Here is a 72,089-nt window from a genome sequence, read left to right on the forward strand (position 1 = left end):
ATAGATAAATTACTGAAATACCTTTAAAAGTGGAAAATTTACGCTTTACCCCGGGAGATAAATTACCAAATACCCCTAGGTTAAATTGACCTAAATGCATGTTTGATCGTTGTTATTTATGCATGCCATGTTGTTATTATCTGATGCATGGGATTGGGATATTGACGGAGGAAGTACTGAAAGTGGCTTGTCCACGTCTTGGAGGCTTTGCCTCAATTCTTCGATAATCGAGCGGCAATCTTTGCAACTGTGGAGTGTTGGGCTAGGTGGGTTGAGCTATTCCCACATGGAGTGTATGGCTGGTACGGTGGAGTGTAGTGGTTGGTGGGTTGAGTAGTCTCCCAAATGGGCTTGCATATGTTTCTTGATGTTGCATGTATTTTGAAATGGGCCTATGGGCCATACTGTTATCTGAATAAGGGTCTAAGGCCCAGTTTATTGTAATCTGAAAAGGGCTCTGGCCCAGTACCACTGTTACCCAAATGGGCTTGCATATGTTATTGATGTTGCATGTATTTTGAAATGGGCCTATGGGTCATCTTGTTATCTGAATAAGGGCTAAGGCCCGTTTATTATAATGAAAAGGGCTCGCCCAAGACCACTATGCACATAAATGGGCTTGCATATGTTATTGATGTTGCATGTATTTTGAAATGGGCCTATGGGCCATACTGTTATCTGAATAAGGGGCTACGGCCCAGTTTATTGTAATTTGAAAAGGGCTCTGGCCTAGTACCACTGTTACCTGAATGGGCTTAGGCCCAATAGGCTTGAGCTGACTTGGGCTTTGAATGGGTTTTCCTTACACACTGAGTTTCCCCAAACTCACCCCTTTTATTTTCATCCACGCAGAAATCCCCAACCATAGTGGGCTTGGAGCGTGAGGGAATTGGAGTGGCCACCGTTCGAAAGTTGGATTTTCTTCGGTGAACTAGACATCTTTTAATTACGTTTGAGGTTTTGGGCTTTTAAATGTAATAAAGCCGCTTATTTATTTTTGATGGTTTTATTATGTATTACTAAGATAGGTAATACTTATTTTAACTGTTGAAATTAGATAGCTTTAGGGCGCGTTTTCAAAAACAACAGTTGATTTCAAAATAACACGACAACAAGCAAAGCTTCCGCAATGAAAGTATTTTCCAAAATTAATCACTTTTCCTAAAAATGACTTAATCGAATCGGTTTCCTAGAAATATCCATGACGTTAAGGTGTGGCAATGGCGGTATGCATGTCTAGGATTGGATCCGAAGGGAGGTTGGTACTTAAGCAGTCCGATGGACTCACCACCTCTTTTCCGGTTTCCTACCTGGTGCACAGCTTCCATTCACTTTAACCCTTAATGAATTAATCTTTTGAACATCAAGTACGATTTTCTAGACTTAGAATGGAATTTTTTTTTTTACGTTTTTGATGTGGCATGCTGGATCCGGCCATAACTTCTGGGCCGGGTTTGGGGTGCTACATTTAGTGCCCCAACAACCGATCTTGCACACACAGTGCTTGGTTACGGAACTCACACGCACAGTGCCTCAACAACCGATCTCGCACACACAGTGCTCGGTTACGAAACTCGCACACATAGTGCCTCAACAACCGATCTCGCACACACAGTGCTTGGTTATGGAACTCGCACACACAGTGCCTCAACAACCGATCTCGCACACACAGTGCTCGATTACGGAACTCACACACACAGTGCCTATGTTCACTTGTTGTTGCACATTGAAGTGGCTTAACCAAGTCTATAAAACATCACATATGTGCGCTTTGAACATATCATTTCATTTAACTTTGGATTCATATATTCATGAACACTTAAACATTTCAGAGCCAACTTTAATTTAATCAAATCAGTATAGAACAAAATTTCATTCGAACATCTGGGTACATATTCTATACTATTAAAGTTAGCTTGATTGAAAGACTTATCTGTCCTATTCAAAAAAATTTCGTCAGAGTTAGGAGATATCACGCTATTGCAGGTCAAATATGGCATGTACAGCTAGACTCACATACGCCATGGTAGTCCTAGAACCGACTAAACCATGGCTCTGATACCAATAAAATGTAACACCCTTCGCCTGTATCCCTCGTCGGAACAGGGTTCGAGGTGCTACCAGATTTAAACTCATCCATTTATATAAAACCAGACCGTAAAAATTTTTGATCAATTTTAAACTTTTCATACACACGTATATTATCCTTTAATCGGGCTTACAAGGCCCAAAATATTCATGAGGCATTATTAAATATTTACCAATATCTTAGTCTTGTATCATTTACTTACTCAACTTTACAACCCTATACATGCCATAGACTCGAAACACTAAGATTTATTTACGCCGATAGCGTAGACTTGACAATGTGATAATATCTCTGACGGCCTCCAACCCGAGCTAACCTGGAAACCCTAGGGAATATGGGAAAGAAAAGGGGAGTAAGCTTTACGCTTAGTAAGTTCATAAGAAAACAATAAGCAACTCATTAACAAGTTTTATCAATGTTTACAACATAATCACAAATTCACTACAAGTTGTCTTCCTGAGCAATAGTCACTAAATTATTTATAACTGGAGCTACAAAACTCAAAATCAATTTCCATTAATTTTCCTTGAAAATAGACTTATATATCTTCCATCCATAAAATTTTCATAATTTTAGGTTTGGCCAATCAATACCAGATTTTTCTTAAAGTTTCCCCTGTTTCACTATTTGACTAATCTGACCACTCTTCACTACGAATCAAATTTCTCATTGTACAGAATTCAAAATATGTTCTATTTGATTTCATTTGAAACTAGACTCATTAAGGAGTCTAAGCATATAAATTTTATCTTATAACCATTTTTGTACAAATTATAATGATTTTCTAAAGACAGAACAGGGGACCCCGAAGTCATTTGACTCTATCTCACGCCACTTCAAATATCTCATTATCAGCAATTCTTTTGCTTACACGGTTTCTTTTATAAGAAACTAGACTCATTAAGCTTTAATTAAATAATTTATTCAGCTTCTAACTCAACTCCAACAATTTATGCTGATTTTCCAAAATCACGTTACTGCTGCTGTCCCAAGCAGATTTATTACAAATTTACTCTTTCACACATTCTTTGCATTCACATTATTTAAACATATATATCACCAATCAATTTCATCACATATCTATAATTTCACTCAAGCATAATATTAATACAATACATCATGCTCAATGATTCGCACACAATCGCACAATCGTTCAAATTAGCAATTATAAGATGATTCCGCACATAGTCCACCCTTATCGATAATTTACGATGGTTTTGCCCTTACTCACATATATGACATAGGCATTTTCACCTATGCTTCTCATTTCACACTCATGATTCAATTCCAATCGATCTAACATGCATAAGAATATATCACATACCTGGCCAACTTAATGTATTGAACAAATTCAATTGCCGATTTAACACAAGGTCTCATAGTCTTAGACTTTTATCAAATCACCGGCATTTAGCCTGCTAGGTTTTAAACCCGATAATATTATTCACCAGCTTAAAGCTTGCTAGGCTCAAAGCCCAAATATCACCATTATAAAGTCGTCTCATAAACAATTTATATAATATAGCATGTATACCTGTTCACTTTGCTCTATTTAATCATTCAATCACAATTTATAATTTCCCTTTGAATCATTCGATATTTTACACACTAAGTGTCATTCTCAATATCTCGCACACTAAGTGCCATTCTCAATATTTCGTACACTAAGTGCCATTCTCAATATTTCGTACACTAAGTACCATATTTGATTGCCCCGCACACTAAGTGCCACATTTTGTCGATATGTCATCAGACGTTAAAATATTCACGTATATACAATTTATACGATATTAAAGCATTAGAAACATAAATTTAACAATGCTTATTGCATACGAACTTACCTCGTTCGCAGTAACGATAAATTAGATCGACGAATCCGATACTTCGTTTTTCCCTCGATATAGACTCGTACGAGGCTTAACTTGATCTAATCAATCAAATTCAACTATTACAATTCATATTCTATTCATTTTAACTCAATTTCATATTTTGGTAAAATTACTATTTTACCCCTAAAGTTTTACTTTTATTCAATTTAGTCACTGAGCTCAAAAAAATGCAATTAACTATTTTTAACCATAATTAAGCTTAACCGAATATTCATGGTATTAAAACAGCCCATAAATTACTTTATGGCAAAATTATATTTTTGCCCCTGATATTTCAAATTCTTTACAATTTAGTCCCTAAGCTCGAAAAATTAAATTCATTCAATTTTTTTGCCAAACCCATGCCTAGACAAATTTACTACTACTTCATAACAGCCCATATTTTCATTTATTCACACTTTCAACCACATAATTTCAATAATTCACAATTTAATCCAAAATTGACATTTTTACCAAAATTCACTTTACAAAACATGTATATCCAACAACAATAATTTATTTTCCATCATCAACTATCAAAATACTCATGCACTCAACAATGGCAACATTCAAATACTTTAACAGTTTTGAAATCAGAGATACGGGCTAGCTAGAATACTGAAGCAACGATCTCAAAAACATAAAAATTATCAAAACCTAACACAAAACATACCTAAATCACTTCATGCAAATGCGAAACTAAGGAAGCTTCAATGGCTTTATTTTCTCCTCCATATTCGCCAAGAGATAAAATTTGCATGGCCATTTTATGTTTTATTTTTATTTAATACATTTTAATATTCCATTTACCTTTTGTCCTTTATAATAATACATAATTTCATATATGCCAAACCACCAATCTCCACTATCATAAAGTAATGGTTTAATTGATAAATAGGGACTTATACTTTAGTAAATCATGGAAAATAAACACTTAAACAATTAGAATGTAACTTTTTCATTTTACGCGATTTAGTTCTTTTTGCTTAATTAACTATCGAAACGATAAAATTTTTCAACGAAACTTTAATACCATCTTTTTGCCACTCCGTAAATATTTATAAAAATATTTATGACTCGGTTTATATAAATTAGGTCCCGATACCTCATTTCCTAAACCCACTTAACCTTAGGGTCATACCACTTGAACTTAATAAATCACTTATAAAACAAATATCACAATATCAAAAACATTTTTAAAATCACAATTAACTCATAAATATTAAATATAATATTTACAAACCTACTCATCGGATTTGGTGGCCCCGAAACCACTGTTCCGATTAACCCTAAAAATGGGCTGTTACAAGTCTTATCTCCATGTATCGGCTATGGAAAAGATTTTAGCCACCGGCCTTATCTCTCTGAGGTAGAAAGAGAGCAGGTTGAAGATGCAAGCCTTAACCCCCCTAAGCAGTACGGTAACGGGCTAAAAATTACAGAACTTATCTCTATGTATCGGCTATAGAGTAGATTTTAGCTATCGGCCTTATCTCTCTGAGGTAGCAAGAGAGTAGGTTGAAGATACGAGCCTTAACCCCCTAAGCAGTAGGGTAACAGACTGAAAATTACAGATTTTATCTCCATGTATTGGCTATGGAGCAGATCAGAAATGGCGAGTCTTATCTCCATGTATCGACTTTGGAGCAGATTTCAACCACCGGCCAGATCTCCCCTAAATAGTAGTAGATCAAAGATAGCAAGCCTTAACCCCCTAAGTAGTATTTCAACAGGCTGGAAATTACAGATCTTATCTCCCTAAGCAGTAGCGGAGTAGATCAAAAACAGCAAGCCTTAACCCCCTAAGCAGTAGGGTAACAGGCTAGAAATTACAGATCTTATCTCCCTAAGCAGTAGTGGAGCAGATCAAATACGGTGAGCCTTAACTCCCTAAGCAGTAGGGTAACAGGCTGGAAATTATAGATTTTATCTTCCTAAGCAGTAGTGGAGCAAGACGGTGAGCCTTATCCCCCTAAGCAGTAGGGAAACAGGCTGAAGGTTATAGATCTTATCTCCTTAAGTAGTAGTGGAGCAGATTGAAGACTGTGAGCCTTATCCCCCTAAGCAGTAGGGAAATTAGTTGGGAATTACAGATCTTATCTCCCTAAGCAGTAGTGGAGCAGGCTGAAGATTACAGATCATATCTCCCCAAGCAGTAATAGAGCAGATCGAAAAGAAAATTCCTATACCCCTAAAGATGCAGTGGGTTAAAGTAGGGCTATATGAAGAAATGAAGCATCAAGAAGTCGAGACTCAGCAGGCCCAGGCAAAATTGGTCATTTTATAGTCTTTGCTCCATTCTCGTTACACAACAATGAGCAAAGAGGAGCAGCTGTAATACCCAATTTTAGCCTAGGCCCAAATACCCAATTACAGCCCATACACACATAAAAACAAAAATAAATAATAAACCCCAAAAAATAAAACCAATTACATTAAACAAGCCCAATAAAATAGGCCCCTAACCCAAATCAAAGTAGGCCCGATAGGCCTATCTCCTTAATAGTTTTCAGGAAACCCTAGGGCAAGGGTCCCTTGCGCCACTGCTGCCTTCGTGATAGCTTCCACGCACGCAACACCAGCACCTCCACGCACGACCGCCATGTGCCCCGCTCCACGTTTGCACCCATGCCCCGTCGCCCTTCTCCACCTGCGATTTGAACAAAAAAATAGCAAGAAACCATTTTTATTTGGCTATAAAGCTTCAAATTTTGATGGTAAAGGGTTTTTTTTCCTTTTTTTTAGAGAGATTGTATACAAAATACATATAAAGATCAATAGAAAGCAATCAAAAATATACTTCAAAGGTGATTTTTTGCTATTTACTATGTTTTTTTTGTTTTCATTTGGGTTTACAATAAAATATAAGGGAGAACGGGAGTAGCTTACCAGAGTCGCACCGTCTGCGGGCCTTCACTGGTCGCGAACGGAGGGCCTAGGCACTAGCCTTTTGGCTGGAGAGTAAGGGAGTGTGAGGGAGATGAGTAAACATACAAGGCATTTAGGGTTTTCTTTTTTTTGTAAAAAAACAAAAGTTAAAAGGTTTTTTAAAGCAAAATATTAAAACAGGTTTTAATTCAAGAAATAAAATGAAACAGCATTTGGGGGGGAAGAAAGTTTGTCCTCGTGTTTTGGCTATGAATGGGGGATTTGCTCATTTAGTCCCCCACTTTCGCGCCAATGTTTAATTCGACCTTATTTATACGTTCTTTGTTTTTTTTTTTAAATCTTTTCCTGTAATTTAGGCCGCGTTTTAACGTTTCATTTTGGAATATTGGTTCATTTGCATTTTCAATCCTCGGTCGTCTGCACGTGCTTAATTTTAGTCCTTGATTCTGTTTTAACAATTTGATTTATTTATAATTTATTCTTCTAACTTTGTTTTTATTCCAATTGAGTTTTTTTAGTTTATATTTTTGTATACTTTTTTTTATATATATTATTATTTTTAGCATACTATTTTATTAACCATATATTGTTTTAGCTTGTGACTTCTTCTATTTGTATATATTACAATTTCTATTTTAAAATTTCTTTATTGTCCTTTTTTTGTTTTCAAAATTTATTTAATATTTATTTTAGAAAATTTTATATGTTATTATGCGATACATTATTTTTCATACATGTTGTTGATTTCATATTTTCCTTTTTATCCACGTATATATATTTTCTTTTTAAATTTGTTTATACGTAATTCTTCTCTTTAGAGATCTTATGATACGTTGCTTTTAGCATCCTCATCTATCATTTCTTTTACCTTTGTATTAATTTTATCAAGTTTTATTTTATACGTCATTGTTTTTTGAGGCAATATATTTTGTTTAAGATTATTTTGGTATTTCGTATGTCTTTTTATGTAACATTTATTTTAAAACTCATCCGTGCATTATTATACTTACTTTTGTTACATACTTTACTTCAAATTCTCTCATATGAGCCCATTGTAATTTTTTTTTGTACATATAATTTAGGTTAAAATCATATATATTTATTGGTTTCAAATTTCCTTTTCTCCATTTTATTTGAAATTCATTTATTATCATTCAAAATTTATTTTATATTTTATTAGTTTGCTATATTATTAATATAAAATGTATATGTGTATGTATTTGGTTTTGATTGACTAATATTGTTTGAATATAATGTGTTGGGAAGTTATTATTATTGTTTTTTTTTTTAAATTGTATGTTCGAATTGTTATCTTTGTCATTCAACAATGTAATGCTGTAATCGTGTATATTTATTTTGTGCTTGATACTACGCCTTATTCTCCAACACATTTGGGCCACTTTTTTTTTGTTCCATTGTTTTGTACCACATGTGAACTAAGTAAAATGTGTTTTGAGTCGGCTTTACAAATGTTAATTTGAAAATCTCCCAAAGTAAAGGTAATGTTTGATGTTTGGAAATTTGAGGAATCGTGCCCTAACGTGCTGGGTTTCGATTTTTTGTCTATCCAAAATAATCAAATATCCCTTTAAAATTTCGTCTGTGTTTTCTAAACTTCAAGACAAGGCAATGTTCTATATTTGGAAATTCGAAAAATCGTGCCCTAACGTGTTGAGTTTCAATTTTTCGTTGGACCAAATAGTCGAGTATCATTTTGTAATTTTCAAATTCTTGAGTTTTGGATATTAAGACTTGGTCGTGGTTTCGAGGGTTTAAAAGGTCATGTTCTAACGTGCTGGATGTGATATTTTATTCTTTCGTAACAAGAGAATGCTTAATGTCCAATTTAAGTTAGTCGAATGTTTTAAAAGGAATCGTATTTTAACATTTTTCCTCAAATTTTTGACATTAGGACATAAATTAATCAATTAGGTACCGATTTTGGGCATACAAAGGTGCTAATTTCCTTGTACGTAACCGACTCCCGAACCTGTTTCTTAGTTTTTCATAGGCCAAAATCCATACTTTAATAAAATGATTTATTAGGTGATCCGATTGCACCTAAACCAAAAAAGATTGGTGGCGACTCCATACCATGTTTTAAAGTCGATCCCCGTTTTTTTTTCAAACTTTTAAAAATAGTTTCGGCAATGGTTATTTCATCATCCACACTAGTTTTTAATAGTACAAATGTATGAAAATTTTAACCTAAAAGATTAAGTTACTCTTTGAGCTCACGTATAAGGACAAACATGTCTATTTTTTGTAGAACAGACAAAATATAATCTGATTCATAATATAAAGACCTTTATAATACTTATAAAATAGTCAACGTATACATGTTTACACGTCAACATAAATGAGTATGTTATATATTATAATAAACATAAAATATATATATTTAATTTTTTGCCTTTATTTTCCTTAATACGCATGGGTTGAGAATAGGGATTATCAAATCAAATGTCATGATCCAAAAATGGTTAGAGCATACGTCTTTGTTTCTTTTTCATTTGTTGGTGGCATTGACGAGAGAGGGAGTCAACAAATTATTATTAAACATTAGAAAGGAATACTCCAGAAATCCAAATGCATTGAATATGGGCTAAGTTTGTAATACAGAGTACTGTGGTCCCACTCCCATCCCATGATTTCACTGTAAAATCTTCCAATTGGGGGATTTAAAGACAAGACACAACAGAAGGGCATGTGGGGTTGCAAATATATCAATCAATTGAAAAAAAAAAAAAAAAAAACTTGTTCATTTCATATTGCCAGAATATGTAACTCTCAATCTCAGATCAGACCCAGTAAAAGGATTTGCCTATCTTATTCCTCTCTTTGCATTTTTGCCTTTCAACTTGGCATCTAAAGTAGCTTTTCCCTTCAACACATGGTTCCAATAAACAACTCCTGTGTTAATCCATGCCAACCAATAAAATGTCCAAGCATATAGCTACAACACTTGTACCTTTTTGTCAAAAGAAAATAACACCTCCCCTCAAGTATTGCATCACCTAACAAAGAAACACCATATATATGGCTAACATAAGTAGAAGTATATAACATGCATTTAACCAATCATCGAAGAGAGTAGAAAACGATAGCAGCATTAGAGATCATCATATAGAGTTCCAAACATTATCAATATAATTCCTAAGAAATATCATATCAAGACTCAACATGCAATTAGATAAATCATGTACCAAAACGGATATGGAAAAGCTTTCGATTTGCACTTTGTTCCAACTATGATATTCAACTTATTGGTGGAACAATAAAATTTGGTTTACATTCATTTAAAAAATAGTTTCCTTCTAATTTATGTTGGAATAGAAATTGAACAAAATTAGAGACCCAATCTTAAATTAGTTTTGCTTAAAGAATGATTTTTATTTAACAATTGTCTGGATCACCCTTACACAAATAAACAATTATAGCCCCAACCAACATCGACAGCTGAAGAAGAAAGTCGACCATCAGCCTATTTATGAGCTCTTCTTTAACGTGATAAGCAACTAAGATATAAGAACTTATCACTAGTTTAAATGCCAACAATTATCTTCATAAATTATCCTAAAAACTATTCAAGTAAATCTTTTTATAGAATAGCTTTCCATCATCTTCGAAACTCTTAAGAGACAAGGATAGGACACTCCAAACTTCTCCATTGTTCTCCAAACCAGTAAAATAGATAAACATGATATTCTTGCACAAAATGCTTCTTCATTTTCTGCACTAAAGAGATTAAATCAAAAGTTAAATACATCAATCAAACGACTTTAACTACACCAAAGCTATCATTCCATCTGTTATTCGAACATTCAAAAGTTAAAGTCTTAACAAGATAAATAACATATTCGATGAATACCAAATCCTTTAATCACCTCCTTATAATTACCATAAATAAGTGAATAATCCATCATTATTGTTGAGATTTGGCCTGCATTGCAACAAAGAACCAAAGACAAGATTGAAAGCAAGTCGCACTTGAAGCGAAATTGGTGGCGGCACTAATTCAGTTCATTTTGACTTTTTGTTTCAATGTAACTTAGTTTAGTTACTTTGCAACTTGTTGCCAAAGTTAGTAGGATTTGTTTTTTGATTTGAAGTTGATGTAGTAGCTGATATGTCAGCTTACTTGTGTTTGTAATTCAATCTTGTATTAGTAGATTAGTGGGAGTAGTTAGCTCATTAGGTAATAGTCATTTTGACTTATAAACTTTGTATTTTAGTTCTCAAAAAAATAGATGATGAATGCTGCTGATTTTATCATCCAAGTGTGTGCTCAAGTTCACTCTCTCTTGCTCTCGGTTTCATTTTTGTTCTTAAGCAAATGTATAGTTGTTTGTATATTGTTGCTGCTAACTTTGTTCTAACAAATGGTATCAAGAGCCTAAGTCTTTGAGGGCCTTCTCTTGTTGTTTGTTGTTTGAGATTTTAAGCTTAAGAAAGTAGGAAACCGAAGCTGTTGAACTTGTTCTTTGTAGGATGAGCTTCACACTCCTCCACCACCTGTTTTCACTTGGTGAGAACTACCACATTTGGGTGGTAAAATGAAGACTTATCTTCAGGCACATGATCCGTGGAGTGTAGTGGAGAATGATGCCGAGCCACCTCCCTTGAGAGCCAATCCCACCATTGCTCGGATGAGGCAAGACATCTTGAGGAGACGCCAAGAAGCCAAAAGCTATGGCCTGTTTGCAAAATGGAGTGTCTGACGTGATCTTCACTCGCATTATGGCATGTGACTCACCTAAGCAAGCTTGGGACAGGTTGAAGGAAGAGTTCATGGGGTCTGAGAAGACCAGGCAGCAACAGTTGATCAATTTGAGGAGAGACTTCGAGAACCTCAAGATGAAGGAGGCTGAGTCTATCAAGCAATATTCTGATCGAATTATGACCACTGTCAACAGTATCAGATTGCTTGGTGATGATTTTGCTGAAAGCAGGGTTGTTGAGAAGGTGATCACTACCCTTCCAGAAAGGTTTGAGTCCAAAATCTCCTCATTAGAGGACTCGAGAGACCTTACCACTATTTCTTTGTCTGAGCTTGTGAATTCACTCTATGCCTTGGAGCAGAGGAGGGCCAATAGGCAAGAAGAGCACTCTGAGGGGGCCTTCCAAGCAAAGGCCAGAGAGAGCTCCAATTCAAGTCAGAAAGGCAAAAAGCCTTGGCTTGAGAAAAAGGAGAAGTCGAGAAGAGATTCAAGCAGGAGAAGTTACCCACCATGCACTCACTGCAAGAGGACCACACATTCAGAGAAGTTCTGTTGGAGAAGACCAGATGTTCAATGTTGGAAATGCAAACAATTTGGTCATGTTGAGAAGCTTTGCAGGAATAAAGGCAAAGTACCAACACAACAAGATCAGGCACAGGTTGTTGAAGATGTTCCAGCTCAGGAGGAGCATGTCTTCAGTGCATCTTGCCTTACAACCACGAGCAGAGCCAAGTGCAGTTGGCTAGTGGATAGTGGCTGCTCGCATCATATGGCAGCTGATGTGAGTCTGTTTAAAGAACTTGATAGGAGTTTCAGCTCGAGGATCAGGATTGGGAATGGAAACCTGATTGAAGCTAGAGGCAAGGGAGATGTGTTAATCAGCTCTAGTTCGGGTAACAAGCTAATTTCAGATGTTTTGTATGTGCCCGATATTGATCAGAACTTGTTAAGTGTTGGTCAGTTGGTTGAGAAGGGCTACTCATTGATTTTTAAGAATGGTTCTTGTGTCATCAAGGATTTTCTTGGGCAAGAAACTGCCACAGTTCCTATGGCTGACAAATATTTCATGTTGGATGTTAGCCAACTTGAGAAGAAGGCTTATTCGAGCCAGAGTGAGAGTGCTGGTCTATGGTACAAGAGGCTAGGCCATGTTAACTTCAAGTCACTCGATCTGTTGCATAGACTTGGTTTGGCAAAGGATATGACCAAGGTTGAGCCATTAGAAGGTGTTTGTGATGTATGTCGACTTGGCAAGCAAGCAAGAAAGCCATTTCTGTCGATCAAGCACGGAGAGCTCGAGAGAAGCTTGAGCTAGTGCATTCGACATTTGTGGCCGATGAAGACTCCTTCATTGAATGGGAGTAAGTACTTTGTCCTTTTCATTGATGATCGACTAGATTTTCTTGGATTTTCTTCCAAAAGCAAGTCGATGTGTTTGAAGCATTTGAAGTTCAAAGCTTTGGTGAAAACCAAGTTGGATGTAGGATCAAAACATTAAGGATGACAATGGGGTGAGTATTTGTCCGAGAGATTCAAGAGGCTATGTGAGCGGTAGGGATCCAACATCACCGACCACGCCTACACTCCTCAACAAAATGGAGTGTGTGAGAGGAAGAATAGAACTGTGATGGATATGGCTAGGTGCTTGCTTGTTTCAAAGCAAGCTTCCCAACTCTTTTGGTGAGGTCATCAATAGCTCAGTGTACTTGCTCAACAAGCTTCCAACACATGTTGTCAAAGTCAAGACACCCTTGAAGCATGGCATGGACTTAAGCCAACAGTGTCTCATTTGAAGATCTTTGGATGTGTGTGCTATGTCCTTGTACCTGCTGAAAGAAGGACCAAGCTCGAGAAGAGGTCTGTTCCTTGCATATTTGTAGGCTATAGCAGTAACAAGAAAGGTTATAGAGTCTATGATCCTTCAACAAGGAAGATATTGGTGAGTAGAGACATCAGATTTGATGAAGAGAGGACTTGGGCTGGATGGTTCGAATGCATGTCGACTTGAAGAAGATTCAATGAAGGCAACTTGGAACTAGTGAAAGTGATCCTATCGATGGCAATGTTGATGATCTTCCGTGAGAGGTACTAGATCCATTCTTGATGTCTATCGGAGATGCAATGTGGCCATTGTGGAGCCTTCTAGCTACGAGGAAGCAGTAGGGACATGAATTGGAAGAGAGCTATGGAGGCGAATTGGACATGATTCAAAAGAATCGGACTTGGGATTTGGTTAAGAGGCCGAAAAGAAGAAGGTTATTGGTGTTCGATGGGTCTTTAGAGCAAAGTTCAATGCTGATGGGTCATTGAACAAGCACAAGGCAAGGCTTTGGTGGTCAAAGGGTATAGTCGCAGATATGGAATCGATTTTGAAGAAACCTTTGCCCCAAGAGCAAGACTTGACACCATCAAGCTTCGCTTTCTTTAGCTGCATGAAGCAATGGAGGATCCATCAATTGGATGTTAAGTCGACTTTCTTGAATGGTTATCTCAAGGAAGAGATTTATGTTGAGCAACCCGATGGCTTTCAAGTTCAAGGACATGAAGATAAGGTGTATAGGCTTAAGAAAGCCTTGTATGGGTGAAGCAGGCACCTAGAGCACGGTATGACAGATCGATACTTACTGCCGAGGCTCGGGTTCGAGAAAAGCTTGAGTGAGCCTACCCTTTTGTGAAGAAGTTAAAGGAGGAGACATTGCTAATTGTCTCGATTTATGTTGATGACTTGCTAGTGACTGGAAGCAAGGATGTCATTATTGATGAGTTTAAAGCACAGATGCAAGAAGCATTCGACATGACTGACTTGGGAACTATGACTTACTTCCTTGGGATGGAAGTAAACCAATCCGATCGAGGGATTTTCATCAGTCAGCAAGCATTTGCCTTGAAGATTCTAGATAAATTTGGCATGCAAAATTGTAAGCCTGTGAGCACTCCTATGGCTCAAAGTGAGAAGCTGTCAAGCATTAGTGATTATGAAAAGGTTGATGAAAGGGAGTATAGGAGCGTAATTGGCTGTTTACTCTATTTGACAGCAACTAGACCAGACTTGATGCATGCAGTCAGTTTATTGGCTAGATTCATGCATTGCTCGAATATGGTGCATTTCAAAGCTGCTAAAAGAGTGTTGAGATACATCAAGGGAACCTTGAGGCTTGGTGTATTGTTTAAGAAAGAAAAACAGTTGAAGTTAGTTGGTTATTCGGATAGTGATTGGGCTGGCTGCATCGATGACATGAGGAGCACGTCGGGGTACTTTTATACCCTTGGCTCAAGTGTGTTCTGTTGGAGTTCGAAGAAGCAACAGACTGTTGCTCAATCAACTGCAGAAGCAGAGTATATAGCAGCAGCAGCAGCAGTAAATCAAGCCATTTGGCTTAGGAAGTTGCTATGTGATCTAAATGAAGAGCAACTTGATGCTACTGAGATCTTGGTTGACAACCAATCGGCAGTTGCAATAGCCAAGAATCCGGTCTTTCATGGAAAGACCAAGCATTTCAAAATCAAGTTCCATTTTATTCGAGAAGCTGAGCAATCCAGAGAAGTTAGCTTAGTGCATTGCTGTTCAAAGGATCGGTTAGGCGACATTTTGACAAAGCCACTTGGTCTTGTGCGATTTGAAGCTTTAAGGAAATCTATTGGTGTTTGTTGCATACAGTCCAAGGAGGAGTGTTGAGATTTGGCTGCATTGCAACAAAGAACCAAAGAAGAAAGATTGAAAGCAAGTCGCACTTGAAGCGTAATTGGTGGCGGCAGCTAATTCAGTTCATTTTGACTTTTTGTTTCAATGTAACTTAGTTTAGTTACTTTGCAACTTGTTGCCAAAGTTAGTAGGATTTGTTTTTGATTTGAAGTTGATGTAGTAGGCGATATGTCACTTACTTGTGTTTGTAATTCAATCTTGTATTAGTAGATTAGTGGGAGTAGTTAGCTCATTAGGTAATAGTCATTTTGACTTATAAACTTTGTATTTTAGTTCTCAAAAAATAGATGATGAATCTTTTGATTTTATCATCCAAGTGTGTGCTCAAGTTCACTCTCTCTTGCTCTCGGTTTCATTTTTGTTCTTAAGCAAATGTATAGTTGTTTGTATATTGTTGCTGCTAACTTTGTTCTAACAATTATAACCACTATAAAGAATCTCCCATCAATGACGAAGCCTAGTAGAGGCCCAAGGGTCATGGCCCCTCAAGGTTTAAAATTTTTACAATTTAGCCCTTTATAGATATACTATAGTCCTCTAAAAAATATAAGTAGACCTCCAAAGGTTTAAGATTTTTATAATTTCTCCTTTTGTATATATATTATAACCCTCTCAAAAATTGATTATTTATATGTTTAAATCGATTATTATGTAATACGTCTAATTTTAGCTTGCCCCTTTAAAATTAACATTCTGACTCCGCCATTATTTCCCATGATGCATGAATGGTAAGAATATCTATTTTTTTAAAAAAGTAAATTTCAATATTTTTAATCTTAAAATAAATAACAAAATCATAAAAGCTATAAATTAAAATTATTAAATCTTAAATAATTATAAACGATAATCGCATTGTCATAAATAATGTTACAATAATAATTATGTTAAAATTTATTAAATTATTTTAAATATTATTTTTATGAGCCTAATGAATATGACAATTACTAATATAATTTAATCCAGTTTCTCCACTACCATTAAATGTGTCAATGAATACAATAATTATTAATATAATAATATAATGACTTATTTCGTCTTCCAACTTTATAAAAAATTATTTTAGTGCTTCATTTAATTTTTCATCTTCTTTAACACTTAAATTTGTGCTATTTATTAAATCATCCCAAAATGGATGGAAAAGTTAACAACGTTTGTTAATTTCACTGATGTGGCATACACGTGGGTTGTCACATCAATAATTAATTTTTAATTTAAAATTCTAAAATTATTTTAAAAATTAAAATTATTAAAAATGCTTTTAAATATTTTTAATTTTGGCATAATAACTTATTTGGCCTTCCAACTTTACAAAAAAAAGTTATTTTAACTCTCTATTTAATTTTTCGTCTCTTTTAGCTCTTAAATTTGCATTTTTTCAAATCACCCTAAAACAAATAGAAAAATTAACTTTTTTGCTTTTAATTAATTTTAAATTTTAAAAAAATTAAAACCTATAAAAACTATTTTAAAAATTTAAAATTATATTAATTGTAAAATATTTTTAAAAATAAAAATTAATTAAATATTGATGTGTTATTTACGTGGCAACTCATGTGCATGCCACATTAGAACAGTTAACAAACATTAATTATTATTCATTTTGGATGATTTAATAAGAGGTACAAGTTCAAGAGTTAAAAGAGACAAAAATTAAATGAAAAGTTAAAATAATTCTTTTGTATAATTGAAGGGCAAAAAATTATCATACTTTTAATTTTAAAAATTAATTAATCACGTGGACTACCATATAAAATCACATTGGCAAAGTTAATAATAAAAATGAAGTTTTTCATTTATTTTAAGATTATTCGACAAAAATATTAGTTAGAAGATAAAAATGAAAAACTAAAATAAAATTAATACTTGATATAATCAAATCCGCTCTCTTAGCTGCTACTGGCTGTGCATTGGAACTTTGTCTTACATTTCTGTAGGCAAGATCATACGTTTCCACCCTTTCCAAAGTTTGTGAAAATTTGTGCACACACGTTTAGTTATAATGCAATAAAAGTTATTAAATATGAATATCATGTGTATATATAATAAAGTATATTAATTTAAATATATCATGTTTCTAATAGTTTTAAACTTACCAAAATTATGAAATATCTCCACTAGAATTTATTTATAATAATATGTATTGGGTGTATGTCCCTTGATTCATGGAATAATATGGACTCCATCTACTCATATCATCATCATTTTTATTTCTAACTACATCACAATCAATCTCACCATCCACAATTATGAAATAAACTTGTTACATTAGCATACATAATTTCAAAAATAGTTTGTCTAAAAAGGTTTTATCTCACATTAGCCTTAGTTAAAACCACTCACTTAAAAAAGACATGACCTATTGCATAAACTAAAGGTTACCAGCATAAATCTTAAATCTCATTCATCCATTATTTTCTAGCATTAAATTTAACGATAATTGTCACATTATATTAACTCAGACAAGTCTTAAATCTAATCATCTGTTACACTATCGTTAAACTTATAAAGTAAGATTTTTTGACGAACTCACATCAAACCGCTCCTCTTGAATATAAATTCCTATCGTTGTTAAGAAAGTTCTTAAGCCTTTCCCCGTTAATCAAAACTCTACTCAATTTCTTTTATAATCCTTCATATCTGTCCAAAAGTCTTGTAAACATCTCAATGCCCATTGCATGCTCTCAACACCTTTAAACCTTACAACAAGATTTAAGCACCAATCTTCATTATTTGTATAATTTTAAACTAAAAATTAACTATAATTTAAAAATTAATTATTTGATACACTGTTAATAAAATTAAATCATACACATATTATTTATCTAATCATGCTCGAATCCATTGAAAATCTAAAAAGTAATAGCCTTTAAATCAATAGCGAACATATAGTTTGAAGTTATTCCTATGAATACCGACCATTTATTTTGAATTTGGTCCTTCTAAAAATTCTTTCCATTCAATACCATTTTAATTCATGAGAGATCTTACAAAGGGTAAACTATAAAATTAGTCTTTTATTGTCTCGGATTATATTTTAGTCACTTATGTTTGAAATGTTACGTTTTAGTTACTTATGCTATCGTTTTGTTACGAAGTGGTTACTGTACTGTTAAACTCCGTTATCTCCCTAACGACAATCCTACGTGACAGTCCAAATGAATTTTAAATGCCAATTTGGATATTTAGTTACTGAGATGAAAATAGGTTTTTAACTAAATAAATTTAATTTGGATTGCCACGTAGAACATCCAATGTAGCATTTAAAACTCATTTGAACTGTCACATAGGACCGTCATTAGAGAGATAATGAAACTTAACGGTAAAGTGACCACTTTATAACAAAACGATAACGTAAATGACTAAAACATAATACTTCAAACATAAATAATTAAAATATAATATAAAGTAAGAAAAATGACTATTTTTAGAAATTACTCATCTTACAAATTATAGCACACATAAATAGATTATAGGATTGTAAATGATAAATAAAATGTAATACATAAATTTTCAGCCCGATGATTACCAGTGAAGTTCCCAATCTTATATATATGGGTTTCATCACCACCCACCTCCCCACCCCAAAGAAAAAAAAAAAACTCACACGTGCGAGTAAGATCCAAAAATAAATAAATTACTGAAAAGGAAACTCCAACACAGTAACCGCACGTGTAAAATTTCCATTTGAATTCGTGCGTCACCTTCCCTTGTCCGTGAAGGATTTTTTTTTTTTTTTTTTCTTTCGGCTTTTGGCTGCCCATAACACTTTACTCATTTTCCAACCTTTTTTTACTGGTTCTTCTTCTCTCTCAGTGGCAAGTTTAACAACATCAAAAACAAAGAGGCTTAAACATCGGCCAAACATTTAAAAAAAAAAAGCCTCATTAATGGACGGCTGGATCACGCGCTTTATCTCTGCAACTGATCTCTTGCGGTTCATCCTCTTCTTCTATCTTCATTAGCAGTGGTAATCCATTTACATTTCCATTATCTTTTTTTCTTCTTCTTTTTTTTTTTCTATTAGTTCATGTTTCTTTGTAGATTAAACTTTCAGATTTAAATGCTTTTTTTATTTACTATAAGATGTAAATTATGTTTCTTTTATATGCGGTTTAAGTGATTTTTGTTTCTTAAGTTGTGTTTGGTTCGAGGGAAAATGTTTTCATGGAAAAAAAAATCATATAATTAATATTACAGTGATGTGATTACTGAGTAGCTGTGTCGCCTTTTAGGAAGACTATTAAGAACAAATTCTCTTCAGAAGGCCGAACGTTGAATTGTTGCCTGGCTTTTATATTTTTCTTTTCGTTTTATTTATAAAGATGGAGAAGCGATGAAGAATATTTATAGAAAAAAAAAGCATATTTAAAAAAAAAAAAGTTGTGATGGAATCTTATGCTAATGTTTGTGTAGGAAAACTAAAAAGAAAAACTTCTAACGGAATCTTATCGTTTCATTGATTTATTTTTCTATTAATGTAGCGCAATATTCTGTCAAATATGAATGTATAAATTTTGAAAAAACATCTTATTAAGATAAGAAAATCTGTCATGAGATCACTGAGTTTATGTAAATTTCGCATTGTACTTTATTTATAACATTTTCTTCTTGATTTTTTTTTTTGGTCAGATTTAGCGCGGTTGTTGTCACACAATGGAGACTTGTGATTGTATTGACTCACAGTGGCCACCTGAAGAATTGCTTGTTAAATATCAATATATATCGGATGTTTTAATCGCACTTGCATATTTCTCAATTCCATTAGAGCTTATTTATTTTGTTCAGAAATCTGCATTCTTCCCTTATCGATGGGTGCTTATGCAATTTGGTGCTTTTATCATTCTTTGCGGGGCAACACACTTTATAAACTTGTGGACATTCACTATGCATTCTAAAGTTGTTGCTATGGTGATGACCATTGCCAAGGTTGCATGTGCTATTGTATCATGTGCGACTGCATTGATGCTTGTACATATTATTCCTGATCTGTTGAGTGTTAAAACTCGGGAATTATTTCTGAGGAACAAAGCCGAGGAGCTTGACAGGGAAATGGGACTTATTCTCACTCAGGAAGAAACTGGAAGGCATGTAAGGATGCTAACTCATGAAATCAGAAGCACGCTCGACAGGCATACGATATTGAAGACTACCCTTGTTGAATTGGGTAGGACCTTGGGTCTGGAGGAATGTGCCCTTTGGATGCCATCAAGGACCGGTATGGATTTGCAACTTTCTCATACTCTCAATTACCAAATACAAGTTGGATCTACTGTGCCAATAAATCTTCCCATGGTCAATGAAGTCTTCAATAGTGCTCGAGCGATGCGTATACCATACACTTGCCCACTAGCCAGGATCAGACCTCTAGTGGGAAGATATGTGCCACCAGAGGTTGTTGCTGTTAGGGTTCCCCTTCTACATCTCTCAAATTTCCAAATTAATGACTGGCCTGAACTCTCTGCAAAAAGCTATGCAGTTATGGTTCTTATTCTCCCCACGGAAAGTGCCAGAAAATGGCGAGACCATGAATTGGAACTTGTCGAAGTTGTGGCAGACCAGGTCATCTTATGATTTATGTGCTTTCTTTCATTGGATGCTTCTTTGATGTCTTAATGATATGCTGACCTTCAGTTTTAATTTTGTACTTGGCTGTAAGTTTATGAATTTACTTTCAAAAAGCTTCAATCACTGGATTTGATCTTCTTGCTTGTTATTATATTTAGAAAACTTATTTACTTATTGAGAGACTGTGATTCTTATCATGATAATATTTGTACAGGTCGCCGTTGCTCTTTCGCATGCAGCTATTCTGGAGGAATCCATGCGGGCTCGTGATCAGCTCCTGGATCAGAATGTTGCATTAAACTTGGCTCGTCAAGAGGCTGAGAAGGCAATTCATGCACGGAATGATTTCCTTTCTGTAATGAACCATGAGATGCGCACACCAATGCATGCAATTATTGCATTGTGCTCACTTCTTTTAGAGACTGAGCTAACTCCAGAACAAAGAGTTATGATTGAGACAGTGCTAAAGAGTAGCAACCTTTTGGCAACACTAATCAATGATGTTCTGGATCTTTCTAGACTTGAAGATGGCAGCCTAGAGTTAGATTTTGGAATGTTCGATCTTCATGGAATCTTCAAAGAGGTAAGTGATGATGATTTTGTACTTCCTTAGCATAAAAATGGAAATAATCTTGCCTTTTGCAGTTCAATTTCAGTAATAATGTTCATATTTCCATACATTTAGGTCATTAATCTTATAAAGCCCATTGCATCCATAAAGAAGCTATCTATGACTATGATCCTGGCACCTGATTTGCCAATGTACGCTGTTGGAGATGAGAAACGGCTTATGCAAACCATTTTGAACATTGTTGGTAATGCTGTGAAGTTCACAAAGGAGGGCTATGTTTCAATTATAGCTTCAGTTGCAAAACCGGAGTCTTTAAGAGACTGGCGACCTCCAGAATTTTACCCAGTGTCAAGTCAAGGCCACTTCTACTTACGAGTCCAGGTTCTCGACTGCTTCTGTTAAACTTATATTTCATACTATGATCGCAGTTTATAGTTTTGACGGCATCTCCCGATTTTCCATTGCTATCAAATGCTATAATTTTGATAATGCCATATAGGATTTCCGGTTGAAGACCATCTTCTAGTGTTTGTGATATATAATTCAATGAATTACTGTCCATGCGGAGATTATTGAAGAGCTTTATTAGCTGCATCACATGATTCTCTTGCTGATATCCTATCATCTATTCTGGCAGGTTAAGGATTCTGGTTGTGGTGTTCTCCCACAAGATATACCAATTCTTTTTACCAAATTTGCACAACAGCGCAGTGGATCCAGTCAAAATAGTGGAGGTGCTGGACTTGGACTTGCCTTATGTAAAAGGTAAAACTACAAATTCTTAAACATCCCCTTTTATTATAGGGATTAGTTTAAATTAGTCGCTTTATTATTAAATGGATCAAATGTAACAATACCACAATAAACAGAATCTAGTAGATAAAAAAGTTTTATACGTTTGTTAAAATGTTGAGCCAGGTTTGTGAATCTGATGGGAGGGCACATATGGTTGGAAAGCGAGGGTGTTAACAAAGGTAGCACGGCAACATTCCTCATAAGGCTCGGGATATGTAACAACCCGAACGATGCATTGATCCGTCCTCAAGTTTCGTCTCGTGTTAGAGCTTATCATGGAAGTGCAGATCTGAGTGGACAAAAACCTATATCAAGAGAGAACGATGGTGGTGTTTCAGCTAATGCACGATACCAAAGAAGTCTTTAAAACTATTAAAAGTGGGGGTACAACGTTTAAAAAAAAATAAAAGAAAGGCAAGTAAAAAAATTGTGTTATAGTTTTGCATTATCTTATTGTTGGATGATAGAAGGTGAGCAGTGCTGTTTAAAACTGAATGTTTCAATTTATTATTCAATCTCCCCCGATAGCATGTAGGTGTTGAATGAAGGTGGTCAGTTAACCATAAAGGAGATTTCTTTCTTTTTTTTTTTTTGGAAGATAAAGGATTTAGAACCGGTATTTTTATTAGTAACTCTAAATGAAAATATTAAAATGTAAATTTTGAAAATTATAAATAGAACTATTTATTTCGTTTTCAAGGAATTACTTCAACTTTTATATATAAAAAATCCGCCTTTTACTTATATTCTTCAAAATTATTTTCTATATTTTCATGGATGGAGTGTCGTGTCATGATATCAAACTTAGTAATATTATATAATTTAGATTGTGTCACGCTTGGTTCAAAAGATGTAAAATTACGCTCTATAATAAAATTATGAGAAGGTAAAATTAGAGACATGATTTTTAAAATTAGATTAACGATGGATCAAGAAATAGTTTAAGTTATTGACGTTGTCACTTTGATTTTAATTAAATAAAATTTTAAAAATTATTAATAAAATATTACTGATTTTTATCTTGATTCTTACTTGTTCATAGTTCAATCAATTCTCTCTTACGTCACCCCAATTGTCAATTGATTTTTGATCTATCAAGTAAGCCTCAAAATCATAAATTACATGGTAAAATGTCTATAATATTACATTATCTTATTTAATTCATTTGATTAAAATAGTATCTTATTTAATTCATTTAATTAAAACGTAAGATTTAACTAATGAAATGTACGGATACCTAACGGCACATTTACTAAAATATCTAAATTATTTTAAAAGTTCCTTCGGTAATTTTTTTTATTACAAATTTCATAAAATTTTGATAAATTATAGTAATTCATATTTTATTATAAATTTATATATGACATCAAAATAAATTTATAAATCATATTGTAATAATTAATAACTCATGAAAAACAATTACATCACCAATTAGTTATAATTATAATTACATATTAATAAATAAATTCAACCAAAATATGTTAATAAATAAATCATGAGAATAAATATGATAATTATAATTTTAAAGTCTGTCTTTAACTAGAGCGAACAACGCCGAAGACAATGAGAGGAGCCAACAAGAGGGCTCAATCAGCCACACCACCCACGTAGAAAGCAATTCCACGAATTGAACCTAACTAAATATTTATTTATTCATAAAATATATAAATTTAAATATTTTAGTATACTTAAAAAATAAAATCAACATTCTTATTTGAAGAACTGCAATGAAGCTATAAATAATTTTTTAACAATTCAAATTTAGATTATCTTTAACTGTCCATAAACATACATGTAATTATAAATTCATTCTTTCATCTAAAAATAGGCGAATAAGTAAAACCAACAAATAGCTCAAGCCAGGTAATAGTTCTAGTTCAAAAAAATATATAAATAAATAAAAACAACCGAAATCAGCCTTTGATACAATCTTACATGTCCAATTGTTTATGCATTAATGAAATATAAAACATTTTATATCAATACTATATTCTATTAGTGATCTGATTATTTTCACAGTAAACAAAATAATGTTATAAAAATTTTACTATCAATAATTTTTACAAAAATATAAAATTGCCTCCTATTATTTTAATGGCATATAGACGCGCTTTAATATAATGATAAAAATTATTTTGATTAAATCATAATAAAAGCTTTTCAGCCACCTTAGTGTCCACTGCAGTGAACATTTTTCAGATTTATTACGAGTGATATTGAAAATCACTAAGATTAATTCCGACACAACATTATATCATGTAATTTAAAAAAAAACAAATCAGTAAACTGATAATAATAATAAACATTTAAAGCTTAATCCGCCTAAAAGAACAAAAGTTCATATCAACCCAAAAAAACACAACATTGGCTCAACAAAATTACTTAAGACATTACTAAATATCTAAAAGTCACGTTCGATCAGTACTCTTCAGTAAGAAATCTTACTTTTGTTTTTTTGTTTTTTTTTGTTTTTTTTTTTTTTTACTTCTTTGACTTCTTGGAACCCCTGAAAGTTCAAACAATGGGATAACGAAATCATATTACTTAAAAACACTGATCCTTTTACCAAAATAAATTCTATTTCGAAGATGGTACTTACACGGCTGATTGCACAGCTGCCGCAGGCTGTGCTGCAACTGGCTTTTCTCCTCCTCCAGGTCCCTAAAGAGAAGAAAAAAAAATTGTACATTAATCCATAATTACATAAAAGATAACCAATCATGATAAGAACTGTACCATAAGACTACAGAATTTCAATTTTTTTTACTAAAATAACAGTACGAAAATCGTTACGGTACAAAAGTTCTTACCTGGGCCAAACGCTCTTCCCTCCTAGCAAATTTTCTTTCCCTGCTTGCCTTATTCTTAGCCCTCTTAGCTTCAAACTGGTCAGCCAACGTCTTCTCTCTGGCCTTCTCAGCCTTAGATTTGTGGATGCTCTCCATGAGAACTCTCTTGTTCTTGAACACGTTACCCTTGACTTTCATGTACATGTCATGGTACATGTGCTTGTCAATCTTCTTTGATTCCCTATACTTGCGGAGCAAGCGTCTCAGAACACGCATCCTCCTCATCCACAAGATCTTTGTGGGCAACCTTGCCTCCCTTGTACCCTTGCGCTTACCTAAAATCAGCGTGGAAGTTAAGACCCAGTTAATCAATATACACAAATTTCCAACAATCAAAGTTTTTGATGGCTAACAAAAGATTCCTCACATGATTAAGAATCCTTCCAGTACTTCATTTAATCTATTAATAAAATGGTTTTGGACATTGTAACTTGGAAAACATGATGCATAATCAAGACACAAGAATATAATATGATTTCTACATGATACAGAATCTGCAAGCATGTAATGAAGTAATTCAAGCTACCTACCCTGCATCAGTAAATAACTTCTCCCGTTAAATCTAACCATCATAAAGTACATAAAGAAGACATACCATAACCAGAGTGACGCCCCTTTCTCTTGGCTTCCTTCATGCGGCGTGCACGAGACCTAGAGTGAATCTTGGTTGGCTTCCTGATGATAAAACCATCTTTAACTAGCTTCCTTATATTCTGGCCTGCATGCAAACCAAATATGAACACGGTTATAACCAAAAACAATAAAGGAATCATTTTTTGTGCTAAGCTACAAACAAACTACCAAATCCATAGACTATTCAATCTCTTATAATAGATTACATCAACTTCAACTTGCTACTAATTGTTCAGAATTACAGCTAGTAAAATATAAAAAAATTTCTTAAAAAATATCAGAGGAGAAAACAACGATTTAACCTTGTACAGCATTCAACGACTAATCTGAAATTTTAATCTTCACATGCAGGAAATCTCAAGTCAATTAAAGTAGCATTCGCTATATGCTTTAGTTGAAAATATTTTCTCTCACAAGCAAACAAATAAATAATAGCATAATAAAAAATCAAATTGTATATATGCCAAAGCTCATCTAAGTGAACTATATAACACTTTACTGTTATAAATCACTAAGGCTTAGTTTGGACGGGCGGTGTGTTTACCTCCGATGAGGTTAAAAATAGCAGTGGCGGTGAAATTAGTTACTGTAGCGGTGAGATTAGATACTGTAGCGGTGAGATTAGAAATAGCGATGGAGTGTGTGTTTGGATTCAAACGCAACTGTAGCGGTGAAGTGAAAATAAAAAATGACTATTGAGGACATTAGATTAGAATTGATATATAATAGAAGTTTTTAAATTATTTTACTTATATAAAATTATTAAAATATGTGAATTTATAAATTCATTTAATAAAATATTAAAATGTATCTTCCAATATTTTATTATAAATATTTTAATGAATTATATAATCAATTTAAATTATTTATTAGATAAAATGATAATAATTTTAATTTTTATAGTTAAATATTCTTTTATAACAATGATAAATATTATTTTCGTAAATAGTAAACATTATACTTGGATCAAATTTTGAAGTATCTAAACGAATGATTTTAATAAAAAAATGTATAGTAACATAATAAAAAAATATATAGTAACATAAGACATAACAAGTTTCATTATTACTAGAAATTAGGTTATGATACAAAATTATTTTTACAAATATTGATTCATTAAATTAGGCCAAAATTTCAAGGATAAAATGGTAAAAAAATAAATAAAAATATGCCTATTTTCCCAGTTGCCTTTAATTGCTGCTGAAAGCTTCAGTCCCGTTTCAGCACCAGCAGTGAGATTGAAATGAAATTTCACTGCACTGGACTGGTGAACCAAACAGCAGTTGAGTGAGGTTGGGTAACCCAACTGAAACTCACTGGTGAAAAAAGCGGTACCAAAGGCAGCCTAAAGAAGTTTAAATGTAAACTACATCAGCAATCAGATATTAAATTCCTAAAAATTTAAAACATCTTGCTTCGTTTTCACTATTTACCAACAAAACGATGCGAAATCAAGTCCAAATCATACCTCAACTTAAAAATAATTATTACGGAAGCTATACTACTCGAGTCAGTAAAAAAAGTGAAGGAGAAGAGGAAAACGTACGAGAGTTGGCCATGGAGATCTCGTTGACTTCATTTGGATCGAGCCAAACCTTTCCTTTTCCACACTTTAGAACGCTCGCTGAGAGCCGTTTCTGGAGCTTAAGCGATACCATCTCTCTCTCTCTCTCTCTCACCCTCTCTTTGGTGTGCAGCTAACTGCTGTTAGCAAAGAAGGATAATGCAGAAGGGATAGCGGCTTATTTATATGACCGCTAACCCTAGGGTTTGGAGGGTGTCTGCTTGCTTGCTTGCTTTTAATTTTTGGACTGGGTTCTTTAACATTTTGGCGGTGATTTTTTTGTACGGAATGTCCTTTCAGTTGTATGTTTATAGGCCGTTAGCCCAATTAACTTGTTCATGGGCCTTGTAAACAATGAAGGATTTAAGATTAGATTCCGAGGTGTCAAAAAATGATCCAATTTCGAAATTTTAATTCATTACTTATGCTAACTTTATAGCACACTCAAAAATTAGCAAATATACATATTAAAAATTCATATAAAATCAAATAAAATTTTATATTATGATATTATTTTATTAAAAAATATAAAAGGACAATAAAAAAATATTCTCGTATTTGTTACTTTGTATATAAAAAAATATTTTAATAATATCCTAACTATTTAGTCGATTTATAACACTCAGGCTTATTACTACTATATCATACCATGTATTCAAAGGTTTAATTGATATATTATGGCACACTCCTCGTCGACCGTCCTACCTAGGCCTTAGCTTTGTTATACAAATCATATATGGGTCAATTCCACTGTACCTCCTAATACTATATCAGAATTCTAAATTAATCCTTACACTTCAAAATATTTCAATTGAATATATTATACTAATCAAGTTTTTCTGTCAACTTGAATGTTAATTGCTATCTCGTCTATATCTTGAAGTATGTTTAAACATGTGTATATAGCTCGGATTTGATGCATTACAAATCAAACTGTCACTCAAATTTATGAAAAATTTGTCAATGTAATAAGTTCACATGTATCTAGAATTAGATTTGATAATGATACTTTGATGACTTAATTAGAACATTTTGAAGTTTAAGGATCAATTTAGAATTTGAATCATAGTCAGGGGATGGTTGGTGGAATTAACCTAAAATATATTAGTTAGTGGTAGTCAAGTATGTAGATGTTTCTGCCATCGTGCAACCAAATCATGACAAAGCCTATTTCTTCTATTGCTTAATCAATGGCGCAATATACCAAAATTTCCTCTATATATACGACAGTGAAGGTATCTCCCTGCACTTCATCCCATCATATTTCTTCTCTTTGTGCTCGGTAGTTACAGTTGGAAAATATGGCTATCGCCCGTTCCTTGTTGGCTACCTGCTTGCTTTTATGTTCATTGCTTGTCATTGCTTATGCGAATGACTATGGTGGTTATGATTCATCCAAAAGCCCTGCATATGATTATGGTGCAAAACCAGAAGCAGAACAGAAGACTAACTATGAAACAAAACCGATGCCAAATGGAGAAGAGAAGCCCAAGTATGGCACCAAGCCAGTCAACCAACAACAGCCAGAAGAGGAAGAAAGGCCTGATTATGGCACCAAGAAAAATTTCTATAAACTAGAGCTAGAAGACAAGGAGAAGGCAACGCCTGAAGAGCCAGAGAAGCCTGGTTATAGCACAAACCCACAGCCAGAAGAGGAAGGGAAGCCTGAGTATGGCACTAAACCACATCCAGAAGACAAGGAAAAGGAAATGGCGGAGCCAGAAGAGACAGAGAAGCCTGGTTATAGCACGAAACCAGTCTACCAAACACAACCAGAAAAGGAAGAAAAGCCTGAATATGGCACTAAAAATAACTTCTACCAACAGCAACCAGAAGAAAAAGAAGGTAAAGAGAAGCCTGATTATGACAACAAAGAACAACCAGAAGAATACAATAAGCCAGAAGGAGAAGAACAGCCTAATCTTCCCATTGGTGTTGAAGGGCTTGTTTTATGTAAATCAGGTCCCAAGTATTCTCCTATTCAAGGTATAATCCATTTGAGACGCACACTATTTAAGCATTTATATTTTATGTTTAAAGACTATTCAAATTTGTTTCAATGATCACAGGTGCTTTGGCAAGGATAACATGCCTAGTTGTTGATGAGAACGGGTACGAGAAGACTCATTCGGTTTGCAGCGGAGAAACCGATGCAAAGGGTTACTTCTTTGCGAGATTGTCTCCTTCGATTTCAGAGGACAGAAGTTTAAGCAAGCTCACAGAGTGCAAGGCATTACTTGAAAGCTCTCCATTGGAGACTTGTAATGTTCCCGTGAATGTCAACAAAGGCATTAGTGGTGTTCCTCTTTCTGATTTCCGTATTCTCAATCACATGAGGATCAAGCTTTACTCCGTTGGACCTTTCTTCTTCACCTCTCAACCTAATAATTCAGTCCCTAATGGTTACTAAATAAGCAGCTTTAATTCTATATTATTTTTGTCCGACTGCTTTGGTGTTGAAGAAGGGGAGTGGGGTTTATTTCTATTTAATCGATTTGTTCTATTAACGTGTTAAGTGCTTAATTTGCTTTATTAATATGTCCTACGATTGTTTTGTTGTACTAATAAAGTTCAATGATTTATTTCCCTATTTTCTAAAATCCAATTGCATTTAAATAGTATATTAATTATCTAACCCAAGTTCACAATTAAAGCAAGTGTAAAAAAGGGAAGAGAGAGTGTAGCGATTAGCGATTAGCAATCATCACATCGAATTACATTGACCACCACATTGACCTCCACCAGTAATTTATTTAATTGGCACAAATAATATTGTAAAATCTTGAAGTACACTTATGAATTTAATGTTTTTCTAAGTGAGTATATTTGGGAATATAAATAAAGGTGTAAATGAGATACTAGTACACGCAAGCTACTCGAGTTTGACTCGAAAAAAGTTCTTACTTGATTCGATAATTATCAAGTTGAATGATCAGTCGAGCCGAATTCGAACTTAATAATACTTGACTCAAACGGTTTAAGAACTTTATCAAGCTTTTCATATTTTTATATTATTAAATTACATTGCCCTTAATATATTATTAACTCTAAGCTTAATTATCGAACCAAACTCGAATTCAAACTTGAGTACAAAAATTGGAAAACAAGTTTAATCGAGCTCAAACTTGAGTCTTAAAAATAGATATTCGATCGAGCTCAAGTATCAAACTCCGAATTTTGAGTTGAGCTCAAGCTTGACAGTATTAAATTTAGCTTGACTCAGTTACACCCCTAAATACAATTAGGGAAAGGTTCTCCGATAAGTATAACTACGGAAGGGTTTGCGGGGTTAAGGGTATATTAAAAAATGTATTTAAAGAAAAACCAAATTATGAGGGTATTTGTATGAAATACTTAAAAGAAACTTGTATAAAGTGTTCACCTATGATCCTTTTCATACGAGTATCTTTACAAGTGTATACTCAACTCTAACCTTCTCTTTTTCTTCTACATACAGTGCGGGCGTTGATGCAGAGTCAACTTACTTGACTCCTGGTTTATTTGGTTATGAGCGTCTAACAAATAGATAAAGATTATGGAGTGGCGACGTAAAATTTGCTATAAGAAAGAACAATAGGTCTTTAGCTATATGTGGGACAAAACTTCATACCCAAGCTTGCATCTGGCTGGGTCAACTAGTTCGATTTGATGGATCCATTGTTTAAATTAGCACTCGAGGAGTTGGTTATTTTCCGTCGAGCTTGGCCAGCTGCAACCAACGGACCATCCCAGCACACCCGGGATTAAATCGACCCTTGAACAAGCATTAAGCTGTGAAACAAATGAGTGATTTGTTGATATGACAATTGAGAAAAGTATATAAATGCTCTTTCATGCATGCAAACATAAATACAAAAGGGGAAATCGAAAATGAAAAGGTGAAAGGAATATAAGAAACAATAAAAATTTGATTTGAACTCAGTACCAAAATTTCAAGGTTGGCTTCAATATGAAATACCATGACGGCCATTCCCCTTCCTCTATCAGTCTCAGCCTGAAAAAAAGAAAGTAGAACTGTTACGGAACTAGCAAAGATTTGACAGTCAGAAGCAAAGCATGTGATAGATGAATTTAAATCACTCACCACACAGGAACATATGGTGATGCCTACAGCCGCAAATGCCGTTGTGACCTCAGCCATCATCCCTAAAATCATGTTTGCAAATTAAACTCTTTAGCCAAAAAGAAATGAGTTAATATAACCTAAAAGTCTAATATGCCATGCTATATCTAAGACTTCACTAATGGCTATTGGGATAGCTTGGTAGGATGATCTATTCTTAAGGAAGCAAATCAAACAGAGTACTCTAATTCAATAATCTCAATGGATGCCTCACAAATCTTACCAGAAAACCAAGAAATGCCTACTTTTTTCCCACTCCAATTGTAAGGATTTGTATACCACTTATAATAAAACCCTTCTATGAAATGATTACCAAATGATTTACCTCTTAGGTCTATGCAAACTACAGAAAACCACAGGATCGAATGTCCTTCAAGATTGTGCCACAAGGCAATTTTACTGGCTTGCCAATTTTCCAAACCAGGCAATACCTCAGGTGGTGGAATATTTGCAGGGATTATTTTTGCAGCACCATTGCCTTGTAATAACATGTTCCTGTCGGCATTCAAACTCACATGCTGTACATGCTTGTTAACTTTCCCGTTGACCTTAGCGGTCCAAATATTTCCATTTTTCGCAGCCAAGGATTCTTCACAACTTCTTCCTTGGGAAAAGTCCACAAAGTTCCCCGGGATTTTCTCCCATAGAGGTTTGCTCTGTCTGGAAATACGTGAGAACTCTTCTGTTTCACTCTCCTCTTCAGAGTCAGCAATGAAGCTATTTACTCTATCTGTTGTAATTTCTACAGCAGATAGTGCAGCTTGCTGCCTCAAGAACTGATTACAAGTAGCAATTAGACAATCAGAGCACTGACAATTAAGAGAATTAAGAGACTACAATTCATACACCACACAATAAGCCTACTTTCATAATTTTGTGCCTGGCACTGCGTGTTCTAGCATGTTGCAACCACTGTTTATGCCTTTGAAAAGCTGATTTGCTTGAGAGCGCCTGAAACAAGAGGAAAAGTCCTAGCATGAGAAAAACAGGGCTACTGCTCTGAAGTCTGCAAAAATAACCTATAATATTAATAGTTTAAAACAGAACCAGGTAAACATATACAAGTTCAGTCAACAGCTATAACAAAATATTTGTAAGTACTTTAACCCGAAACCTGTGTTCTGTTCTTTCACAACTGACAAAACAGTAAATACATGTAAATTTCTTTGACAATAGATCTAATCACCTAAATCATGCAACAATACTCAGAATTTGATGGTCCTTACTACTAGTTTCAAAATTTTGAAACAAAAAGAAACACAAAGACTATATATTTTCCCCATGCGTAGCAAGGTGTGATTCCCACAATTTAAACATTATCAAGGGAACATGATTGAGCATAAGTAATGGAGAAGTAATTGGAAATGATCAATATGTACTAACATCATAGGTGATAATCTCCACAACTTCGGCATTGGCAAGTATGTGCGTTGGAGAAACAAGATTACCATTGACCTGCAAAGAGAAGGTCAAGCATTAAACTTGGCCTTTTGTTCAGGTTGACACTAGAATCGGAAAAATTGAGCCATAATATACAAAAATACCTTCGCAGCTACCATTTTGTTTCCAATGTCAGTGTGTATCATGTAGGCGTAGTCAATGACAGTAGCCCCTCTGGGCAGATTTTTAATCTGTTCATCACATAAAATATTTATCAAAACTCTAGTCACCATAGACTTCTGTAATTCTTTTAGCAGAAATACACGTGCATAACATTTAGTATGTGAATTACCTCTCCCCTTGGGGTAAAGACAAAGACACGACTACCTAAGAGATCTCTGGTAATGGTATCCACAAATTCTCTAGAACTCATGTTGCCAACAAACTCCTCTTGCCATTCCCTAATTGCATTGAGCCAACCAATCTGGAGAAAAGAAAGGGTTCATCCATAAATTTGCATTCTTGTTAGGGGACTTTAAAAGGTCTTAAGGAATCTCCTTCAAGGACTTTTAATTACAATTACTCAAGGAAACAAGGTATACCCTGAGTGCTATGTTAGCATTGTTAAGGCAAACTGCCTTCCCTCTTGAACTTCTACCATTTGCCTCTGCATGCCCAACTAGACCAGTAACAAAGACTCTCCCACTATAATGAGCAGCAATGCCTCTCTCAGCTATCAAATTCATCTCTTCAGTTCTAATCTGCATGATACCAACAATATTTAATAAATATGCCATTATTTTTTTTTTCTTATGGAAAAAGAAAAGATCAGACAAAATTACAAATGAGATCACTTGTACATTCATTAATCGATACATTCATTCAAAATTGTTTGGAAACAAGTTGTGGATGCCCTCACATTTAAAAAAATTATTTCAAACAATCGAAACAAGCAAAAGATTGTAATGAAAAATAGCTCAGAGGACCATTGAGAATTTAAGAACCTGAACTTCCAGGCGAAACATGCTTTCATACAAAAATGGAATTACAGTTGTATGAAGACTTTGATAACCATTAGGCTTTGGTGTTGCTATGTAGTCTTTCATCTGTTCAAGAGACAGGAAATTTTTACTAAATATCCATAATTCTAACATAAGAAAGACAAGTCAAGTGTGGAGAAAAAGGATACATACAGCTCGAGGAACAGGAGTCCAGATGTCATGGACTAATCCAAGAACATGATAGCAAATCTGCAGCAAAAAGAAGAAGCGATTGTTACCCAAGTACAGACACATTCTATCATAACTAAATAAGCTTGCATTGGCAGAATAATTCACCTGCTGTGGACTACACAAAGGCCCAACTCCAACTGACGGCTTTGGTTTTATGATTATACGAAGCTGGTTTATAACCAACAGGGATGAATGTGTCAATAAAGCAAAAAAAAATGATGTTTCAATTTACGTGTCAAGATGGCTCAAGGAAATATCAGAACAAACCTGGGCAATTTGGTTAACCTCACTGATTGAACTGTTGGATTTAAGCACAGATTTATAAATACTGTGATACAATAACAAAAAGTTACAAGCAAGGAAATTATCACTCAAAAGCAAGCCAAACAAGCCTTCAAAAAGCCAGCATAATAAGAGGTAAAAAAAAAAGTAATAGGGAACAGAAAATTAGCTGCTGGAATTCAAGGCAACACCATATTCAATATAAATATTAAAAATGTTATCATACATCTCACTTAGTCTAACTGTCTTAGGGTCAAATGACATCTCTACTCCTCTTTGAGAATCAGGTGAAACAAGAAATTATGGGTCCCAGTCTCCCAGCCCCATTCCCACAAAACTTAGAACCATTTCGTAGGTCATTTTTACACCAAACTACGCATACATAGTCCCCACTTACTCAGTTGTAGATCATAGCCACAAAATGCAGTTTGAAATAATCCCAAAAGTTCTAGACATATGTATCACAAGGAAGAGAACCGAATAAATGATGAGCAAAGAAGCAGAAAAAGGTATTGAAGGCTTCACCTATAAGGTTCCTTGCACACAGCACGAATTTCAGTTTTAAGAGTCATAAGGTCCAGGAATTGATCATTCTCTATCCTTTTCATCAAAATTTTGTCTGCCTAGTAGCAAAAAAGAAGAAAGAATCATAACCATGTAGATGTGATATTAGTTCAAGAACCTTCAAAGTTTAAACATGACACTTCCATAAAGTACACTTTCAACATTGAGCTACCATGTTAATTATCACATGGATAGTATTCCAGAGCTCAACTTAATACTATTGAGTAAAAGAGGACAATATTTTACCTCTACAAGCTCTTTCTCATGTTCATTATAGAGGTCAGCAACCCTTCTCTTCACTTTGGCATAATCTTCAGGATTTGTGTACATGAAGGATAAGTTTTCAAGTTCAGACTACAAAATACAATCAGATTGTGTTAACTCTAATACTATCTTGAATTCGTGAACATAAAATAGAAATTGTATATTAGAAAAGCATAAGAATGTACCTTGATTTGATACATCCCCAACAATTTTGCCAAAGGAGCAAAGACCTGCAATGTCTCCATTGCAATGCTGGACTGGAATAATACAACAACGTTAAAATAAATAAATAAATGACCAATTACCAGGTACGCTTCAACTCACACCACCAACCTGTTTATGTGGAGGCATGTGACAAAGAGTACGCATGTTATGCAATCTGTCAGCTAATTTGACAATGATGACACGAACCTAGAAGTGAAACCATTTGATTAGCACATTACTTTCCACAAAATAAAAACATCCCAAAAGATAAAAGAAAGAAAGAAATAATAATAACCTCCTGTGTCATTGATAGAAACATCTGCCGCAGATCATCAGCTTTCACATCTTGTACTGAGTCATTTTCATTCTTATACTTCAATTTCCCCAATTTGGACACCTGTTCATGCAACAAGATTAAAGAAACCCAAAAAAGCCAAAACCATCTAGAGTTTTATCAGACTTGACATTCAAGCTTGTACAGACAAGTACACTAATAATATGCATTTAATAAATAAAGCACCTTAGTCTCTCCTTCTACAATGCGACGTACAGTAGGACCAAATTCCTCCTCTATTCTCTCAAATGTAACAACATTTGTATCTTCCACAGTGTCATGCAGCAATCCAGCTGCAATAGACTCCCAATCTAACTCCTAGAATAATAGTCAAGGCAAGTTAGGCTTCAGATCAGAATGCAGAATACATTTTCCATTAAGAGCATACTTCTATTAACTCACAAGTTCTCCAAGAATGCGAGCAACTTCAACTGGATGAATGATGAACGGCTCTCCACTCCGTCTTTTTTGACCATCATGTGCATAAAAAGCTAGCTGTACCAAACAAAAAACTTGTGGTTAAGCCATAATGCCGAGAGATACTTTTCATAAAGTGCATGATAACAGTTTTTCACAAAGCAAAGACATTACCCTGAGAGCATTATGGACCAATTCCAACTCTTTAGGTGAAAGGTAAGATATAGTAGGCTTCAGATCCTGATGCAATTAGAACGATAATCAATATGAGCTTAAACACATGACTGTAACAGCCTTGCTTAAAGAATAATAAGTATTACTAAGGAAAGAAGTCTCAAATGAGTCAATTGTACCTCCCACATCCTTTCAGGAGAAACCTCACTAGAGGTATCTGAAAAGACAGATGAAGAACAATACAACTGCCATCTTTTACAGCCAACATGAAGCAAGCTTGACCTAAAGAGTTTTTCAAGCAGTACAAACGCAGAAACATCCATTGAATGCCATCCCCCTACATCAGAAGCCTGGTAAAAACACAAGACTGGATTAGCAAAAAAGCATTAGCAACTATGCTGTCCATGCATGCAATTCGTAAGTCACATTATATAGCACCATAACTTGAAAACAAATAAAAGATAAATATTCCAACTAAATGCCTTAAGAAATTGCAGCTTTTGGTTGCCCAATAATTTATTTTTTTTCAAAAAGTTCCAAACCTTAATACAACATACTCTTTTTTTTTTTTTTTTTTAATTTGAGTAATTTACGAACAACTTTTTGGATGATTCCACGCATTAAAGAACCCACCAACTCACAGTCTGAGCTCACCAAAACATGTCATTTTTGTCAACCTAACATTAACAACCTCTCCTACGTATCAATTTGGAATCTGATTTAAAGGCCTATTACAAGAGTCAATGTCCTATTCTCTTGCCACAGCATCAATAAATGAAATAAATTACAAATACATCAAATAAAGTAAATTCAATCTAAAAATCATCCCCGATGAAGATATATAATTTAACAAGCTTTTGAAATTCTAAAAATCTAACAAAGAGTAAGCTGGTGAAGTAAAAATCAAACTTACTGATCTGTTGCGATTTCTTCTTCGGTGGCGGGCTTCGGCGAAGGATGAAGAGTGAGAAGGATTGGCAGTGCTGGCAAGGAATCCAGTTAAGACTCTTGGAGCTTTTGAAGCACAAGAAAGAACACTACAGTCAAACCTTCCACTTCCTTCCGCTTTCGTTAACTTACATATATTCACGCATTCCAAGGAAACTGCAATCAAATGAACCAAACACCAAAATAAATAAAATCGGAGTTGAAATAAAGAACAAGAATTAAATTCTTCACACTCTTTTAGTTGCTTAAAAATCCAAACTAAGTCGAATTTTAAGTGAAGAAACAAGCACCAGAGAACAGATATTCCGTCATTTTCCTAAACAATCCTTCTCAGTATCCAAACAAGAAACAAAATCGGAGAGTTTAGAAAATTAATAAAAATATATATATTTTTTTAAAGTGAAACTCACCGGATAAGGAAGAAGCAGAAGCCATTTCTACAATAGCAGAGTAATCTCATTGAAATCGAACTAAGCATTAAACAATAACTCAATGATCAAACACATCAACAAGAAAAAAAACAGAAAGAGAAAAGGAGAGAGAGGTAATTGCCGGATGGAGGAGCTGATAGAAAAGAAATAGATTCGAGGATTGTCTCATTCGGGTTTCGAATTCGAGAAGACGTTACGTTTTTTTTTCTTCTTTTTTGAATTTTGGTTTGAGAGCAGTGAAGAGATGGAAATTTGGACCAATAAGCAATGGATTTGAAGCAAAGGATGGTGGTAAAGAGATAATCCAGAGTGAGAAATGAGAGAGATATTGGAGCCACACAAATATACACTACCTTCAATTTCCATATTTTTATTTTTTTTAGAAATAAAAATGGTGAGCGAAGGGGTTTTTTTTTTTTTTTAAATCAATACCATGATTTGGAGAAAAATAGTAAAATAGTATACTTCGCTTTTCTTTAAGAAAAGCATAATTACTTCAATGTTTTTATATTTTTATCAATTTGGACTTTATTATTTTATTAGCTAAATTTAACATTTTAAAAGGTACAAATCACTTCTATTTATTTAACGGAAATGTAGTAAAAGTTTGAAATATTAATTTTTGGGTAAATTATACTGAAGGATACTAAACTATTAGTAAGTTTACGCTTTTATCATTCAACTTCAAAAAGTTACAAAATCGTCATTGAACTATTCAAAAATTTTCATTCAAGTCACTAGCTATTAAAATTGCCCTTTTTTGTTCACACCGTCTGTACCAATCGGAAGTTCTCCTTCTCATTTTCTTTTATAGTTTAGTTTTTTTTTATGAAATAATTTTGAATGTCATAAATTTACAAATCAAAATCCAAATAACTTTCTTCTCCAATTCTCGACACTGACCATCAGATCAATTTGAATCTAAGGTATATTTTTCTACTCCTTGATGGGTACTAATCTATTATACCGATCATCAAATCATCGTTTGAAGCTCATTAGTCGGACTTTTAAAAAAAAAAACTTAACAAGCCAATGACTTAAATAAGAACTTTTGAATCGTTAGCAACCATTTTGTAACTTTTTAAAGTGCAGCGACTAAAACATAAATTTACTAATAGTTTAGTGACATTAGATATAATTTATCTTATATACAAGTCTACAAATAATTTAAAAATCAAAATAATTAAAAGTTCATTAAAATTTTGAATCACATATAAATGATTATGTGAACTATTATATTTAAAAATTTAAAGTTTTAGTAGATATTTTATTAAAAAATATCAATTCAACTTTTTTTAAAGGTTTACTTAAAAAATATATAAACATTAATTTGAACCCATATATACACCATACCTCCCTCTTTCAATATCACATTTTACCGATATTACTATCAAACTCTTTCCTTTTCTCACAATCACAAAATACTCCATTTACATTTTCATATTCTCTTACTTTTCTTCAAATTTCATTATCTCAATTTTATCAATTAATATAAAGTAATTTCCTTTAATTGTTATAGGTTATTTAGTACATTCAATTATTAAATTATTTATTAATCAGGAATATAACTTTATTAGTTTAGTTATATTATTAGGTTAATTCTATTGTTTTGTTTATAGTAAATAAACTAATGTATTAGAGAAATAATAAATTATGTACATTTTAGTTTATTAGTTTAATAAAAATTGTTCTCTTTTTTTTTTTAAGCTGTTTGTTTTTTATCTTTTGTTTTGTTTTGTTTGGCGGCGGTGTCAATTTTGGGCTGGCTATCATCTACCTTTTTCCTTTCCCATCAACCTTTTCTTTCTTTATTCTGCTCACTCACTACACACGTATTCTCTATTTTTAGTTTATAGATCTATTTTTTTGATATCTTTGTTGTCTTCACAAGTTGTAACGGATATATGACGATGCCTATTGTTCGTTAAAACTCCACCGGGCACCAATAGTTTTTCTTGGAAAGTGGGTGACTCTTCGTCAACTTTTTTAATTTGTTTCTGGTTTGAGACTTTTTCAAAATAATAAATGATTTCACGTGTCGATTTAGACCCACGTTGTCTTGAGTTTTATATGTTTTTTGTTTATTTTTCCATTGTTTAATAAATCTTCAGTTTTAGAAGTTTTTGTTTGCTCTTGTAGCACGTTTTTAGTCTTGCTTGTGCATGTAATTTTAGTTTTACAAGTGATTTTAGAGATGATTTTGTTGTCATTCTCTCTAGTTTGGTGAATGCTCGATTCTTTTTTCGATTTCTGCTCGCCGCTTTGGACCATTCGGGGTTGGTTTCATTATCGTATTAAGTGTTTGTAATCACTTCAGATATGCCGTGCTTGAGTTGTGATAAAACTAACTGTCAGCGTGTCATAATGTTCTATTGATACTTCGGCTAAAACCTTTGTTGTGTTGATAAAGCTTATCATTCATCATCTACAAGAAATGTTAAGAAATGTTTACTATTTTTCTCTCTAAATTGTATAGTTCCATTCTTAATGAATTTACCTTAAAAAAATTATTAGTTTAATAATTCATTATTTTATCCGTTAGACATTTATTGGAAAAACATTTTCTTACAGTCTGTGATTATTTTTGGTTTCACGGACAAATCTTCGTACATTGAATTTTTTTATTTTTAATTTTGATTAAATTTTAAAATATATATATTTAGGGATTTAAGGTTCCAAAATTTATGGCTTTAGGATTTCTAAGGTTTTAGAATTTTCTAAAAATATTATTATCATAATTATTTAGTATTAGGGTTTATGATTTAGTGCTTTCGTAAATATTTAATGACTAAAATTTAAGGTTTAATATTTATACCTAATTATAAATGAGGGAGGACTGTGAGGGTAATTGCACCCAATTTTATTTGTATGCTAATTGTTTATATATTATTTTATTACTTTATATGTTAATTTTAACAGAAGTTGCAATTAAAAATCAAATTCAATGTTGTTGCTACGATTGGATTAGAATCACATTTCCATATAATAATTACATAATGGTGTGAAAATTTTGTTAAATTTTGTAAGTTAATTAATATTTACCTAATTATATATATTAAATTATAAAATTGATTAAGACTGCATTTGTTTCACTGAAAATAGTTTCTAGAAAATGATCTTTGAAAAATAAATAGATTCTTTAAAAAGATTATAATTTTTTTGTTTGAATAAGTTTGTATAAAATATTTTTATTATTTTAAAATTATTTTCTAAATTTTAATACAATTCTTTTAGAAATTGACTTTAATGAGGCAAATACACGAATTCAAAGAATTGGTTTGTAATTCAATAAGAGTAGTTATAGTTTGCATTTTATTATTCTTTTAGAAAAATGATTCTAGGAATCTTCCTTTAATATTAAAGGAAAATAGGGCTTTAGCGGAGTATTTGCTCATGTATTAAAGGATTGGTCGCAGCAGTGGTGGTCAACAGCTTGGCCTACGAACTTGACCACTCCATCGAATCATCTCAATTTTAAGGAATGGATGGCGTGGAATTTAGCTCCAAAAGCCTGGCATCATGTTCACAAAGTGCCATGGAAAGTCTTTTTCTCCTTTATTATTTGGCAAATCTTGCTTGCCTTAAAATGCAAGAATCTTCAAAAACCACAATGACCACAGTCGAGTGGTCCAGCCAACTCCGAGCAAGGCTGTGGAATTTTTGCCATGTCTGGACCCATGTTAACATTTAATCCTATACCCTCGTACATAATATTTTTGTTATTGTTGTTCTCATAAGGGGTCTTTACATCCTTTCAGAAAGATTATTATGTATGAGAAGTGGATGTCTACATTCATTCACTTTGAAAACTTCTAAACTTGTCCTACCAATATCTTAAAACTTATTGAATTTGTTTGTATTTTCAGTAAACTTTTATGTTTTTATCCTGGAAAATATCAATCCCAAATATTTTATCATATTAATGTTTTTGAACCTTGCATAATTTTTTAGATAGACCTTGGAGTTGGCTCCTTTGTGCTAATGAATGCGATTACTTCACGGCAAGCACGAAACATCAAATCATCAATGTGAGTCGTTATATTTTCCAGATCTTTGGTGTTAATTTGTCATGTATATTGCTTACCATTGTAAATTCTTTCTCTTACGAGCATACGTTATAATTTTGGCATCACAATTTTCTTTTGTGCATGCAAACATATCTAAATTTGGTATGCGATATATAGATGTATATTGTTTCGGATCTATGTTCCACTAACTTTTCAAAATGCTTCCTAAGGAGTTGGTGGAAGCGGCCTTTAAATCTGCAACTCTGCTACTACTATTAGGATTTGCTAGACTTGCTTCTACATTGAGTCTAGACTATCGGTAGAATATATTTCTTTCTTTGGACTTTTTGTAATAATAGTTGTTTGCAATGGAATAGGATAAGTTGTGTACTATATCTACTTACTAATATAAAACAAATGGAACTCGGGAGATGTCTAAAATAATGCTCCAAACCAGGTTTGTACTCAAAAGCATTTTGCATAATAAGCATAGAATTTATCTGATGGTTTTAGTTAAATGACGCCTTTCTTAATGTTGGTAGTTCAACATTTTAGTCATTGATGATTGATGATCAATACTTTTCTCGTTTAATGGAATTTCTCCTTGTAGGTACTTGTGGGGAATATGGAGTCAATCTGGAATATGGAGTTCAACATTTTGGCATTATTTTCTCACCGGGATGAATTATGTTTTAGAAATTCTAATACTTTGTGTGTCGTGTGTGTATGTTTTTTTATGTATTAAATTACATATTGAATCAATATTTATGTATTAAATTTAAATTCATTAATTTTTATATTTAGTTTTGAAGTTTAAATTTTAATGGAAAATTTAATTTAATTAATATTTTTATTTATCCTTAAAAGTATATAGTTTAAAGTTCAAATTTCAAAATTAAACATAATATAATATTTAACATAGAAATAAATATTATTTAATTAAAATAAAATTATTTTTTAAGATCATTATTTTTAGCGGCGTTTGTGAGAAAAGTGCCGCTAAAGGTCATGATCTTTAGCGGCGTTTGCGAAAAAAGCGCCGCTAAAGGTCATGGTCTTTAGCGGCGTTGCATATAGCGACGTTTTTTGCGGCGTTTGGGAAAGCGCCGCTAAAACTCTATTTTCTTGTAGTGAATGTTATTAGGCACCAAAAGGTCCAGCAAAAGAAACTGGGATATTAGCATCCCCATACCATACAAACAAAAAACAATAGCTTACTCAAAAACAAGAATTAGATTGAACCTAGAAACATCAGCTATGGCCAAACTATTAGCTACACCATAGGTTAATAATGGGGCAATACGAAATCAATTAAATAAGAAATTAACAATGAGACACTGGAAATGATAAATGAAATATACACTTGCTAAGAAGAAGATTCAAAATATATATATATATATATATATATATATATATATATTAAAGAAATAAATAACATTGATTGAATCATTATTCCACTTCCACACTTATGAATACACCATAAACATGGGTATTGAGCTAATACAAAGAGTTGATGTTGAAATTGAATTTTGCCTTTAAACATCACTATTTTCAACACTAACCACTTCAAGATAAGAATGGTCAGTTGATTGAGGAGATAATGAGTCCTGATCTCAAACATACATGATAGGCATGCAAAATTCAAGATAGTATTTTAAAAAAAATTCTAGTTGATATTTTCATTAAATTTTGGAGAAGAAATTTAATCCATCAACAAGTTTATGTTTTTTTTAATACAAACCAAATTACTGACTAGAAATCGACATATATGTTTCATTTTCATATACCAGTGTCCAATTAATCCTTACAGTGGTCAACAAGGACCATCCAACTAACTGTATAAGACCCATGAAAATGATAATATGATCAATGACAATATACTTTGAATTCATATAGAAAAATCTATAATCATTCACGAGAAGATCATGGGGAAACCCTTGTCGAAGAGTGGGAAATGTCATCAATCGCCATTATTTCTAGCAAGAAAAATGGTAGTGAGTTGGGTTTTTCAAATTAATTTAAAGCAGGGGTAAGTTGAAAAACCATAATGAGAGGAAGAAAATAATGGGAAAAAGAAGGAAGAAGATAACCTAGGTCATTTGAGGAATTGTTACTGTCGAAAAGGGATAAGTGTCAGTGATGGTATTTTGATTTGTAAAACATTTGAGTTTGAAAGAGGAATATGAGAATCGAAGCGTTTTTTTTTTTTTAAGGAGAGGCTTCAAAAGTTTGTAAAATGACTTACAAGTTTAAAAATATAAGTCATTTTACAAAAAAAAAAAAAAAAGAAAAGAAAAGAAAAGAAAAGGGCCAGGGGTTTTCCTTAACTTTGAAAGCATTTTACTTTCATCATCTCTATTTTACATAAACAAACACCAAAAAATAAGAAAAATATTTTCTGTAAAAAAAAATTACTTGAAACAAACACAATCTAATATTATAAAGAGGATGATCATATTATTAAGATATTCGTACACAACTTAACTATGAGAGCATCATTAGTATTAGAGCCATACTTAAATGATGTGGGATTCTTGCATGCATCTTATATGCTTGGTGCTTGTAAATAGGAATCTACATTTATTAGTGCATTGCTAGAGTGATGGAAATTAGAAACACATGCTCCATTTACTATGTGTTGAGTACACGATCAAACTAGAAGATGCGGCAATGCAAATAGGTTTACTAATAGATGGAGGTGTCATTACTAGTGTAATTAAAGAAGAGAGGAGACAATTTGTTGATAGTTGTTGTTAAAGGTGCCAACAATACCGAATTCATATCTCATGGTTGGAAGTTAGAATAAAGTTTTTACCACCTCGATAAAACTACTAAAGAGTAAAGGGAGTAGCACTATTGAGCATTTATATTGGGATTGATTAGGGTATTGATGCCAGATAAATCTCAAAATCTAATTTATTTAAAGTGGTTGCCACTACTACTTGATTTGAAAAAAAATAAGAGGCTCAGTTAGGGATCTATTGTGTTGGCAACCTTGTTTAGGAACATGTGTAGGGTGACAAATCCAAAACATATTAAAATTAGTGGATATCTACTCCTCCTATAATTGTGGGTGTGATATTTGTGGTGCCCTAAACCCGGCCAGGACGGTCCGACTCGAATTTCGAATATCACATTAGCTGCTGAAGTGACTCTTCGTCAAACCACCACAAAACACACCAACCGACCAATCACATTACACAATTCATCACGGAATATTTAATAAAAACCTGATATCATGCTTCTGTTGCGCTACTCTGATCAACAATCAACAATAAAACTAATTCACAAATTAATATTTAACAGACAATTACCTTGAAAACTTTAGTTAAACATACATGCATGCAATAGAGTATTTTTAAAAGGTTATATTTGTAAGGACTTGTAAAATTATTTAGTTTAAAACATATAATTAGATTTAAAACATAATATATAGTAATATGTTGGGAAAAATTCCATTTCACAAAGTTAACAATAGTATTGTATAATTAAATATATAAGTCTTATTTTGGAAATTTTATTAGAGCATCTCACACAATCTCATAACATTATTAATTAATTAGTTAGCAAACATTTAACAGTTTACATGACCTGACCAAATTATATGTTCCATCTTATAACAAGCACATGTTTGTATCCAAATCACACATAAAACATCTAAGACTTGCCTCGATGATTAGCAACTCTTCAACCTACACTTACAAGTTAGTCAAATAGTTATTCAAACCAATTATCAATCAATCACAATCCATCATTCAACGATCTATATAACAGAATGATAAAAGTTTTAAACTAAACAATTAAATAGTCCATAGTGTCCAATTACAACCCGAAAATTATAAGTCTAATATTAAATCCCATAACTTGGCCCCACATTGCCTTCCTCATTGGGTTTGGGAGAGCAACGACATACCCAAATATAACCTCAATTTGGATCACTTGGATAGCTCACTTCCACACTTCCTTGCACGTACTGCAATGTTATAAAAGAGAGGGTGAGCTTATGAAAGCTCAATGAGTGCTCAAATATATTACAAATAAACACATCAGTAAGTTAAAGGGTGACATACTGTAACGATTCACATATTATTACAGTCTACACAAAGTAGTAAATCGTACGACACAACAGTTCTCATAAAATTAGTAATGCATATATAATAAGTAATTCGTGTAAATGAGCAGATCACATAAATTATCAATTCATATAAAATATCTGCTCATATGAAATAACAATTCATACAATTTAACAGTTCATTGAATATAATAATTCATTCATACCACATCGTAACTCATATATCTCAAAAATTGATAAATTGACATTTTTGTGATTATGAAACTTATAGGGGACTCAATCACCACCTATTAGTGGACTCTATCACCACAAATTGGATAAATGGATCTCCAAAACACACATCAGTTTTGGACTCAAAGAGCCTTACGCTGTCTTCGATATAAATGTAGCAAAAATGCTCACACTTTCCAAACACATCACGCTATCTATGGTGAATGGAGCTATGCTAGACATTCCTTTATCTCTCCAACGCATCTTCGGGCCACAATGCCTATCACAATAAAAATGGGTGAGTACTCACAATCCTATAGCATGCCAACTATATCCAATTGTTCCATAGGTTATAATGCCAAAATATCTCTTTAACACATTCACAATATTCAGTATAATAGGGCTCGCAATTAAGCAGAGCTCGCACATTATAACACAGTTCGCAATTCACAATTCGCAGTTGAGTATGGTTCGCAAATAGTATCACTTTTATGCAACATATATTGCACACATAGCACGTTCACATATCACTCATGATTTAGCTCACATAAATTATTGTTCGCGTAATTTATTTAGCATAGGGCACGCAATACCTTAGCTTACATGCAATGCAACTCAAAAAGTCACAATATACAGTTTGACAAATTAATGCAGTTTGCCATATTAATACAGGTTACCAAATTAACACAGTTCGCCGTAATAATATAATTCGTCAAATTAACATAGTTCACAATATAATACAATACACAAATATAATTGGCTCGCAATATCATAAATCTCATAATTCACTTACGGATTCGTGCATGCATAAATACACATTATCGATAAAAGTCGCATGTTATAAGAGTCTACATTATATTATTTATTCATACATCCGGTCATAAATATTACAAAATCATATATAAAATCATATACAAATATTTATTTTATATATATACATATTTATTTAATGACTTTTGTCACTTCAAATTTTAAACATACATTAAAAGTCTCATAAATTTATATATTTATATAAAATCATTCTCGTAATTATATATATACTAAACCATGCACATAATATAATATATATAATACTAAAATCCATTAATATATTATGTAAAATAAAGACATGCATATATAATATATAAGATAAAGTTATACATATATTTACGTGTATATATATTACAACCCACATATATATAATATAAGACGCATATATATTACTTATATAGCACCAAAGCACGCATATATACATGTATATGTTTAACACCAACATAACCCACTCATATATATTATATATGACTCCAATCTCACGCATATATATATTACCAACTCCCCATTTATATATTATATATATAACACTCAATATATATATATATGCTGTATACAAAATAAAGCCCATGTATATATTATAAGTTTATGTATTTTCCACTATTAAAATCGCACAGAGTATATATATTCAACGATTCAATCAAAATTATAAGGATTTGCACAATGAACAAGTCAAGGTTCACATATCAATTAAGCAGGGGATTCACATATGTTCCCTTAACTTGTGTATTGGATTTTAAATGTAGTATATCAAACCACTCACTTTAGTCAATACCTTTAGCACAATAACATTAAACTAACTTTTATTATCCTTTTACATTGATCGTGAAACCTCCTGATGAATCCGAAACTTTGCATACATATTAATTACAATATAAAATCATTATTAGCGGCATTAAACTAAAAAAAACATTAGTAAAATCACCACTCTAAGCTCACTTTTCTAATACAAAAAATTTAACTAGTTGCTGAAATATGTGTTTTACCACTCAAACTTTATCTCTAAGCCTTAATTTTAATTCTAATATTCTTAAATATAATCTAATTACATATCCAAACCATCAATTTCATCCAATTTTACTGATCTAATTTTTCCAAAAATTCAAGTTTGTATGAACACACAAAAGGTGAAAATTCAAAATTCATTAAAGTTGGATATCGATCTTTCAAATTGAGTTTAAATACCTTCTATTTAGTTAAAAAAATATTAGAAATCAATAAAAAACAACACGTTTACTCATTATTTCGGATTTCACCATTGTTGAACCGAAATTTAATTAAAAATGTTTAAATATTAAAAACTTTCAACACACTTGATTAAATTTTGAATTAGAAAAACAGTCTTAATCTAGTCATAATAAGTCAAGATGTTACCTTAATTTGAAGAAAACAACATGTCGATCTAATTCGAAGTTGAATGTGAGAATAACAATGACGAATTTGTTGAGGATTTAATGATTTTTTTTTTAAAATTAAAAGGTGTTGAGGTGTTTGGATAGCTAGAAAATCACGAAGGATGAGTTAATTTTGAGAGAAAATATCATATTTGAATTTGGAAAGAAAATTTAAATGAGAAGCTAAATAGGAGGGAAGGGACGTGGGGGGTTTTAAAGAAGGAAGAAGATGAGCAGATTTTTTTTTAAAATTAAGGGGAAATTTCCTCTTAAAAATTTACAATTTTATCTTATTTTTCAAATCAATCCTTAGTTTAATTAAAACACATTTTTCTCAATTATTTTCAAACCTAATTTTATTTTTAAAATCCCTTTTAACCAAATTAATTCTCAAACACTTAATTTTAATATCTTAACCTAAAATTATTAATTCTATTTATTTTAATATTTATTTAATTAACTTCTAATTATTTTAATGATCTAACTTAATTACGATTTCTAGTTCACTAATCCTCGATTTACTATCCCGATTCTACTAGCTCACTTTTCGAGATGTGACAATATTACGTACCATTTTATGTTTATATATTAAGTTTCCTTTCCAAATTCCTCTTATAATAAGACAATAATTATTTATTAATATAGTTAGTATATTCTTTTTTTTCATAATTTAATGTTAAGGAAAAAAAACATGTCACACCCCAGAATTGGCGAATCCAATTGAGAGTGAGATAATGCATGTTAATTCTGTTTTGGCGTACTATGATAGCATGATCTGCCCCTTGGTTAGTTGGTTGGCGAGATAGAGTTTTGGCACATACTAACAAAGAATTTGCTTGTTGACAGTACCTAAGGATTTAATTTTATGGTGCCTTCAAGTGAAGAAAGACTTCCTTTGAGAACAATTATGCCTAAGGAATAGTACACCTGAATTGTATAAATACTGTTCAAGTAGATATTGTATCGGGTTTAGTTTGGAGTTGTTGAGATTCTGCAGCAACAGAAGCAAAGATAAAAGTAAAGAACAATATAGCAAGATGTATGAAAGATTACTTGTACACTAAAACAAGCCAACTAAACATATCATCACGGCAGCATGGTTGGCCACTCCTTAACATGAGTCAATTGGATTGATTTGACCCTCCTAGTGATTGGTCAACAACAAGGTGAACCTTTTCCAGATTTTCTTTTACCTACCCTGGATTTGGTAGGAAATTGGGGGGGACCGAGAATATATTTATGAGAGGGGGATCTTTTAGATGGTTTTTCTTAATCATCAGGTTCTTCTTTCTAACCTCAACACTTTCTTCTGTTTTGTTAAGATTGAACTAAGATATCGTATAATGAATGGATGATTCAACCTTCTGGTAAGTCTTATAACCCTGTATGTTACGATTTTTATTGGGTAAGGATGTTAAAAAGGTGTAAGAACAGTAAGGTATGAGTGGAAAACCCTATATGAGGGTTGCATGTGATTGAAATGCTAGTAAAATGTCTGTAATAGGGATTCTAATGAAAATCTTATAATCTTTTAAATAGTTACTCTTGTTGGTTTGGGATGAAAATTTGAAACAGAAGCTTTAGATCAAGGTTAAAGTGAGTCTCTAGTGAGCCTCTAGACCTGTCTCCTACGCATAATAATATCATGACCCTTGTATGATTATCGTACACTTAGATAAGATGTCTTCTTAAGAAACTGTAGTATGTATGCTTGTTTGTGTGATTACTTGTGAATCATCTGTACGTATATATTGACATGTATATTGCACTGCATGATAATAACGATGTGTGGTAATCGTATATAAAAAATTATGCATTAAAAAATAAGGTCTGGCTGATAGTATGAATGAAATTTGTATAAACATGTTTATTATGTCATTTGAGTGATGGATGACAATGTATGTTGGCAGTAAAGGGGGTTTAGGCAAAGTGTCAAAAAAATATATGATACGATAACGGATCCCCGAGGTGGTACCTTGATGACATCCATCGGGACAGTAAACACGAAGGCTAGTATGACGAAATGTAGTTTATCGAGACCATAAACACGAGATCCACCGAGATAGTAAATACGAGAAAAGGCTAGTGTGATAATTATGTGGAAAGACTATGGCCATGGCATATTCTGGAAATGGCGGATGAGCTGTATTTGTCTTCTAGGGTTGCTGTGTGTCCTTGGGGTGATAATGGGCAAACCTCAATGATGTTGAGTTTAGGAAAATCCATATCACTAAACATGACAGGTTTCCTGGAAAGCCTTTGTGGCATATTATTTATAAAGCCTTTGTGGTGAACTATCTGTAAAACCCTTGTGGTGAATTCTCTGAAAAAGCTTTCGTGGCGTATTATTCAGAAAGCTCCAGCGGCAGAGTAATTTAAGGGTACTTGTGGCAAGTTTTCTGGAAGGTTTGCATTATGAATCCTGCAATGTCTAATTGACGAGTTGTGAATCCGCTTTCATGGTGATATCTGGCTATGACCTTGAGGTATTTTCTAAAAGAATTCTCGGTAGTATGCCGATTATTGAACCCACTATTGTGACTGACTAGGACAGAAAGCTTCATGCACTTGGAACCATGAGTGGTGTAAGTGTTCTCCAAAAACTGGATATTCTCTTGTATGTGTCGAAGTCATTTTAGTTTTTTTTAGATGATCAAGAATATTATGTTCCTTGAAATGGGATCATCTTTTGAATATACCTAAAGATACGTTGTACCTGGTATTCTGATAGCCCCTAGGGCCAGTATAGGAATTCGTCAAGAGTAGTGTCAGCATGAGAGTTTCATCCAACTTCTATCTTCAAAATAGGTGTGGAATAAGATCAATTATAAATTTTGTAGTTTGTGATCTGCCAATCTAGTGGAGCATTTACAAGGTGGTCAAATTGGAGGTTGGCACATAATTATCCGTCAGGAATTAGAAAATTATCCTCAAAAGTTTAAAAGAAAGTATAAAATTATTAATTTAAGGGAAACTTAATGACATCGATTAAAGGTAATAATGTTTAAGGTTCACTAAGTTCTATTGAACTTACAGACGTTTATTTGTAATGCAGGTTTTTGAGTTGAACCAACCTGCCCGAAGGGACCAAGCCAGAAATGCACAGAGGTGGCTGATCGTAGCGCGATGTTATACATACAGAGGAACTTTTTAGAAACATGTTTTCAAATGACAAATAGTAATACAAACTACGAGTATGTCTAACTTATCAAACATTTATGTTGTAAGGCTTTATACTACCTTTGAGAGTTTGTGACAAACGATAAATGGTTCATTCAAACTTTTTGTCTTAAAAAGGATTTTAAATAAATAAAAGGTACATTCAGCATGGTTTTCAAAAATTGTAAAATTTTTTTAATTATGAAGGTATTGTGGTATCTTATATTCAGATTCAGTAAATCGGGTCGGGTATAAGGTGTTACAAAACTTTTTTTGAACTAGTGGGACTGTAAAAAGAATCATATGGGCATTCCAAATGAGTTTGAATACATATTAAGGTAAGCTAAACCAACAATCACTCAACTTTGATAAAATAACAAAATAATCACTAAACTTTCAACTTAGTTACTAAACTTTACAAAAGTAACAGACTAGTCACTAACGTTATTGAAAAGTGACAAATCAGTCACCCACTAACATTTTCTGTTATAGGCCTAACGAGATAGGTGACGTGGCCTGTTAACTAGCTGGCATGGCCAGTTAACTAGCCACATTGGAAACCCAATTTAAGAACCAAACAAAATAGTAAAAGAAAAATAAGAGAATAAATAGAGATGTTGAAACAAGAAAAACCATAAGAGATCCAAACTTTTTCTTCCTCATCGTTTATTTTACCCCTCTCAACTTTTCTTATCATTCAAACCATCAAGACTCTATGGATAAGTTTCTCACTATCCTTGTGAATGATGGTAAGGCTATGTCTGATGCTTGTTAGTTGTGTTTCATTTATTCTTTTTTAACTTTACTGTGAAGAATCTATTTTGGAATGTAGTTGAGGTAGGTAGTGCAGGTTTTTTTACTATCTATAAGAGATTTAGTACGTTTGCATATTCCAACCATCATATGTATGTTGGAAACGTGAATTAGTAGAGTTTTATATGATAATATGATAAGCCATATTAGATTTTCTAAATGGATAATTGTTGATGGAATTGACTTTGCAGGTGTGATTGGCTTCTTTGGAATGAGAGTGATATGGATGTGTGTTGTCTAGATGTGATACCTCAAGCTATTACATCAAAAATCACTTGGAATAATTTTCAGCTAGTCCTAAAAAACTTTACACCTCTATAACATTCCTCAGACTTTTCCAGTTCACAATTGCTGAAATTTTATTTAGATAAACTCAGATACCTTTCGCTGATATCATGTGGCCAAAAAATCCCACTTCTCGTAGCCATAACTCACATTTTTTTAAATTTTACATATAATTGTTTCTCTAGCAAGGTTTGTGGCACAGTTCTTAGATCTAATCATGATCATTTTCATTCTTCGAGTAAATCAAAATATCATCTATGAACACAATAACAAATCTATCCAAATACGATTGGAAAATTCTATTCACTAGATCCATAAATGTGGCAGAGGCATTATTTAGCCCAAATGATATTACCAGAAATTCATAATATTTGTATCGATTTCGGAAAGCGGTTTTTGACACATTTTGCTCTTTGAGTTTGAGTTGATAATAACTCGATCGAAGATCAATCATAAAAAACATGGTTGCTCCATTCAGCTGATCAAACTAATCATCAATACGTGGAAGTGGATACTTGTTCTTTATGGTCACTTTATTCAGTTTTCAATAATCAATACACAATCTCAGGGTTCTGTTTTTCTTTTTCACAAATAACACTGGAGCATCCCAAGGTGATACATTCGATCAAACAAATCCTCGGTCTAACAATCCTTACAATTGTGCCTTCAAGTCTTTCAATTTCGTTAGAGTCATTTTATACGATTCAATAGAGATCAGAGTAGTTCCTGGTGTTATATCAATAACAATTTGAACTTCTGTCTCAAGTAGTAACCCTGACAATTTTTTAGGAAACACATCAGTGAATTCTTGAACTGTCGAAACTTGTTCTACTTTTTACTCCGGCACTCTAGTATCCAAAATATAGGATAGATACACTTCACAACCTTTTTATTAGTTCTCAAGTAGACATTACTGATAATATATTGGTCAAACAATCAGATCTGTCTGCCCTAACATTTACTAGTTCACCATTTTTACATCTCATCAATATTCTTTTTTGTCTAAAGTCGACTACAACATCATGTAGAGTTAACTAGTCCATATCGAGAATAATATCAAACTCGCCAAACGACAACAACATCAAATTAGCTAGAAACTCACGAGTCTGAATTCTTAGTTAATAGTCTTTAGATATTTTATTAACAATGACACATTGACCTAACGGGTTTGTTACTCTAACATTGAATTATATCAACTCTACTGACATATTTCTTTCAGTTACTAATATGGTGCATATGAAAGATTGTGTTGATTCAAGATCAATCAAAGCATGTACAATAACATCGAAAGGAAAAAATGTACCAGATATAACATCAAGAGTATTAGCTTCTTCTCTGGCCCGTATAGTATAAGCTATCGTAGGTGAACGAGCTTTAGATCTCACTGTCATATCTTTGGTTTCACCTCAGTTGGCACCAACTTACTACCAGTTCTCGGTCTTCTACCCCTCATTAGAGTTGACACTATCCTTACACTCTATTCTTTGCTTTAATCTGGCCATTTTGGGAAATCTCGTCTCAAATGGTTTTTAGAGCCACACAGAAAACAGGCTCCACTTTTCAGTCTACATTTACTCTCGCGAATTCTTCCATAATGTCTACAAGCTACTGATGTAGTCTACGATTGCATAGTATTTGAACTCGGTCCATCTTTTTCGAAAATCTCTGATGGAGTAGAGAATCGACTTTGAACATTTATCTAATTTTTAGATAAAGGAGTTGGAAAAGATCTGGTTTTAGTCTATTTTTTGGAATGTAAAATCTTGTATTTGTCTTGCTTCATCTAGTTATGCATGTCCTCTATTTCCTGAGCCTTCTTAAATAGAACAATAGACTCTTTTAATTTCAGGGCTCCTACTAGCATACGTATATCTTCATTCAGTCCTCACTCAAAATGGGTACACATTTCAACTTCGGTAGGCACAATCTCTCTGGCATACTTACTGAGACGAATGAATTCTCATTCATACTCAGCCATAGACATGTCTCCCTATTTTAGTTCCATAAATTTTCTCTTTTTTCTTCTCGAGATACAATTGGCTGACATTTGTCTTTCTGAACTCGATTTGGAAGAAATCTCAATTTACTTGGTCTTTTGGAATTACATATATTAGAGTCGTCCACCACAAGTATGCTTCATTTTTCAATAGAGATACAACACATTTCAAACAGTCCTCTAAGGTACACATCAATTTATTTAGAACCCTCAAAGTATTTTCTAGCCAATACTCAGCTCTGGCTGGATCGTCATCTTTATTGCCTCGAAAATTTCTGCCTCACATTTACGAATTTTATCAATAAGAGGTCAATTAAAAATTACCAAATTAGGATTTTGAGGACGAGGGGATGCCACAAGAGGCACAATCGAGAGAGGAGGGTGCATTTGGGATTATGAAGTTGAAGGGGTAGCTCCTGTGAACTATGTTAACCACTGGTTCATCATCTGGAAAAATGTATATCTTGCCTCGTTATCAAGCCCTTACGGATTAGGTAGACTATTAATAGCTCCCTGATTGAAAGTAAGAACATTACTACTGACTTCATCTGATACGACACGGTTAGATTTGTCCAACATGGTTTATCTATATGAAAATAGAGTCAATTTGGATTAGAAGGCATCACACTATGCATGTACTTCTAGGCTTAATATGCATTATGTTTTAGTCCTAGAATCCACGCAATCTTAACTCTGATACAACTAAATGTAACACTCTTCACCCGAACTGATCTTTAGGTTCAAGCTATAGGATGCTACATTTGTTTCCAGAGCAACTACTGTCAAATATACAATCAAATTCATTCAAACATACAACTAAGTATTAAACTCATTTACATTAAGTTAAACAATCAAAACCAAGCCTTAGTAGAGTCTATGAAAGCTCTTTTATTGACCCAAGCTCAAAATAGGACCATATTGTAAAGTTTTAAATTTTCAGGGTTGACGTCATAACGTCACCAAATAATTTTTCATGTCACAACGTCAAGTCACTTGATGTCATTTATTGTCGATCGATGTTATGACGAAGAAGAATGGCCGTTGGGACAAGAACTCTTTTATTGGTAAAAATGAACCATTTGGTATTTATTTTTGTAACATTCCTATACATGATAATATTGTCGGGTCAAGGTATTAAAATGTTACATTTGTTTTCAAAGCAAAACAATGTCAAATTTAATATATTTTTAAACATTTTCCTAATCAGAATTGGGTCAATATGTATTTCCTATATACCTCATAATCATTTTCGAGTTCTATATGGTTTATAATAGTTTTCTAAACTGCCTAGGGTCAAATAGGGATTGAATTATAAAGTTTACAAAGCTTTTCAGTTAGAAAAGAATTTCATCTTGTTCCTAAGGTTAAAGTATTGATACCCTACTGGGTATCAATACCAGATTGAGCTTCGATGTTTTGAAAAAAATTAGCAAAGATAAAAAAAGTTTTGATACTTGTTAACAAAGTATCGATACCTTACCCAAAGTATCAATGCTATTTTACTATTAGATGTTTTGGAAATTTAAGGGAAAATTTACCTGAGCAATCCACACAATTTTAACCAATCCAATCCTTGATCAAAACTCACAATTTAACTAGTTCATATCACAATTCAGGCATATAAACTCAACTATAGTTTCAATAATCCCATAATTCATCAAAATGAGTTCATTACGATTAAGTTTATAAAACTATAAAAAAATTCAAGTCCTTCAATTTGATCTATCAAAGCATCTCGTTCACTCTTAATTCTACCTATGTACATGCCATATCTAAAAACCAAAATGTCTGAACCATAATCTTTAAAGCTCGAGGATGTGATGTGATGAATTTACCTCGACCTCGAACTTCAGACTAGCACATTGAGCTTAGCTTCTACCTACTTGTTGAGAAGAGAATGTATTAAACTTGTGACAGCTTAATAAGTACTACAAGAACTAAACTCATCATTTAAGGATCAACTAACATCAATTTATATATTTATATATTTAGAGTTGTACCTTTCTAATTCAATACCATTACATATATATATATATATATATATATATATATATATATATAAATACATAATATTTCATGAATTACTTACCATCCCACTAAATTTTTTCTTACCATGCTTCTTTTTACAGCCCAATGTAGACTAAATAGAATACATAGGATATTCGGAACAGTTGCAGTATTGAACCAAAGTGCATAGTCTTAGTACTGCACCAAAGTGCTCAGTTATAGTTTCACACCGAAGTGATTAGTCTGAATCGCACACATCATTCTTCCAAATGGCATGCCGTTCATATCCTAATAGTTCATACTTCGTCTTCAAGGGCTCTAATGCTTTTATGCCGTTGCATTCATTCAATCCATAAAATACAATTCAAACTTTCCATTTTACCTTAATTTAGTCTTTGTTACCATGAATTCAATATAACTAATAGTTTTACCATACAATCATTTTTCACATCATCATTACTTCATCATAAGTCAATTACCATTTCATTTTAACAATCAAAATCCACATGACTTATTTTGCTAAATTTACAATTTAATCATTTTTACTACTTTAATACACTAAATCAATTTCATAACACAATTAAAATTTAAATCAAACTTATCACTTTTCACTACTAAAGTTCATACATAACAACAACATATTCACAATAGAATCAATTAATTTAACATGATTTATACCTAAACTAAAATTAATTAGAGAATAATTCTTGAGTACTTACAATTAGAGCTTGACTGAAAAATTTTCTTCTTCTTCTTCTTCTACTACTTTTTGGAAACTTCTTTTCCTTTTTATTCAATCACTCAATCAATTTTCTTCCTTTTTTCTTCATTTACATATCAAAACATATAACATCTACTTATCAAAATCATAATAAATTAACATGTTTATGCTATTTCAATGAAACTAACATGAATTTCATGTAAAAACCTATTATCCTTACCTTAATCACTTGAAATCAAAGCATAATTCTTATTTTCTCTCACCTCTAAGATAACCGTTGATTCTTTTTTTCATGAAATTAAAGAGGCTAATAGGATTCTCTATTGATTTTACTAATAAATTATGAAAGAAATTGAAGAAATTGAGCTTGGAAATGCTTAAAAATGGTGGAAGGACATAGTTGTAATAAAATTAAAAGTTGAAATAGGTGAAATATGAAAATGGCATGGCTTGAAAATGATAATGGGATGATCTTTTTTCTATACCATTCTAGAAAAATATCCTATTTTTAATCACAAAATGATAATTACCAATTTAGCCCACCAATTACCATTTAACATATTTAGCCCAAATACTTTCCATTCTCTTACAACTAAGTCAACATTCTGAATTAATATTCTTGTCTCAAAAGTATTTTTAATTCCCTGTCGAGTATAATTATTTTCTACACTAACACTAGAAAATTTCTATTTTATCTGTTTCCAAATTCTCTAATATTCCTAACCCAACGTAGCACTACTCCTAACTCTGATGCATAACGAAGATGTTACAATTTCAATGATCCCAACCATACCTAACATTACATACACCAAACACCAAATACAAAAGATCCAAAACATGTTCGATTTCATGCCAAATAAGCTTAAACATTTAACTTAACTTCCTTACAAGATATTCAAATCAAACTCACTAATTAAGCTTAGGTATTTCATTTCCATGGCATGCATTTCAATCAACTATCGAAACAAGTATAGTTTGCCAATACCAAACCATTCCAAAACATGTTAATTTATGTGCCCTACGTGTCTTAACATCCTAATCAAAATACAACCATTCATCTAGGCATCCCAAATGCTGATTCATACATTTTAAACCATATGCAAATCCAACAACTAGTTCACAAATAAGATATCAATCAATCATCCAAATACCAACTTGTCATTACCAATTCATACCCAAATATGCTAATTCAATTACCACATACTCATTTCAAATCATTTATTAAATCATACCATTTCAACAAGGCATTAACATTACCAAAATCATGCATTAGGTAAGTTTATACTATATACAACATTCAAAGGTAGCATTTGTAAAACACCTATGTACATGCCAAAAATTCGAACTTAAAATGATTAAAAGCTATCTATTCAGAAATAGGATAGTGTGAACTTCAAACAATTCGCTTGATGTGTTCCGTAAGGTGAAATCTACAAGGAAAAGGAAAACAACAGGGGTAAGCATAATGAATGCTTAGTAAGTTCATATGAAATTTACTAAACTTACCTTGGCAACCAATAAACTAAACATTTAACATGATAACAAGTCAATTTGGCATTCTTTGGTATATGTTGAGATAACTAATGCATAACATCATGTACAACCAATCGGTTAGTAAAATTTCATAAAATGAACTTGTAACAATGATCGTATATATAACAACTCACATTAGAAACATATATGATTCAATTAATATTTAAACCATTTCAATATTTCCTATTTCATTAGGTTAAGATTTCACTTGAGAGAACTGTAGTAAATTGAACTCGAATACATGATTCTATTTTGCTCACACAAGTTGACAGTGATCAGGGTTGTAGTGGAAAAATCTCGGTTTGATAATGGTTTTCTTGTGTAACAAAAAAAGTAAAATTTTGAAAACCAAACCGATTTGTGATATTTATAGCAATAAACCTTAACCAAAGCTGTACTTGTGTTTTTGGCTTAACAGACGTTCGTTGTTCCCGACTTTCAACCAAATGATCTTCTTTGCTATTCTCGTACCACAAACTTCTTCGAGTGTGGGCTTGAACAAATTGGATTGGATTGAAACACAGAACAAGAAAAAGTGTTCTCTCATTTTAGGGTGAAAACAAAAATTCTCTCTTCTTTTTAGAAACTGGAAGAATTGTTATTCTAGAAAAATATATGTAAAATTTTAGAATAAATTCTCTCTATTTTTCAACAAAATAAAAATCTCTCAAAGTTGTGTTAATTGTTCTATCGATGCCATATATTTATAGAAAGATAAGGTAGAACCCTTATTGAGGTGTAGTGACTTATTTTAAATAGAAAAAACAACATCCTAATTAGAATAGGAATAGGGTAGATGGCATACCCTAGTATTCCTTCTAGGGTTGCTTGCCCCTTCATGTCCATGAGGGATTTTTGGGTCATTCTTACATTGGGTCCAATTATGAGTACTTTTTGGACGTTTTGACTTAGAACTCTATACTGTGATCTAACCCTATTCAGTTTTCTATTTTCCAAAATAAACATTAATATTTATCTATAAAATAATTTTCTCATCCCTATTTTACCTCCAGCAAAATTTTGATGATTTTTCCCTTTGTAAATATTTCACAACTCAACATGTTCACTATGACCAAATGATTTATTTTCATTTTTGGGCTTCAAAATAGTCAAAAAATATAAACTCATTCTTCCGATCATTTTTAAGTAATCCATATAGGATTGCAAACGGATCATTTCCATTTTTGGAAACCTATATTCATTTCTAAATGATTCCATTTCTCCATTTTGGAGAAAACCATAATCATTCCTAAATGTTTCCCGTTTCCCATTTCTCTTATCCTATTCATTCTTCTCATTTCTATTAAAACACGCAATTCATTTTTTGTTTCAACGAGCTTGCAGAGGGACCAATTAGACATATATAGTTGAAGCTTAAATGATTTATAATTAAGTTCCAACATTTCACCCATTAATTATAAACTCATTTAGTCACAAAGTCATTTCACTATAGTATCGTGACTGAGCTCTCCCCAACCACATACCATTATAAAAGCAACTACTCAGTGCTCATCCAATGATGTTTTCATAAGTGCGCTACCCTCATAGGAGATCATTGATCTCTTTGAGATAATATCCGCTCTCCTAATATGTTCCTATTTTATTTCATGGTAAACATTACATCTTCCTTTATGAAAAGTCTATCATTATCAAATAGTGATCAAGTCATCTATCACAAAGATGGATGACTCTTGGCCAAGTTTACTTTTCATCAACCATGTAATGCCAATAAGAGAATATCATTTACCCATGTTTTGGGCTATGAATTCCACTATTGTGAATGATGTTGCATACTACAGAATTCGTAAACCCAACGCACCAACTTTCGGTTACTTATATATTTGAACTCAGACTTTTACTTACATCAAAAGTGTACGAATCACATATACATAGTCTACCATTTACTCAGGATTTAGGTATGTTACACTATGAATGCCACAAGTGAATATATCCATAAACAGATTCAAGATCTATTCTGCTTCGGTCCTATCCGATGTGCTGTCAGTCTAGTCAATCACATCTATGTCTCTATCTTCTGAGAGTCATTTGTTCCGATGCCCATGCCAAGGCATCTCCCCAATTGGATTTGATAGACAATATATTAGTCTTTTAATTGGTTTTCTCACTTTCGATTAGACTAAGGACATGTTAGGTTCATCTACTAATACAAGTTGTCTTTCTGTACTATGATCCGACTATGTAATACTGCTTAATATTAGTTAAACATTTAGACAACCAATGAGCAACATTTATTTCCATTTTGCTTTGCGTGAAAAATCCATGTGAGGACAATTATACAAAGTATATTAATGTAATCATGAAATTGTTTTATTAACCAACTGTTTCAAAAAAAATTACAAGTGTAGTTAGATGAAAATACTACACTTAGGGCACTAGATCCAACAGGTTGCTCACACATGCTGACATCATATTGAGGTTACTAGTCTAGGCTAAACCAACGATACATATAACCGAGAATATTCAAAAAATATTGGATCTCATATCATCATGCAAATCCCTGATCAACTTCATATTTAACCCTAATGACATGCCATAAGTATCCTAATCTTTTACTAAGTTCACACTGGCATCATTATCGTAATCATATCATTTCAAGCCTTATATCAAAATACATATGTCAAAAAAATATTGTAGTCATGTAACATTCGAATCGGTACCATGTACCCTTTCGTATAGCCAATATTTTCACGTTTTATAATTTAGTCCATAAATAGCCAAATATGCCAATTTCCACAAATTTACTTAAATATAAAAATAAAATTAAAACAAGTAAAATTTAAAAAAATAATTTAGTAAGTTTCATTTGAACTTACCTAGCAAAACAACAAATAAACGAGTCTTTAAGGACTAATTGGCAATTTTGCCTTTTTCCCGATTATCTTCAGTTTGGTCCACTTACCGATCTATACAATTATTCATTTCAATTTATCAATATCAAACACTTTTATACCATACCTTAATATGCATGAACCATTTTAATTTCCTTTTTCGAATGCCCCTACAATTTTGCATTTTATTCAATTTACTTATTAAAACTGAAATAACAGCATCTTCCAATTTTGAGCTTTGATTTTGAAATTGATATCAATTACATCATTTTAGGACCATTTATTATCAATAATTACATAAATTTCACATCAAATATTCAATTTATACACTTTAGTCCTTTTTGACAAAACTAACAATTAAACTTAACAATCTAGTCCTTTTTCACATTTAAGCTTAGAATATAATAATTTAACACCAATTTCTTCAAGAAATCATCAATGAAAACTTTCAAAAACTTTAACAATTTTACAAATTCACACATGGGCTAGTTAAACCAAGCTCTTATGACCTCAAAAAAAAAATTACAAGAAAAGGACTTGATTGAACTTACAAATTAAATTTCGAAAGTTTTCAAAGCTTCAAACCTTATTCCTTCTATTTTCTACGGTGAAGAAGATGAATAGAAGAAAAGAAATGACTTTTGTTTCTTTTAATTTGTCTTATATATTTATACTTAAACTTAATTAATCAAATTTAATTAATTAAAACTTAATTAACAAAAAATTAAGCTTAATTAGACAAAAATTAGTGGATTTTAACTCATCCACCACTGTTTGACCATTTAAAGATGGTCTAATTACTTATTTGATCTTTTGGCTAATTAAAAATCTATAGCAATAAGCTTTAACAATTTAGTCATTGTACCTTAATTAACTATCAATTTGTCTAAATTACTATACCAAACTTATATATATTTCTATATTAACCTCGTAAATATTAAATATTAATACGGACTCGAACAACGGTTATGAAACCATCATTTCTGACACAACTGAAAATTGGGTTGTTACACCTGTATCAGCAAGCGCATTCAATCTTCTATCAGCCACAGTAATGCCTACAGACATCAGCCCTCGTCCTTTTTTTGTTTTGACACTGCCCAATATCAAACTAAGATTCTTCATCACTTTGTCTGACTCATCATCCCCCTCGATGGCAGAAACTGTAGACATTTTTAGATAGTCCTTTACCATATATGGGCCATCACAAAGGAAGTGGGTTAATGGCCCTCTCTTCTTCTTTTCCCATGGCTTTTTGGACTTGGATTTATGAAAAGTTTAAGTATTACCATATCTATTCTTCGCTTACTCGTCTTTGTATCCCCCAACATTACCCTTTGATTTGAATTTGGGCTTGGAAGACTCAAGCTTGCCTTTCTTTAAAACAAGCCCAATTAAGATTTTGTTACGGTTATGGCTTTGGTAAGCTCTTGAACTCTTCAACGTTGCAACTCTTATTTCACCCATGGCTTCAGTCTATCCATAAAGGAGAAGAATGCCTCTTTCTTGCCCATATCAGAAATCTAGAGCATCAATTCACCAAACTCCTGCACATATTTCCTAACTGTATCTTATTGCATAAGTCGACGCAAATTTTCCCAAGCCTCATCCTCAGCATACTCCGAGTAAAAATGTGCATTTAATTCCTTTTGGAACTCCTCCCAAGTCCCAATTGCGGCTCTACCATATTTATCATCCGTGGACTTACAACGCCATCATAAGAAAGTGACATAAGTGATATACATGGCAATAGTTTGTACCTTAGTAGCATCATCTATGATGTCTTTGGCATGAAAGTATTGCTTAATTCCTCACAAGAAGTTGTCCATGTCTCTTACAAACCTCATCTTCTTGAATTCTTTCGGCTTGAAGACATCCACGTTGGGCTTAGATGCTGCAATAAACACCCCATTACCTAGAACGACCTTGTAGATTGCGAGCTCACCCTTGAGCTCCGCAATCTCTTCCTTCAAGGTCATCACCATATCTTCAAGAGTATCATCCCTTCCCATAAGCTTGTTTTTAATGGAACCAAGAGATTCCAATACATAGTCCTTAAGTTACTCCTTAATGATTCCAACCCATCAGTGAGTCTTCCCTCGACTTCCTCGAGTGTCTCTCTTACACCCCCTCATGGATTCCTTGAGAGTGATCACTCGCCTTCTAAAGTTGAGAACATGTTCTTCGATTGGCTTGTTTTCTTGGCCCTTTCACGAGTCTCCATTGGTTTAACTTGATCAGCAACATATTTCAATATCTCAAACAGTACCTTCAAAACTTTTACTCTGATTCTCGTAATTCGTGCGGCCTTAGGCAATTTCTTCAATTCAAATCTGCCTAAGTCAGCCTAACTCTTGAAATTGAGAATTCGCTTAGAAATTATCTAAGGCACTGAAGCAAAGTGGAAGCAACTCAAAAGAGAAAAGATCTCGAAAGAACAGAAAAGCCACGAAAAAGTAAAAGCATAAAGAGTTTGAATGAATGCTCTCAAAGAATTCTATCACTTAAGAATGAAGTGATTAGAAATTAGGGGAGAGGTCTCTATTTATAGATCTAACAGTACAGATTAAAATATATCAATAGCCAAAATTAAAGGCAATCTACAAATCAAATATCTTAAGATTACAAATCAAATCTTCTAAGATTACGGATCTTCAAAGATTGCAAATGTTCTAACATTACTTTCCATGTTTACCAAGCTATGTAGATGGGTTTTCAATCTTTCCAAGCAATAGGCCAATTCAGTTAGGCCATGTGGTCCCTCATGAATAAGATAGATTTGTAACACCCTATACCCGACCCGATTGACGAGTTTGAATACAAAGAGTCACATCGTACTAACTGGACTAAGACAACCACCTAAGAATTTTAAAAAATATATACTTAAATTATTGTTGAAAATGACCTGAAACCCTCTTATCAAATCTGTAACTAACTGATCTACCAAAATAAAGCGCTATAGTTACAAATTCCTAGTTTAAGTTATTAAAATTTGAATTTATGAACATTTTAACAAAAATGACCTTTCAACATTTGAACAATTACTCATCATAACATAATTATACCAAATTTATACGCTGCTATGAAAAATTTAGAGCTTAAGGCTCGACCTCTAGGTCACCCTACTATATGCATTTACAAATAAAAACACATGTTTGTTTGAACTTGAGAGAATTCTGGCTTGATCCCTCTTTAGTCTTCATATAAACCGTTATACCTAGAAGACAAAACAAAACTAAGTAAGCACAACAAAACTTAGCAAGTTTCTAATATTTCATACCTTTATAAAACTATAAGTTAGAATATCATGGGTTTGATCTCCTGTCTAGCATCATTTACACCATTATAGTTTGCATATCTTCTTGGTGTACTATTATTTTCCCCATTGCATTGGCTCAAGTTAATAATCTGTAAACTTTCAGCACTGCTATAATCCTTCATTTCAATCACTCATGCTATAAGCTACAATGCAGAATAACTTTGCTTACCCATTCACTCTGGTTCCTTACAAAATGAATCATTAGCTTATTTGCCAACAAAATGTATGCAATATGACTTAGTGATTTATACCATTGCGGACTAACGTATGACGGATTGACCTCAGAGAACTTATGCATGGGGATTCATACGTGGCAAGCTTTAACATGCAAATATACACATAAAATCTTATATATGTGGTTTTGAGCTTGGCTAACACATACTGGCAGACCTTTATGTGCGGAATTATCATCATATATTCATATAGGCAGGTTGTTACTTGTGAATTCAATCTTAACCTATAGCTGCTATAAGACTCTTATTTGAAGGATTCACTACTAAATTCTTGTTTGGCGGATAGTCATTACTGATTCTTGACTTAACGCTAATCTTTGATGGACTCTTGGATAATAGACATACTAAATCTTGTGAAAGATAGTCTTCTTGAATTCTTAAAATTGAATCATGAATATAAGATCAACGAAATGTCAACTTGAATCATCCTGATAAGTCTATTGTAAAAGAACTCATAACATAGGTACATTTCACATCAAAGGCTTGTTCGAGCTAACCATGTACAGAGGTGTTAGGTTACCCGTCTGGGCTAGACCTTTATCAACACAATAATAGCCTGGTCAGGGCTGTATATACATGTAAGGTTATCGGTCTAGGTTAAACCTTTAAAGCGACATCAGATTACCAGTTTAGGCTAAATCTGTGTCACATGTATCTTCTAGTCCGCAACAAATGCTGGATCTTGGAATCATCAGGAAATAACCTCTGACCATGTGTATGAGTCTTTTACTAAGTTCATCAAGACACTTGCATTTATATCTTCAATCTCATTCCTTTGTATCAGTGAACTGTCATACACACACACACACACACACACATATATATATATATATATATATATATATATGCAAATTCATATACGCGAGCTGTTGAATTGTAAGATGGAGAAGCTTGGTGCCTTCTTAATGAATTCTCTTATTTGCTGGGAGTTTGAGATATAGCGAAACTGAAGCATGAAGTGTTATTATGTTGGGAAAATCCAAAGGCTGACTGGTACAAACTTAACACTGATGGTAGTCGGAAACCATACCAGAATTTCGTAAGTGCTAGCGGTGTAAGATGAGATAGTTTAGGGAATTGGTGTATTGGATTCTCGGTTACTCTTGTGAATTGTAGCATTGATCAAGCAGAGCTTTGGGGATTGATTCATTGTATTGATTTGGCTTGGAGTAAAGGTATTCATAAGATATACATTGAGTCAAACTCTTTTACATCTGTGGACATGATTAATCACGATGTTTTGCACTACATTCGTTTTTTTGCCTAGTTCAAGAAATAAAAGGAAAGGGCAAGCTTGGTTGCCTTCACTAAACTATGTGCCAAGACAGAAGAATAATGTGGTCGAGTGGCTAGCCAAACTACACTCTTGTATGGATGAAAAATTATTGTTTTTGATACGCCTCCTATAGTGTTTGGTCGTTGTTGCTTGTAGATGTTGTTCGGGTAGTTTTTTGAGACTTGTTGCTAGATGACTTTGTTTAGGGCTTTGGCCCTCCTTTTATCAACTAAAAAAAGGTTATTATTAAATGAACTAATTTAATTACAATATTACTAAAAGAAATTAAATAAGATTAAATTTTAACATATTTATTGTTTTAAAAAATATTTACTATTTAATAGGATTGATATTTCTAAAGATTTTATTGTTTCACAAATAGATTTTCTTTTGAAATTGAATTGCAAATAATATATATCTATTTTACTAAAATCAACCTTATTTATTCTTTTAATATAAAAGATTAAATTAAATCGTTTAATAATAAAAAGGTAATTTAATCTCATTAATATATTTTTCAATCTTTATCTTCGGGTAGTGTGCTTTTCTTTTCTCTAAACTTTCAAACTGAGACTGAAAATGTGAAAGGGAAAAAAAGATGGTGTATTTTTTTAATCTAATTGCAAAGTTCCTGCATCTCGTCCATGTGCCAAACGCATGGGAACCTAAAGAGTCGTGACGGCATCAAATGTTAACCATTGCCATTAGTATGCTTAGAATATCATGGCTAAAGTCCCACATGATAAACATACCCAATAGATTATTCATATACTTGGAATCCTTTTGTACATTGATTCTAGATATATAAGACAATCCTCGTTTGTGTATTTTCCTTTTATATTTAAAATTGTCAAATCTATTTCATTTCACTCATAATTGAAGTTTGGATTAAGAATAAAATGTCTTAAAAAGAGAATTTTTTTTTGATAAACCTAAAAATAGTCATTTTTATTTGACTTAGGTTACATTTTAGTTACTTATGTTTGAAATGTTACGTTTTAGTCACTTACGTTATCGTTTTCTTACGAAGTGGTCACTCTAGCGTTAAGCTCTGTTACCTCCCTAACGGTGGTCCTACGTGGCAGTCCAAATGAGTTTTAAATGCCAAATTGGAAGTCCAAATTAAATTTATTTAATTAAAAACCTATTTTCATCTCAGCAACGGGACATTCAAGTTGGCATAATCCATTTGGACTACCACGTAAGACTATCATTAGGGAGATAACGGAGTTTAACGGTAGAGTGACCATTTTGTAACAAAACAATAACCTAAGTAACTGCCACGTAGGACCACCAATAGGGAGGTAACGGAGCTTAACGGTAGAGTGACTACTTCGTAACAAAACGATAACATAAGTAACTAAAATATAACATTTCAAACATAAATAACTAAAATGAAATATGAAGCAAACAAAAGTGATTATTTTTACAGTTTACCCTTTTTTTTTCTCAACCTTAAGAAATTGGATAGATCCCTAGAATTAGCGGGGCATATGGTACCTTATTTTTCCTTGGTTTGAAATTACTGATATTAAATTAATATTAATTAAATTTATAGTCGAGTCAAATTGAATTTTAAATGAAAATTTTAATCAATTTAAAAAATATTAAACTCTTTATTATTTCATCTGGTAAACATTAATTCATTTAATAAATCTGAACTTATTTTGGATAGATTTATAAATACTATTGGTTGATCGGGATCGAAACCAAGTATTTTAGGGATTAAAATAAAATTATAAAATTTCAAGAAGTCAAAAATAAATATATTGTAGTAAAAATATTTAAGTTAAATTATTTATTTTTAGAGAGGATAAAATTAATTTTTTATATAACTAAAGGTTTAAAATGTTTAATAGAGGGTTTTATATAACAATTTTACTATTTGACCAAGGGCCAAGGCTCCAGGCTGTTCCGGCTACCCCTCTGTGGCTGACAACGGCGTTCAATAGTTTTCCGCTGGAACTTTGGAACACCTATAGCAAGTGTATTTGTACACAATTTTTGCTTGAAAAATGATGCAACAACACGCATTTATTTTAGAAAAGAAAAATCTAAAACATGAAAGCCAACATAAGTGGTTTACAATTATCAATGTGCTTTGCATTAACATTGTGGATTTGGGCCTAATATAAGGTAACGTGTTTACCAGAATATAACTATTAAATCCTAATATGCATTTTATTTCAATACTACCAAAATAATTATTAAAAATGTTATAATAAATATCGATAATAACAGTAGAACGATCGCAAAGTAATAAAAAAAAAGAATATATTGATTTTACGTGAAAACCCTTTCGGAAAAAAAACCACGGGCAGAGGAGAAGAAATTCAAGAATGTTAAAAACCAAATCAGAGGAGTTTCAACTACATCTATTTAAGAGTTGAAAACCCCTATTCCAATCAAAGTCAAATAGTAGAAGTGTAGTTCTATACACACTCAGCTTGTGCGGTATGGTTTGTACCGCGTCCCCAATTGTGGCCCGAGTCTAAAGCCCGTCACAGATCCCATTATTTTGACACTATATTTATTTCTGCAAAAAGTAACGGGATTCAAATCATACAAACTCTAACAAAAAGGATTTAAGTTCTAAATACAATCATGATACATATATTAATTTATTGTATTATTGAACTATTTTATATTTATTCAAAAGATTGTTCTAAGAAAATGTGCCCTGATTTTTTAGTGATTATAAAATAAAATAAAATTTTATATTTTATATTTTTACTATGTTAACATTAGAATAATTTAATTATTTACTTTTACAACCACGTTTAAATGATTAATATCCTCAACTATTTTAGTTAAAATATTGAAGTGAATTTTCTATAAAAATATTTTTCCAACAAAAATTTTTTGGTATAATAAATTCATAATAAGTTGAAATGTGTATTTTAAGAAACAAATAAGCATCAACATTTTAATCGGAATAGTTAAGGGCATCGGCTATTTTGAATGACAAATAATATTAGAAAGGTAAAAGAACTAAACTTTGTCAAACTAAAGTATAGATGCTAAATCTTAAATTTAAACATAATGAGGATCATAATAATAATTTAACCTAAAATAATCTATCTAATCATTTTATCATTAAATCATTAAAAAAATATCTTTAATCAAAACTTCTAATTAGTAAAAAATAAATTCAGTCATTACAATTGTTTTAATAAATTTATATTAAAAGTCTATAATCATACAATAAATAATTATAATATAATTAAAATTATATGATAAAAATAATACTATGCAAATTAAGTATTGTTCATTTATGTACATTAATGTTATTCTTACGTTTTGCATTTGGTAGATTATTTATTTGTATTAAATTAAGGGTAAATTTGAAAGTTAAAATATACTCAAATCCTATTTTTATTTTTAAAATTTAAAACATTTACTTTTTAATTTAAAATTTAGGTTCAACTGTTACTACTATTAAAATCCTTCTATTGAAAATGTTACAACTGGATTGTTTTAATTGAAAAAATAATGATGTTAACTATTTAGATTAACTAATAATATTATAAAACTACATGGATCAAATTACAATAGAAATTAAAGTGTAGCAATTAAATATCAAATTTAAGCATAATAGAGAGATTAAAATTGAAATTTAATTATTTTTCTAAAACGCCATAAAAAGGTAAGAACCGACAATCTAAAAGAAATAGGAAGTTATCGTCTATCTTTAAGACTCTTAAAGTATTCAAATTATATATATCCACCTAATATTTTAACCGAAAAGTTAAATATATTAATTATTTGAACTAATTAATAACATTATAAAATATACTGAACAAATTATGTTAAAAATTAAAATGTATAGATTAAATTTCAAATTTCAGCATATTAGAGGGACCAAGATGAAATTTAACAATATTTTAGAATGAAAAAAAGAAAAGAAATGGAGAATGTATGAGAGAGCCACGTTCATCACAAGGAAGGTCCTTTGGACCTTTCTTTTTATATATGTGTATAGATAACCATTAAGTCAAGCATATACAGAAAATAATAATGGTTCTATTCAGGCATTCCTTTCATTTGCTAGCTTCAAAGAACAGTAAGTTGTCTTTATAACCAATGCAGTTAACTCAGTAATTTGATAAGAAACTTTGTTGAAATTAAGAATTTTGCTTTCTGTACTATATGAACGAAGTAACAAGTTTACAAAGATGATAATGATGTAAATATCCATTCAATCACTTACAATTGTCTGCAACTCAAGAGTTGCTAAAACTAGAAGATGCCATCACTCACCTTTGGTTCTATATGTCTCATATAGGCCAAAAAACCCTTTTTTTTAAAAAAAAAAATTTGTTCTAATTCTTCTTCTTCCCTTGTGTCAATGTTACAGCAAGTTCTGACTGCTGTGATTATATCCTTGCTAATGGTTGCCTTTTCCTTTGAAGAGTTCATGGTTCCCTCCTTATATACTGCTGTCTGATGGAGATGTTTGCATGTAACAAAAATTCTCTCCTTTAAGAATGCTGATTACCTGTTTGATTTGGTGTTTTAAACAAAACAAAGGGTCAATTATAAGTCAGAGCTGTAATTCAAGGAAGGGTTCTCATTGTGTAGAATATAAATACCTGACACATATAGGGTCGAGAAACCGGCTTGGTCCTTGTACATGCAGTTGCAGCAGTCATGACTCTATAAATTCCATGTAGGTCTGACCACTCTGAGTCTTCTTCTAATAGCTCATAGAATTTTCTTTGTAGCATCAAAGGCCGAGCCTGTCATTCCCGAATGATGTACCGTATATGTTATTGGAATTTATAAGTCTGAAAGAGCTAGTATCGAACTCGAACAATAAACAAAGAATTGACCACTAACCCACTCAACTAAACTTTTGTCATCCTCAGGTGCCGATGTTCGGCAAAACAGTCTCAATAGCAGAATCCCGAACGATAGGACATCGCATTTCACTAGTTCTGTTGTTTCGTGACCTAAAGGATCCTTGAGGAACCTTCCATCAACACAAGTTGATTTTAGATTATTGCCCAAGAAAACAAATAAAGCAAGTTGCCCTAATGATGAAGAGGTGTGTGTGTGAATGAGTGTGTGTGTATATATATATATATATATATATATCAGAATACAGAGTGATTCTTGCATACCCATTCTTGGAGTTAAAGGATAGTTGTTCATTGTGAAGCCATGTAGCTTTTCCGAAACCCGAAATCTAACAAAGTTAAGGAAAAGAAACATCAAGATCAGAGGATAAGAAGATGATATACCCTGCATAAGAGATTTTGGTTTTAAGGTATTTCACCATAGGCTGCAAATCAAGTCTTAGAAAAATGTTTTGGGGCTGCAAGTCGCCATGGACAACAGGCCATTGTGGACATTCTTCGTGCATGTATCGAACGCCTTGGGCTATAGCTATGGCAATATTCAGTCTGGCTTGAAATTTCAACTTCTTTCTTTCCGAGCCTGTAAAAGGAATGAAGCCTTTAGCAAAAATAAAATGTTCATAGTGAACATTTAAAAAGGAAGGGTTATACATATAGGAGGAGTACACTAACCCCAAATGTATCTATCTAATGACATTCCTTGTAGGAGAGGAAAGATCAAAATTGTTCCGTTTTCGCTCTGATGGAAACCCGTAATAACAGTTATGTTCTTATGGTTCATAAACAAGGCTGCTTTCATTTCTGCTTCAAGAATGCATCCAGAGTGTGGAACAAACCACTTTACAAATACAGATTGATGGTCAAAGTATCCAATATAGGTGCTATAATTTTTCTCATGTTCATTCCTAGTCCTTGTTGAAAACCTTTTTGTTATTTGTGTAATCTC

The 72,089-nt window shown here is 32.7% G+C and overlaps 5 protein-coding genes across 6 annotated transcripts in view; 2 read left to right on the top strand and 3 right to left on the bottom strand.

The window, feature by feature from the left end:
• The first annotated feature begins 18,821 nt into the window (after positions 1-18,821).
• On the top strand, positions 18,822-22,768 carry LOC108479797 (ethylene response sensor 1-like). Its single transcript, XM_017782592.2, has 6 exons — positions 18,822-19,237; positions 19,900-20,829; positions 21,050-21,418; positions 21,521-21,787; positions 22,044-22,171; positions 22,325-22,768. Exons 2-6 carry the CDS (start codon positions 19,924-19,926, stop codon positions 22,566-22,568), a joined length of 1,914 nt encoding a protein of 637 aa, XP_017638081.1. The 5' UTR covers positions 18,822-19,237; positions 19,900-19,923; the 3' UTR covers positions 22,569-22,768.
• Positions 22,769-24,437: 1,669 nt separating this feature from the next.
• LOC108476574 (60S ribosomal protein L19-1-like) lies at positions 24,438-27,492 on the bottom strand. The gene is made up of 5 exons (XM_017778814.2): positions 27,230-27,492; positions 25,646-25,768; positions 25,012-25,325; positions 24,801-24,862; positions 24,438-24,707 (listed from the first exon to the last, which is right to left on the bottom strand). Exons 1-5 carry the CDS (start codon positions 27,339-27,341, stop codon positions 24,683-24,685), a joined length of 636 nt encoding a protein of 211 aa, XP_017634303.1. The 5' UTR covers positions 27,342-27,492; the 3' UTR covers positions 24,438-24,682.
• Positions 27,493-28,379: 887 nt separating this feature from the next.
• LOC108478540 (proline-rich protein 3) lies at positions 28,380-29,847 on the top strand. The gene is made up of 2 exons (XM_017781000.2): positions 28,380-29,233; positions 29,317-29,847. Exons 1-2 carry the CDS (start codon positions 28,549-28,551, stop codon positions 29,655-29,657), a joined length of 1,026 nt encoding a protein of 341 aa, XP_017636489.1. The 5' UTR covers positions 28,380-28,548; the 3' UTR covers positions 29,658-29,847.
• Positions 29,848-30,576: 729 nt separating this feature from the next.
• LOC108476527 (putative GTP diphosphokinase RSH1, chloroplastic) lies at positions 30,577-38,044 on the bottom strand. 2 transcript variants are annotated; one of them, XM_017778753.2, is made up of 24 exons: positions 37,580-38,044; positions 37,135-37,325; positions 36,401-36,571; positions 36,222-36,287; positions 36,033-36,125; positions 35,817-35,948; positions 35,592-35,693; positions 35,426-35,503; positions 35,278-35,349; positions 35,075-35,182; positions 34,790-34,887; positions 34,250-34,310; positions 34,088-34,150; positions 33,944-34,000; positions 33,755-33,856; positions 33,353-33,511; positions 33,103-33,234; positions 32,915-33,001; positions 32,754-32,825; positions 32,235-32,321; positions 31,696-32,146; positions 31,332-31,393; positions 31,173-31,241; positions 30,577-31,018 (listed from the first exon to the last, which is right to left on the bottom strand). In XM_017778753.2, exons 1-24 carry the CDS (start codon positions 37,602-37,604, stop codon positions 30,914-30,916), a joined length of 2,643 nt encoding a protein of 880 aa, XP_017634242.1. In that variant the 5' UTR covers positions 37,605-38,044; the 3' UTR covers positions 30,577-30,913. The 2 variants fall into 2 exon arrangements, 1 of the variants encoding a protein (XP_017634242.1); XR_001870109.2 differs by lacking the exon at positions 30,577-31,018 and having other exon boundaries at positions 31,802-32,146; positions 37,580-38,012.
• Positions 38,045-70,713: 32,669 nt separating this feature from the next.
• Positions 70,714-72,089, bottom strand: part of LOC108477704 (proline-rich receptor-like protein kinase PERK13) — a 2,356-nt gene continuing 980 nt past the window's right edge. The window contains exons 3-8 of the mRNA XM_017780214.1: positions 71,816-72,089; positions 71,563-71,723; positions 71,408-71,472; positions 71,124-71,256; positions 70,877-71,023; positions 70,714-70,782 (exon numbers count right to left, since the gene is read on the bottom strand). The exon at positions 71,816-72,089 is cut by the window's right edge and continues 346 nt beyond it. Coding sequence (XP_017635703.1) covers positions 70,714-70,782; positions 70,877-71,023; positions 71,124-71,256; positions 71,408-71,472; positions 71,563-71,723; positions 71,816-72,089 — 849 coding nt within the window. The remainder of the gene's footprint in view (positions 70,783-70,876; positions 71,024-71,123; positions 71,257-71,407; positions 71,473-71,562; positions 71,724-71,815) is intronic.

The sequence above is a fragment of the Gossypium arboreum genome, chromosome 12, assembly GCF_025698485.1.
Source record: "Gossypium arboreum isolate Shixiya-1 chromosome 12, ASM2569848v2, whole genome shotgun sequence".
Taxonomy (NCBI): domain Eukaryota; kingdom Viridiplantae; phylum Streptophyta; class Magnoliopsida; order Malvales; family Malvaceae; genus Gossypium; species Gossypium arboreum.

Excerpts from the sequence above, each read along its gene's own strand:
- LOC108476574 (XM_017778814.2), bottom strand. The coding sequence starts at position 27,341 with ATGGTATCGCTTAAGCTCCAGAAACGGCTCTCAGCGAGCGTTCTAAAG. Across the intron at positions 25,326-25,645 it reads GGGGCGTCACTCTGGTTATG|GTAAGCGCAAGGGTACAAGG; the intron begins GTATGTCTTCTT and ends CGCTGATTTTAG. Across the intron at positions 24,708-24,800 it reads GCAGCTGTGCAATCAGCCGT|GGGTTCCAAGAAGTCAAAGA; the intron begins GTAAGTACCATC and ends TTGAACTTTCAG.
- LOC108478540 (XM_017781000.2), top strand. The coding sequence starts at position 28,549 with ATGGCTATCGCCCGTTCCTTGTTGGCTACCTGCTTGCTTTTATGTTCA. Across the intron at positions 29,234-29,316 it reads CAAGTATTCTCCTATTCAAG|GTGCTTTGGCAAGGATAACA; the intron begins GTATAATCCATT and ends CAATGATCACAG.
- LOC108479797 (XM_017782592.2), top strand. The coding sequence starts at position 19,924 with ATGGAGACTTGTGATTGTATTGACTCACAGTGGCCACCTGAAGAATTG. Across the intron at positions 20,830-21,049 it reads TCGAAGTTGTGGCAGACCAG|GTCGCCGTTGCTCTTTCGCA; the intron begins GTCATCTTATGA and ends ATATTTGTACAG. Across the intron at positions 21,419-21,520 it reads TTCATGGAATCTTCAAAGAG|GTCATTAATCTTATAAAGCC; the intron begins GTAAGTGATGAT and ends CCATACATTTAG.
- LOC108476527 (XM_017778753.2), bottom strand. The coding sequence starts at position 37,604 with ATGGCTTCTGCTTCTTCCTTATCCG. Across the intron at positions 35,949-36,032 it reads CTCGCATTCTTGGAGAACTT|GAGTTAGATTGGGAGTCTAT; the intron begins GTGAGTTAATAG and ends CTATTATTCTAG. Across the intron at positions 33,857-33,943 it reads GGACTCCTGTTCCTCGAGCT|ATGAAAGACTACATAGCAAC; the intron begins GTATGTATCCTT and ends TCTCTTGAACAG.